At 38.5% G+C, this 72,089-nt stretch overlaps 1 pseudogene; it reads left to right on the forward strand.

Moving 5' to 3' along the window:
• The first annotated feature begins 24,993 nt into the window (after positions 1-24,993).
• On the forward strand, positions 24,994-26,962 carry LOC144269270 (uncharacterized; annotated as a pseudogene).
• Positions 26,963-72,089: the final 45,127 nt, after the last annotated feature.

Consider the following 72,089-nt stretch of genomic DNA (forward strand, 5'->3'; position numbering starts at 1 on the left):
TGGATCAGTTTTAAATAATTTGTTACTGTCTCTTAGAAACAAATAACCAAATTTAGTATACCATATAATATTTTTCTTCCCCTCCTTCCCAAGAATTCAGCCAGGAAGGGAAGAAGCTAATCACCAGTAAGAGGACATTATATGTGTGTCAACTTATATTCCTTTATATTTTTGTGTGATAATATTAATCATGATGAAATTACTTTAGTGCCCATGTCGATGTAACATATAATTCAATGGGAATTGTCTTTTAATTTAGCATCAGTGCCCACCTGCTTAAAGAATATCCAGATTCAGCATTACTCTTTCTAAGGCTATCTTTGAATACAATAGTACAGTGCATGTAAAAAAATACATTATGTATAGAAAGGTTTTGGATTCATGAAATTGTTAGAAGAATGTCTGCTATCGTACTTTCTGCAACTTGCTAGAAACAGAAAATGTGTACCATCTGTAAAAGAGTGCAAAAAACCCTCCTATTTTTAAACTCCTTTCCCCTACCTCTGGCCAACAGGTATTTTCAACATTTGTTATATTTATATTGTTCCTTTTCCCCCACACTTGCACAAGATGCTATAACTTGAATTTAAAAACCAGTCTTCCACACTACACAGATCAAATACAGCATGGACTGCTGTGAGGTATGGGAGATCATTTTACAGATGAGGGCCTGAGGCACAGTGAATAGAGGGCTTGTTACACAGTGCAGCAATGTGCACTACGGGTGTGTGATTTCTGAACTGCACTAATGTGATGCACACTAATTGGTCTGTGTAATATTGTTGGTACTACATTAAAGCACACTGGGGGGACGTTTAGTGCGTACCAGCAGGGTTTACACAGACCAGTAAATGTGCTTTAGAAATCACACCACTGGAGTGCATATATACTGCACCCTGTAGACAAGCACTAAGTAACGTTCCCATAGTCACACAGGAAGTTTGTAGCCCAGCAAGGAATTGAACACAGATCACCCAAAGTCCCAAGATACTGCCCAACCAACTGGACAGTCCATTCCCTCTCTATTTTAGCATGCAAAACTGCAAACATTGGTGTACATGAGATTGCCCAATTCATTAAAATCCATCCACTGTATTTGATTCATCATCACTGTAAAAGCAGAAAAAATAGCCCCTAGCTACATTCTTTACACTACTCTCCTTGCTACTGTGGAAGTATGTGGCTAAACATAGCACCCCAGCAAGCTAGTGAACCCCTGCCATCATGCCCCTCCCTCCATAAACCAAGGATCTGGTGGAATTAATTTTAAACATTTAGTTTTCTTCAGTGAAAAATCTTGTGATTTATTAGTTCATTTAAAACCCATTAAACATTTTCTTGATTTGATTAAATCACACCATTTTAAAGGTTAACCAGTGTCATTTTAAAAAATCCTAAAAGGTGTAGTGTCTCTTTTTTACCTAGAAATATTATGATTTAAAAATAAAATTTCTGTAAATTATCCAACCTCACGTTAGAGATCCTAATGCCTTGTAGCAGATTGACTTCTTATCCAGCTATGTGCATGATTAAGATGTGTTTGATGGTCCCAGCTGTATCTTGTCAAAACCAACAAACACCATTTTAACTTAGTTTGCTGCCAGGCTTAAGGAAGGAATGGAGACTAATTATTTTCTAGCTCTTAAACTTTGTCTTATGAAGGCTAGGAAAGAGCTATTGGCCTTATCTGTGTGTAGGATTCATTTTTTAATTGGGAGGGACTTTGTGTGTAAATTAAAATTCTTCTGTTTAGAAATATGTACATAAAATGGCCACAATGAAAATATTTTTTTTCTACAGATGGTTTACAAGTTGAACTTGTTTGTTTTGTTTTTTCTCTGAGTAGTCCCTAGTAAATATGTATTTTTAGAGATTGTCAGAGATACTGACCAGCCACATATCTAGTCACAGCTTTCATTGGCTTCAGGTGCTCAGTTCCTTTGAAAATCAGGCTATTAACATACTTAGAGTTAGAATCCTGCCCTGTCCTCAGGACTCCGATACGAAATAGACCTGGTGCGGTTCCACTGTGAGTGAATGGGGTAGGAAACACGCACATCCTCCCATTAATCAAACTCCCATTAAAGTCAATGGAAAGATGCCCAGTGATTTCAGTAGCGGTTGGGTCAGGTTTCTGCACATTTTAAAGCCCAGTTCCATAAAAGCTCCATCCATCCAGTGGGTAAGAGGGACGCGGTAAAAAGGAACAAGGGTGGTGTACAAAGCCATTGCAGAATGAAATCACACTCAGAGCAAGAGGCTACAGCAGTTCAGGAAGCATAAGAGGCAATGGGAGTGACTTCGCTGCCAATCTGTGGCATTGTGGAAGGATTCCACCTCCTGCAAACCTTGAGTATCCCACCAGTTACTCTGACAGGGGCCTGTGAATCAGGATTTGGCTCTTTAGAGTGAAGGAGAATGTGGGCTGGATTTTGTAGGGATTGCTGGATTTAAGATCACCAAACTCATTTCAGTCAGAATCTTGAATGTATTTTTTAACATAGTCCATGCATTTCAAAGCTACTTAATGGATTAAATTGTCATTTATTCCTCTTTTTATACAAAAACTGCCTTAAATTATGAATCCTCAGATAAGCACTGGTTTTCTGATAGGATGTGATTTATATCTGTTATATCTGTAGTCTAATTAAAGATTAAAAAAATCTGTAAAACAACACAAAGGATAAAATTTTTCTGTAGTTCAAATAATCATGTAAAAACTTTAAAAAGGTCTTTAGTCAGTACTGCTCTTATTTATTCACCATTTGGATGAGGCTGTACTTGCCTGGGGTTTGCGTAGTAGTGCCTGATTTGTCAGACCGAGTTCCTTGATAATGTGGCAGCTTTAGGGTCTGATCCAAAGTCCGTTGAAGTCATTGGACAGACTCCATTTGACTTCGGTGGGCTTAGATCAGGCCCAAAAGGCCCAGTCCTGTAAACCCTTAAGGGCTTGAGTAGTTCTGAGGTTAGTAGCCCCAATAAGTTCAGAATTAATGGACATTTCACTTTCCTGGAAGTGACTTGACTCCTTTGAACAACCTCTGAATAGGTATAACATTAATTTGCCATCTCACTGTGAGACTGGGATGTTACTTGTAAAGACCTTTAGTAGCAATATGCATAGGACTTGCAAGACTCACTTGTGTTTGTTTTTTTGTTTTTTTTTTAAACTTAGAAGAGAAAGGTGTTTTGCAAATGGCCTCAGTTTCTTAGCCTGTATCAGTTTTTGATAGATGATGAGACAAGGTTGGCTAGATTTATACAGTGCTCTGTTCTTACATGCCTAGAATTATCATTGGCTTCAAAAGATGCCTTTCCCCTATCCTCTAATTTTAGATGTGAATTTTTTTCGGGCTCAGCTACATTGGGAATGAATATATATATATACATTCCCAATGTAGCTGAGCCCGAACTAAATATATATATACACCTCTACCACGATATAACACTGTCCTCGGGAGCCAAAAAATCTTACCGTGTTATCGGTGAAACCGCATTATATCTAACTTGCTTTGATCCACCGGAGCGTGCAGCCCTGCCCCGCTGGAGCGCTGCTTTACCGCGTTATATTCAAATTCGCGTTGTATTGGGGCAGAGGTATATATATACATATTGTTTAAATATATATATATATATATTTAAATGGACATGTGAGTTAAAAAAAGAGGAAAAATGTTTTTATTAAAAACACCTGGGTTTATCATCCATCCAACCAACGAACCAACCAAAGAGCCTTTCTCCAGACCTCATAACGGTACTTTCTAATAATATTTTTAAAGCAGATTAGAAGTAATCTTCTGGCAGTGACCTTCCCCAGATGACCTTGTGGTTTGTTGCCTTTCAAATGGGCACTGCATCATCAAAGCAATGTCTCTCTGTTTAATATGGTGTACACGAACTGGTATTGTATCTTTATCTGTACTTCATCACCGGAGAGGGAACTAAGAACAGCACACTGTACAGCGTCTGCCTGCTTTGTGTAAAACACATTTGGAGAGCAGTGTCACTCAGATAATGATATGCTCAATGACATTGCAGCAGACAGAGGTAGAACAGAAGGATTCAATAAGAGGAATTTAAAAACCTTATTTTAGATTAATGTAATTTGAACTCATGGATAATTATTTGGCTACGATTCCCTTGTTTACAAAGTAATTATAGTTTAAAATCTGTTTGGGTTAGCATTTAGCTTTTCTCCATCCAGGGGGATCATAACATTGATAGAGTATCTATCAGCCAGTTTTTATGAGCTAAAGTAATTAAAAACATATCTTTATTATTCTATGTATGATAGTAACCTATAATAAATTTGAAATGAGTTCTTCAAACATAGAGTATCAAAGCAGCATGCTTCTGTTTCTTTGCATATAGAGAATAAAGTCAAACCTGCTTAGTTTTACAAGGTTTTAATTGAATTGAGGGCTTCTGAAATGATATAAATTATGAGACTGAAGCATGAGTGGTTTAGTTACTATATAAAAAAAAGTCTCGACACTAAAATTTTAAACAGTGTGACACAAACATTAAAGTGGCCTTCAGCAACGACTTGGGGATTAGAACAGTGGATATTGAGAATTAAAGGCTTTTAAGGGAATAATCTTTCTATTTTGATTATCGCAAACCACTACTGATATATTTGATTTAGTTAGGAAATGCCTGTTCTTTTAACTGTGTACCGTCGAATAGCTTTCATTGTTATTACATTATAAAAAGAATGTCTGTGAATTAATGTTTGAGTGTTTGCCTTTTTTTCTTAGTTGGTTGTAATGACAGTGTGAAATAAAACAAACATAAAAAAGTAATTATTATTCTGATTCAGTAATTTCAAGCTTTGGCATTAACACACTGCTTAGATTTCAGTTGATGAAGATTTGTATTCTAGTGCCATTGATCAATGTAAACTGTCTTCAGTGACTTTAGAGAAAAAATTACAATAAGGTGGTGGGAGGGAAGGCTGGCAAAACTGTATAATTGTGTAGTAACTGTTGACCTTGTGATTATACTCTAAGTACCTGTAGTGACAGGGTAAATTCATAATTGTTTTTGTCTTGCAAGCTTCTGTAATACCATGAAATCCTAACATTTGTAAGCTTACATAATAATTATTTTAGAATAACTTCATGTGTAGTATAAAGCTGTATAATGTGAACAATTTTCAGGACACTGTGTTTGTGTATGTGCGTGCACACACATGTAACTGTATACACCTCTATATGTCTCTGTTTGTATGTGTACACGTGCACGCACATATACACGTTTATTCTCCTGGAAAATAGAGTTATTTTTAAGAATTACTTTCCACTCTTCTACCTGAAAAAATACATAATACCAATTCCTGTGCATAAAAACTGCATAAAAGTTTGAAGTTTGAAGTCCAGTTGTGTGTACTATGAGTTCAGGATACACACTATTCTGGGGATACATAAGCCACGGAGAGTTGGGCATCATGGAGTATGTCTACACTGCAACCTAAGCCTAGGCTAAAGCCTAACCCCACAATGCGTCTAAACTGCAATTGCACTAACCCAGGCCTTGGACTCAGTACAATGCAGGGCTGGAGGGTGTGAGCTTGAGTTAACACATTTCTGAGCCCTATTTCTTTGTAGTATAGACACAGCCCAGCTTGACTTGGGTCGTGGGAATCAGCCGGAAGTATCCCACAGTTCCAAACAACAGCTTTCTTGGTCCTGTCTATCCCAACAATCTACAATCCACTCTATTAAAAATGGAAGTCACACCTCCTTTGTGAACATCAGCAGCTCAGGTAAGTGTAACACATTCTCTTCTGATCACCGATCTGCAAGCACACTATTGGAGAGCCTACTGGATTTCCAATGGAGAGCGAACCGATAAAGCCATTTGCAAAGCGTGCTGCTTCCTGGTAACATGCAGGGTGGGCAGTTAAGTTTTCCCACCGTGCACCATGGCCCTACGGCTAGAATGGCCACATCTTGGGGGAGGTGAGCACTAGGGATTCTGGGATATGGTTACTTTTACTCAGGTCGGTGCACTGCAGAGTGGACACCAGAGCCCTGGGTTTGAGCATGAGTTAGAAAAGCCTTAACATAGGGTTAAAGTTCAATGTAGATCAGGGGTGGGCAAACTTTTTGGCCTGAGGACCACATCAGGGTTGCGAAACAATATGGAGAGCCGGGTAGGGAAGGCTGTGCCTCCACAAACAGCCTGGCAACCGCCCCCTATCCACCCCCCTCCCACTTCCTGCCCCCTGACTGCCCCCCTCAGAACTCCCGACCCATCCAACCCCCCCTGCTCCTTGTCCCCTGACTGCCCCGACCCCTATCCACACCCCCGCCCCCGACCGCCCCCTCCCGGGACCCCATCCCTAACTGCCCCCCAGGACCACACCCCCAATCAACCTCCCCCTTCTTCCTGTCCCCCCCCCCCTCCCAGGACCCCGCAGGACCCCTGCCCCTATCCAACCCCCCGTGCTCCCTGTCTGCTGACCCTCCCCCCAAACCTCCACCCCATCCAACCGCTTACTGTCCCCTGACTGTCCCCCCCGCCAGGACTTCTTGCCCCTTATCCAACCTCCCCCCCACCATGACGGCAGCAGGACAGGCTTATTGGAAAGCCTGGGAGGTGGGCGGGTGCAAGCTGTGCTGCCCATGCAGCAGCGTAGCTGCGGGGGAGGGGGGAAAGTGGGAGAGGGGCTGGGGGCTAGCCTCCCAGCCGAGAGCTCAGGGGCCGGGCAGGACGGTCCCGCAGGCCGTAGTTTGCCCATCTCTGATGTAGATGCTCAAGCCCAGGGTTCCCTAACATGGGTCAGCTGACTTGAGTCCCATTAACCCTGAGCTGACACTGCAGTGTACACATACCCTGGAATTCAAATCTGCCCATCCTTTTTTAAGAAGAATGAGCTGCTGTGCTGGAGGAGAAAGTAACTGACCTGCTGAGCTTCACAATCTGCAAGAGTGGATCTGCTTGGGATATTTTGGTGGGAATCTTCTGTAAACTAATTCCATGCTTTCTGAGCAGCCTTACGCTATATTCCCAGTTCTTCCCTCTTTTTCCTACTGGTGACATGCAGAGAATGGTACTTACTGCAATCCCAGGGCTGTGGTGATCTCACTATGTGGTAGTTCCAAGAGGAGGGCATAGAAGAGCAATCTTCATTCAGCAAAACTATGAGTGGGGACGGCTGTTGTGGTGATGGACTACCCAAAATAAGCCAAGGTTCCTTTTTTCTCTCTTCCCTACGATTGCCCCTGTGTAGGAGGCAGACAGGAATTGTCCGGGAGGTTTCTCTTTGAGCTATGAGTCCTATTTTAGTGTTGTCCCCTGCTGGCGTTCTGGGAGCCATTGAGCATGCTTGGGTGGGCAATATGTTCTACACTTTTGGAGAGGAAAGGGCTTGGTTGACTACATAAAGTATTATATGGGGCCCTCTGAAGGGTGGATAGATAAGAAGGACCCCCTGAAAACAGTAGCAGCTTTCATTACTGCGTAACTTAACCTGATTGTGGCTGGAGCTTCCATGGGCTGTGAGATGGTTTCAGCCAGCATAGAACTTTAAATCGTTTGCGGGGGGTCAATCCCGCTGTTGGTGGAGCAAGTGACAGTATGGCCATTGATCTCCAATGGGTGCAGATCAGGTCCCTGTTGTGATTCTTGTTTCGGAAAGAGTCTGTTTTGTTTTGTTTTTGTTTGTTTGCCTTCTTTCTTACCTGTGGAACATAAACTGTTGATGGAGCAAAATTAACTTCTTTATAAACATCTTGTGAAGAATGAAAGTTTCGCTCATCCATTGAGCTAGTAGTTAATATTGGTTCTCTTTGCGGAAAATATAGAAATGCTAATATGGGCATTTAATAGTGTTAACTTTTATGATTATACACTAACCAGAAAGGTGTTCAGTACCTATGTTTTACTTGTTCCCTGAACTTTTACAGTTAATGATATTCAGCCTGCAAAAAGGATTGAAATATCAACATCAAATCTAAAGACAAATTTACATTTTGCTCCCAACACTGTAATTTAATGAAAGTTTTATAGCATTATGGGTACTTAATTATGCTAGAGGCAGAGCTGAAATTTAATATTGTTCCACATGCAGAGAAGATTTAGTAGTACTTTCTTTTTAAAAGTCCTTTAAAAGTCCATTGTATGCACTATGGTATGCTATGTTTAAAAAAAATTAGAATAACCCAAAATTGCTGGAATAAATTTTCATTTTAGTTATATAGTAGAGACTATGATAATTCTTGTCTTTCAGTTTAATGCACTTTGAGCAGAAGATTGCTGTATTACATGGCTCTACAGTTCTGATCAATATAGCATTGACAGTCTTTAGTATTTAAACCTTAACAATCTAAATATGAACAAACACAATAGCACACTACATGAAATACTCTACATGCCTATTTGAAGCAGAAATCAAGATTGCAATCTTAAAATTATTATAGATTACACCTGTACTTTCTCCCATAATGGTTTGTCTATAACACAATAGAATTTGCATTTTAATGCCTGACCTACTGTGTTTTTTGTAATGCACGATCCTGTACTGTGTTATTACTTTGAAATGTCACTTTTCCAATTTTGAGTTACTGCATCTTCTAACTTATACATTACTACCAACTTAGTGGAGTGGCAGACATGGCTTAAAGATGTAACAGCCAGTTACAGGAGAATAATAGGCAATCTAAATTATGCAATTTACTGTTGATTCACAAAGTATATTACAATTAACTTCATATGATGGATGGATGGATGTTGCATAATGGCACCAAAATCTGCTTTACTGTACTTAGAGTGTAATTATGTTGGGCCTAACTGGAGAGGAATATAAACTCAAGTTTTAGAGCTTAAGCCAACATCTAGCTGATGAGATCAAGCTATTTTCTTTGGAGGCAAGTTATTGCACAGCTGCTTACTGCAGGTTTTCTTGTACTTTTTGCTATATATACTTGTTTTGGCCAGTGTTGGATGCAGTGTATAGGAGTAGATGGCCCAATGGCTTGATCCAGTCTGGACATTCTTGTGTTCCTGTGGAGGTGCTGGGAGCATACAGCTCCCACTGAGTTCAGCTGGGGTTTTGGGTAACCAGTACTCCTGAAATCTGGGCCCTTTGCATCTATAGAATATTACTGAAGAACAGTTTCAAAAAACATCTGCTGTCTGATTTATTGAGGATACTTCTGGACTACTCTGATTATATTTAATTTAGTTCTGCATAACTTTGAGAAATTTCTAGTCCAAAGTCCTTTTAACTGAGGGACCAGACTTGCAAGTTTCTGGGTTGTCTTTTGTTTGCTCTTCAAAAGGGAAAAAAAAGTTAAGGTTCGTATTGAATGGGTTTAAAGAGGGAAAACATCTGTTGTAGTTGTGAGCAGATTGTTAGCTTTTGGCTGAGTTCAGCTATGAGTGATCCTGTAGTTAAAAGTCTATATTGTAGTCAATTATAAATTTTTATACAGTGTTTTGTAAGATATGCAGATAATTTTCATAGGCACAAATGTATAAATTTATAAAACAGTTTTTAAAAGGTAACAGAACTGTTTAGTTTTTCACTGCATGTTGTAGTCTGTTATAATAGTACTGCCTAAGCTTATCTGAAGCTAAAGACCATTACCAGTGTCCATTACTTAACAGTGAAAATAGCAAAGTCTGATACAGAATAGAGACGATGATCTCTCAATTGAATAACCCACTCACTCCTTTAAAGTCTAGTTACTTTTTGCACTCTTCTGATTGGGGACACAAATAAAAAAAGTCCTCCATTAAATGTGTTTATTCCTGCTCCAAAACAGAAATTGTAGACTGTGTGTTTCAATTAAAAGGAGCCCTGCAGCAAAATGTGTTATTCACAGGTAGAGGCGAAGTGTATCATTACCTTGTAGGAACAGCAGTCAAGGTAATGAACAGCTAAGGACAATGGACAATGGAAAGTGAAGTATGTCAGGTCATGAAACTGTCAATAAAATCTGAGCACACTTACCATTAGAAGGTTGTATAAAATTGCAGGGATGTGGCTGATAGGTGGAAAAAGAGCAGAAATTTGTCTGATGGAAGTAGTAATTGTAAGTATGGTTTTGTGTTTTGCCATCATTAACAAAAGCCTTAAGGCAGCTGTTTTAGTGTTTAATTCCTTCTTGTGTATGAGGCAAATAAACCCAAGTTTTCTGACTTGTATGACTTTTTTAACAGAAAACAAAAATAACTTGAAGGAGTGTGAGATCTGTGGGTTTCTCCCTGTCTTTCCTCTCAGCATATCCCTTATGGAAAAGCTTTATTCAGAATTATGTTGTATTGAGTTTGGGACTCAACAACAGTGTTACACACATGATTTGCATCCTTCTGAATATTGCACTGAGAATTGCTCCAAAGATAGAAAGATAGGCATTTATCTGAGAGCAGAACTGCAGAGCCGATGGGTGAAGGTAGGATAGCAGCAGAAACTGAGCGATAGGTACTGCTGATGGCATAAGGATAGAAAGAGAGAAAGGAGGGAGGTGTGGGGAGCAATTTATTTTGCCAGCCAAGAAGATGTTGTTTAGAAGATGAAGCTGGAGAAGTAGGGAAATTGGAGAAAATGGTAATAGAATAATAGATTCTAAACTTTAATGACTCAGTAGAAAATTCAGCTAAATATATCCTGAGAATACCTGTTTTAAGAATGTTGATCTTTATTGTTCCTGTGTGTTCTTTAGATTGCAAAAGTACCCACAGTGCGCAAGGAACTTTGCCAAACACAAATGAAGACACAGTTCCACTTTAAAAAAACATACATTTTTTTAAAAAAATCTCTTTTTCTCCCAAGTTGCCAGTAATCTTTACAAACACTACTGGCATGTAGACAATGTAAAGTTACTAATATATTTTGAAAAAAAATTGCACATAAGTTCAGCATCTACCATGGATCGTATGTCTGTGGAACTAGAAAGTAGAAAAGAAAATAACTTTTCCAAATCCACATGAGTCTGTCTGTCTGATTTTATACACATACATACATAAATATGACATATGATAGATGTATTAGTGAAAGTACAATTTGATAGTGCCACTTATTGGAAAAACTACAGAACTGAACTTTTTTTTCTGTTTTACATATTCCCAAGAAAGTATGAAAGCAGAAAGATAAGTAATAATTATTTGTCTGTTTGTAATTATGTCAAGATAACCGTAAATGGCGATTTTATGTTTGGATTGTTTGTATGACTATAAAGTGATCTACTTTTAAAAATTGCTACACAACATCAGAGATTCTGCAGTAATCTGCTATTCTAACTGTAAGGAAAAACTGAGGTATCCTATTGTTAACTTTTTAAATATCACTGTATTTTGGCTAATATTTCATGTCTGATTTTTTTGTATTATGCTGGTGTGATTATCTTTATTTTCATAGATTCATAGATACTAAGGTCAGAAGGGACCATTATGATCTTCTAGTCCAACCTCCTGCACAACGCAGGCCACAGAATCTCACACACCCACTCCTGCGAAAAATTTCTCACCTATGTCTGAGCTATTGAAGTCCTCAAATCGTGGTTTTTAGACTTCAAGGAGCAGAGAATCCTCCAGCAAGTGACCCGTGCCCTATGCTACAGAGGAGGGCGAAAAACCTCCAGGGCTTCTTCCAGTCTGCCCTGGAGGAAAATTCCTCCCTGACCCCAAATATGGCGATTAGCTAAACCCTGAGCATATGGGCAAGATTCACCAGCCAGATACCCAGGAAAGAATTTTCTGTAGTAACTCAGATCCCACCCCATCTAACATTTTAATAGTTACACTTGTATAAAACTGGCGGAGAAGCAGGCCCAGTAACTATAAAATCGATCACCTCTTTGGAAAAAGATGGCTATTTCAGTATAATAGAAGTTACTCTAACCCAGAGTAGATGAATGCTTGGCACAATACCTATCACTCTTGAAATGCCTTTAGAAATAAATAGTGGCATGGCATCTTTTCAACGTGTTTTGTTGACTTGATGATTTGACTCTGCATTCTCCTGAAGGGGGAAACAAATAAACAAACAAAAAACCTACTTGTTTTCCTCCTCAAAAACTGACAAGGACTATTCAGCTGCTTTGTAACTATGGGTAAAATTTTCAAAAGCACCTAAGTGACTTGGGAACCTAAGTCTCATTTTAAAAAGTGAATGAGGGCCAGATTACCAAAGGTAATGATGCAGATACATGCAGATACAGATTCATACAGATTTCAATGGGAATTAGGCTCCATTCTTGCTTGGACGCTTTTGAAAATCCCACTAGGAACCTATCTGCATGTTTATGGTCCTGTGTGCCTAAATCACTTATATAAATAATATATTCCTAACTGGAAATTTGGCCCTCACTCACTTTTGAAAATGAGACTTAGGTTCCCAAGTCACTTAGGTGCTTTTGAAAATTTTACCCATATATATATATAGCCCTATAGAGCATATTATATTAGCAACTAAGGACAAGGGTTAAATTAAAGATCTGCTCTTTTTTGATTGCTTGATTTTTCCCTCATGGATATATATCTTGTCATGTCCCTGTATCAGACATTTTTGGTTTCTACTAATTTACCCCAATTAGAGACCTGTGCTGCTATGGGAAGAAAAATGCCTTGTAATGAGAACAGCTGCTCCTATTCTCCTTTGCCATTGGCGAATGACCTGCATAGTTTTGCTCTTTGATTATTCAGTCAGCAACAGCCTTTTCAGCTTTATATTTTCATTTTAGCCCTTGATAATACTTAGAGCTCATAACTTATAAAGCCCTTTGCAGACATTAACTAATTAATCCTTTCATCATTTCCAGTACAGTAAATTATTATCCCCATTTTACAGATGAGGAGTTGGAGGCAAAAAGGTTAATGGTGGTAAAGCTTTTGGGGAGGAAGAGCACTGTACTAGTGCTTAAGTGTCAGATTTGGGATTAGAAATTAGGAGTTCTTGGCTCGCAGTTCTGGTCTGAACCATGAAAACCAAATCATATCCTCTCTTTCTCTGTTTAGAATTTTTCTTTTATTTTTTTAAAGAAATTCTGAAAAATATCCCTTATGCCATTTTGCAGCACTTTTTAAAACAAAATTATTCAATTTCTTTCAATGAGAAAATCAATTGCAGGTATCAAGGTGCACGTACACAGACCTTCTGACTCAGTACTCTTCACGACACCCATTCAGTTGTTAGCTTGAGACTTGAACTCCTCACATGTGTTTTGAAAGATGGCCTCCAATTTATTTTGTGGTACAAATTTTGCTCATGTCAGTAGTAAGATCGCAGCAAGGGTCAAGTATGTGATCAATTTCTAGTTTCCATGTGTTATTACATGTCATTACTGGTGGCCCTACTACAGCCTTAGTTCTATTGGTGGCCCAAATTCTACCCTCTGCCAGGTGGCAACGAAGATAGCAATGTGGCTGTTTGGGCCCCCTGACCTGTAGATGGAAGAAAACAGTGGCGCCACTGCATTCTCTTCTCTGGCCCCACAGTAATGCTCCCACAGTTCCAAGATGGCAGGGCATGGGGGTGGGAAGGAAGAGAAGGTGGGGACCAATACTCTGTATGGTGTGGTTCACATGGGTCCAAGCAGAAATCCATCCAGACGCTATTGCTGCTTCAATCAACAGGAATATTCTGTGGCTATAACCCTTCTTTCCCCAAACCACCTGCAGTGGATGCCTGGCAACAAAACGTCTGAGGAATCATGGTGATATGTGGTTGAGGGGAGCCAAGGGAAGTGTTTGAGAGTGTTCCTAGATCTGCAGGCTTAGGAGGTAGAAGTTTCTGCCAGTTTCATTGTGGGCAAGCGTACCCACAACCAGTTGGATGATCTGGAGGAACCTCTGACCTCAGAGCCCACAGAAACTATGCAGGTCATTCGCCTCTGACCTCAGAGCCTCGGAGGAAGTGCTGTCAAGAGTTAGCATGTGTCCCACTGTAATAAATTGCCTACAATCTTTACATTAAGTCTAACAAAGTCAGCTTTTCCCCAAATAAAATATTTTGTGGGTATGTTCTATATGATGAAGAAAAATAAGGAAAACATGCAAAGAAAGCCCATGTCTGTTGTTTTGCAACATGACTTGCAGTCGTTTTTTTCACTTCGCAGGCCTTTTGTGGTGACTCTGTGTGCCTTTTTCTTTGCTCTTTTTACTCTACAGCCCATGTCTGAATGATATTATTTGCAGATATGACTTCTAATAGGGACTATGTGCAGATGGTTTGAAAATCACTCTCTAACCCACTGACCTGTCCCCCACCACCCACTCCTGCATGTTGGCCTACCTGCTACCTCCGTTGGATGTCTTGTCATCAGCTTAAACTGAATTTTGACAAAACAAAATTATTTATCTTCCTTCCCAAATATTGCCCACTTTCCTTTTTCTTCATTGCTGTCAACAACAACACCATCCTTCCCATGTATTAGATCCACATTTTAGGGGTTAATGTCTACTCTTGATCACCTTTGCCCCACATGCCCAGGCCATATACAGATAATGTTGTTTCTTTCCCCCCCCAATCTCTCCTAGGTCCTTTTTTTCCCTTTCTATTCCCTCATACAAATGTAATGGTCAGGACCTCTCTATATTCTACTTTGACTATTGTAATATCCTCATCTCTGGCCTCTGCTCTCCCTTCAGCTGATGCAAAATACAGCTGCTAAAGACTTTTTTCTTGCCGGTTGCGTTTGCCTTGTCACTCCCCTCTTCAAAAATCCTTACACCAATTCCAATTTTGGAATTGCATTTCTTGTCCCCATCATCCATATGCTGTATAACTCTGCCAATCCTCACTTACATTCCCTTGTGGAGTTTCAAATTGCCCGCACCCCCACCTATCCTCTGCTCTACTGGTATTCCCATTCATGTCTGCCAGTTTGTCAGCTTTTATACCATATTTTCCCCTATCCATAGAATGACTTCCCTGAGCTCATACGCAAAGCCTCTACTCTGTCCATGTTTAAATCTGTCTTAAAGGCCCATTTCTGTTTGTCACTTCCCTGTTTGTCACTTCCCTTTCACTAATCCCTAACTACATATTTGTCTGTCTTCAAGTTACGAGCTTCTCAGAGCAGATACCATATCTTCATGAATATTTGGAAGATAGCACTTCATGGACAATACCATAAATAAATAATAAATAAGGATACAAGCTATATAGACTCCATGTTAGAGTTATTGCAAAGCTATTGTCCTGGAGGATAATGCATGTTTCCTTCAGGTTTTTCTTTTAAGACACAAGATCTAGAGGAAGGATAATTACGGTTTTGAAATACAAAAATGTATTACATTTCTTTGTAGAATTCTGATTTCCTGAAAGGATACCCTCTGCCCTATTGTAACTAACTTTCATATTGTTTAATAAAATACAGAAAATATACATTAAAGTAAGAGAGGATATTGTACAGAAAAAAGGAGACATCTGTATCATTGTGGCTGAGCCATGGGGCCAGCAGATGGCACTTCAACTTGAAAATAAGAGTGGGGCCAAAAACTAACCTCTAAATACACTTAAATTACATGTCTTTGCTTAAAAATGGAATATTTCAGGAGAAAATGCTGATGACATTGAAGTAGGGAAGTGGCACTTATTTGTTCACACTCTAATTGAGTCTTTTATTGAAGTTGTCTTCTACAAAATGAACAACTACGGCTATAATTCTTCATACCTCTATAGAATATGGGATTGAAAGGAAAAGCTCTAGCCTTAATGGGATTTAAGGTATAATTTCCTGAAAGGAACTGCTCTTTTGTAGTGACCTAGCAGTTAGTTAAAATTAGGCATAATAATATCCACCAAAGTCTGCCTTGAAACACTTCTTCTGAAGTAGTACTTCTGACATTTTTTTTATCAATTTATTTTTGAATCATGACCTGGATTTCTTATTTCAATTAAAAAGAAATTGAGCTTGGAGAACATGCCAACTCATTAACTGATTTTTTTGAATGATTGTTTAAATGACATATTGACGTATAACCAAATAATGCTCTGTTTTCCTTTAAAATTTGTGGAGATACTGTTATCTTGTAATACAGTACTAACATATGATTATATCTGCCATTAATGCAGTTAACAGTAGATGACAAATTTTATTAAGTTATTATGGGGCCTCATTCTCTTCTCACTTACACTGGTGAAAATCAGGAGTAGCTGCCTTGAAATCAAAAGATTGTCTCCGGTGTAAATCTGGTGTAAGCTGGAAGAATCAAGCTTGATGTGTATTGATATAACAAATTATATTACAGGATATTTAAATGCTGCTTCCCACAGTGAACAGCTGGATACCATTTTTAGCCTTCCTACTGAATGCAGAGCCACCTTTCCATTTACAAATTAAGGAACTGAACAATGTGCTTTTGGTATTGGCTTTTAGTGCGTTACCCCTCATATAAAATATATTAAAATGTGCCTTCATTGCTAGTAAGGAAAGCAACGACCATAACAAATTATTTCATATAAAAACACAAATTGTATTAATTATTTAGGTCAAGACTGTTTCATTCACAAAGTGTGAAGCTGAATGCAGTTTCAGCTGAAGAAATGAAACTGCTCTGTCCATGTGGCTGAATTGCTTCCAGCCTAACTCCCCGGGTTCCGTGTACCACTGGTGACCTCTCCATTACAGTCCCTCCAGGGAACACTGGCACTCTGATTCCAGTTCCACTGATCATGATACAAAGAGAGTTAGTTAGTAATCTGCCCTGACTAAGGAGTACCATGCTATCGGGAGTTGTCAGAGGGTATGTCTACACTGCAGTTAAAAACGCTCGACTGGCCTATGCCTGCTGACTCAGGCTCACAGGACTGAGCTAAGGGGCTGCTTAATTGCAATGTAGATGTTCAGGCTTGGGCTACAGCCCGGGGTCTAGGACCCTGTGAGGTGGAAGTGTCCCAGAGCTTGGACTGCAGCTTGAAACTGAATGTCTACACTGCAGTTAAACAGCCCCTTATCCCAGTCCCGCGAGCCCAAGTCAGCTGGCATGGGCCAGTCGAGGGGTTTGAATTACAGTGTAGATATACCCTGAGAGTCACAATGTTATCCCAGTTCCCCTTTGTGGCAGGAGTCAAGTCACCGTCTACTGGTCTGGCTCTACCAGTAGCAGATTACTTTCCCTGCTTCACTAGCCAGCCAAAGCTCTTTCTACTCCCGAGACCCTCTCTTCCTCTTCTGCTGCCCTGACCCCCATCTCCAGAGGGGGAGTAGCAGCTCTGCAGTATCTTCTCTCCCCCCAGCTGTGCTGATAACTAATGTGGCTACCTGGTGCAGGGTAGGAAGGGGATGCCTAACATCTCTTTAGTCCCTTGTGCAGGTACCTGACAATCTTGCCTTTAAGAAATTAATTAATTTTAGAGTTCTGTTTTAAAAACAGATATTTGAGGACTGCATATTAAGATTGCGAGAAGATAATGAATTGAACTCTTAGTAATCTTGGTTTTATAAAATAAAAATAGTAAGTTAATATGTATTATGCATGACACAAATGCAACACAACAAACAACAATATAGTTTGTTAATACAGTAATATAGCCAGAAAGTAATTCATTTATCTTTAAAGTACTGCACACTAAGGAGCAAATATTATAGAATATCACAGAATAAACATTACCATTTTAACAAGTGTAGTTCCTACATAATTATAATAGTCTACATGTGAACATTTGCATTTCTGATAAGAGCAAACGGTGGAAAAATCAGAGCCTTGAGCAAAGATCTGTGAGACTAAAATGCTGATGACAGTCTGTCACCAGCATTTTATTCTAAGGATTCTTCAGAAATAGAATAATTCTGTATATATTATTTAGAAAACTTATAATCAGTGCACATTAGGTCAGATTTTCAAATGCAGGTGCATGTAATAGCATGCAGACAGTTGTGCATATTGAAATTTAGTGAACAAACACACAATGTGCACATGAAAATTTGATATTTACCCTAGCACATGATTGTCTTACCAGCAGCTGCAGTATCTGAATCTGGCCCATGCAACTCTTGTCTGGAATAAGGTGATATAAAGTGTATTTATCAAAAGACCATAGATTTTCTATAGCTGAAATTTAGAGTATAATTGCTTTTAGGCAACTCTGACCTTTGGAAATGGTTGGACTTTCTATCTATGACTCCTTTCAGTTAGTGAAGGCTACCCTGCCACAGGGAGCAGTGTCGGTGTCCTCACTGGTTGCACTTCTGCCCAGGCCTGTGTATGAGTATTTGAACTATTCCAGCTAGGTGTGGGAATCTAAAGTTAAAGATATTTATCCTCATTTAGGGTCTGATCCAAAGCTCAGTGAAATCAATAGGAGCTTTGTGTCAACTCCTTAAGCTCTTTGAGCTATGCAGCTGTTGACTGTTTTCTGTGTTTTGTAAAGGCCATATGCCTTTATGATATATGACTGTTAAAATATCTGAAAACTGTATGCTATTAAGCTGTGCCTAATGCAGAACAGTAGGAAGTGATGCTGGCATGCAAAAACAAACAAACTCAGCCTTTGCCAAATGAGGTACAGTTCAAAACCCAGATATGTGCCCTGTTTTTATTCAGTTAATGACCTCACAACCCAGTACATAATATTATGGTCTTGGATCCACATACTGAGCAGGCTGTTTGGTGCTGCATATGGAACAAGTGATTGTACTAAATGAATAGGCAAAACAGAGTTAGTGAGATGTTCATTGGCAAGCTCCGCATCTGAAATCCCTGCAAAGGAAAGGATGTCTTTGGATCACAATCCCCTAGGTGCCTTCATCCCCAAAGTCCCACATAGCAGCAGATGTGGCAGCTGCAATCTGGAATAAATGTGTGCCATACTGCCCTGGGTGTGCTTGAACACTGAAAACTTGCTGTAAATTGGTATAGTATTTTTCCAATAAATAAGACTGTATCATGCGCAAATTATAGATACAGGGCCTGGTACATACCAGTTTTATGCCAAAATCAGAGTGTAAAAAAGCAAACCTATAATGGAAAATGAGTTACAACATCAAGAGATCCATCACTGAGTGGAAAGATGGGGTCAGGAGCTATCAGATCAAATCTCCCCCAGTCTCCCAATGTGGTGTGGGAGAAAGATTACAAAGGAGGTAGGAAAGATTGGACAGTTGGTTCTCTGTTCACTTTCAATTTTAGGTGGATCAAAAGTTTTTCCACCAGGTCTGCACAAAAAAACCCAACAAAAACCAGTTTCCCCACAACTCCCCCTTCTTCCCCAACTAGGGTTGCCCATTTTGGTTGGATGTATTCCTGGAGATTTAATCACATGACATAATCTTTAATTAAAGATTAATCCAGGCCAATCCTGGAGGGTTAGCAACCATATCCCCAACAAAACCAGAGACTTTTAAAAGCAGGTCCGTTATCCTGAGAGAGGAAGGAAGTAGGGGGATGTGTTTCCTGGGAATCTCTAGACAAAATGACCTCAAATTTGCACTACAAGCTCCATTTTGTGCCCTTTGTTGGCATAGTCATTTTCAGGTGAATCTGTACATGCATGTGGATTTTTGAACACTTTGTAAAACCCTTTATGTTGAACCTTAACTATGGTGCAACAATGGTGTCACTCCATAATACCTTTAGTTATTTCAGGTCCTGATTATAATTCATTGAAGTCATTAGGAATCTGTCCACTGAATTCAGTGGTCTTTGGCTCATAAAGTTCTTCATAAGTCAGTCCATTACCTCAAAAACTACTCAGTTTTTGTTGTCTTTCTCAGAACTCCCTCAAAGTCACCACTAGGTTTCTGTCATTGGTTTTTACATCCATGGGGAAAGAGGACAAGATTTTCCTAATATTGCAACCTCTCTTGATACTGCACACCCAGACTCCAGTGGGACTGCTTCTGTCGGAAAGGTTTTGAAGAATTGAGCCTGCTCATAATTCTGTTTTATCAGATTCAAATAGTTGCTTCTATTTATCAATAATATAGAAAAGAAAAAAGGAAAACTTTAGAAAGCTTTATGAGTAAATCTGACACTTGTAAAGTATTAAGTGTCACTGTGCTTATGTTCTGGAGAAATCCATTCATTTTGAGCTTGCTTTTTTATTCTTTAATTTTCTTTTTTGTTGCACTGCTACAATATAACCAAGCGCTTGTGTTCAGAATTTTATGGCTGTAAAAAGCTCATTATTATTATTATTTATTATTATTATTTTATTATTATTCATTAGCAAAAAGTCTATTTAATTTACATTCACTAATCTCCCACTCTAACACTCTCATATCTTTTGCCAGCTAAAAGGAAAAAATAGTTCATATTTTTTTTAAGTTCAGCCCAAAGTTCATAAACTTAATTTCCATTATGTGAAGTGATGGTTAGTTGAGGATGAAGGTGTCTTGGAAGTTTTACCAGCATTGTCTGTGATTTTATAGTTTTGTCTATATCACTTTCATTTATTAACATTTGTAATATAATTATTGCTCTATCTTTTCCTTGAAACGTTTGTATTTTATACAGCAATAATTTATGTGGATTACTTAAGACTGCGATTCCATATATTTAATGTAAAGTTTATAACATGTTCAAATAAGGGTTTGTTTCTGAGAGAGCTGATTTTAATATACTGGGGTTTTTTGGTAAATATTGTATCAAATCAGATTTTATATATATATATATATAAACACAGACAAAAACTACATTAAAAGAACATTATGAAGGTTGCAAAATCAATAACTCAAAAGTTGGAAATGCCAAAATTAAGATTTTTTCTTTGAATACATGGCAGTGTAGATTCTACTAACGGTGTGCACGTACCTCATGCACATGAAGCCAGATTTTTTGGCTTCCAGTGTCCATTGGGGCTGCACATGGGATCTTAGCCTCCACATTGTTCCACATGAGGACACGAAAGATGGGGCAGCTGGGACCTCCTTCAGTTGTCTCTTACTGCCCAGGGCAGTGAGATAGAACCTAGCTGGTCTCCAATCTGCTAGACCTTTCCTCAAGCTATACTTCTCCGATACTTCTGAGAATCCTCAGAACAGCCTAGTATTCTTTAATTTAATCACCTAATCTGTTCTAGCACTTGATGGCTCAAACGTAGCTGATCGTACCCCTTCTTGTACAGCGACCTAGAAATGGCAGATTCTACACCTACAGGCTTTAAAGCCTTGTCCATCCTTTGAAGGATTAATTCCTCTGGAAGATGGGCACAGCTGATGCCTGTTCTGCTTGAGAGTATCCCGTATCTTGAGCAGGTGCTGAGTCTGCCTGTTCTCTATTAAAATCAAGACTCATTAGTGTATAAATAGAGGGAAAATCAGTGGGACAGGTTTTCAGCTACAATGTGGTTCACATTTTCTTGGCCATCATGGCGATGATGCTAGGGAAGATTTTTTCATCAAGCCACCAGAGTGGCTTGTTTTTCACTTGTACTGGAATTTTACAATTGTGTTACTTTAAGGTTAGGGAAGAATTGCTCCCTTGTCGTGTACTGACTTTATTTCCTTCCTCTGATGCATCCTGCTAAATTCAGCTGCTGAATATTAGTTCTGCCCCTTTGATGGGGTTATTGCAGAAAGCAAGAGGTGCTGGGCAACTTTGCATTTGATGTTGATTTCTGCAAAGCTGTGGTCAAAAGCTTTTAAACCCAAACCTCTCCCTGAGATCTTTTTTGGCATTATGAGATGTGTCAATGGCAATGTTCTTTTATTTTATTTTTTAATTCAAACTTGTTTAATTATAATTTGTTGTATTCACAACAAACATTTGAATTGTGAAAATGACCTTAGCATAAATTTGTAATATGGCTCTAAACCAAATGGATGTTTTCCCATTTACTTGAAAGGTTTTCCACTATTTGGAAAGATATTCATTCATCATTTGTCATTAAGTACTTGATAAATTAAAAGACACAATAAAAGTGATCTCATCTAAAGGTTTGAAAAATACCTAACATCAGCTACAGATCCGTGGTAAATTTATCCTAATAGAAGAAACACAATGCCTCAGAAATAATAGTTTATATTACTGTTAAACGAGTGAAAATATTCCCATTGAAAAAAATCATTTTTAAGCATTCTAGAATTAGTTGTTTAAGTTTCCCACTGTGATTTAATTAATCTTTAAAACCAACAAATAGCCTTTTTCCCCCTTTTTAGGTGCTTTTGTTTATTTTTAAAGGCCACTAGAGGGTAGATATTTCTTAAACCTCCTTTTAAGTTAGAAATTAAAAAAAAAAACATGTAAAAATAAAATTGTGCATGTTGAAATTTAGAGAGGCATTTTGGACTTAAAAGTAAAGTTCTGATTTTTTTTTAACCTACTATGGTTAAACCCTTATGATAACTATGATGCAAAGATGAGAGAGAAAACAAGGTGTGTGTTCTTTTTTTTCCCAGTTTGTTTACTATGTGCAGTCATTTTAACTGTTTCCCCAGTATAATTGGTCATAGTCAGTCCTCTTTTGTTTGTATGGGTCTTTCCCACATTAACTAGAGGGAGGTGGTAAAGGGAAGGAAAACAATTGTAAGACCACAAAAACTTTCACTGTGGCTCAGGGCAGATGTAGAATCAGAAAGTTTTTTAACTTTTATTTTAAGTTGACTAATTTTAAAGTTTATCATGTCCATTTAATCTTTCATAAAGACATGTTATGTCTTTATTTCCAAATTATTGTGTGATGAAAGGTTGAACTTGTCTATTGTAATATGCATTTTAATGAAAAATGTAATAGATGATTTGTGCAATGTTTCCAATACAAGTGTAAATGACAAATAGCCAGAATTTACAACTCCTTTTAAGGGCTAACTCCTGATCCAGCTTAGCATAGCAAGGGAAGGAGGCAAACTGAAAGATGCCCTGCCCAGCAGGAGTCCTTTCCCAGGGAAGGCAACTTTCTTTGTGGTGGGTGTGGGAGTATGTTGTGCAGGGCACTTTGCTGGTACACTGAGCAGGAACACAGCATACTCTGGCTGTCACTGGCTTCTGAAGGCATAATACTCACCTGCTGGCTGGGAGGATGGTTGGACATTTTCCCCACAATCTTGAAGATGAGTTTCAAGAGCTAGTGCATAAGACAAGTCTCCCCCTTAGCTCTTTCTTGAGCACTATGAAGAGATCAGTATGCACATCCCACCACCCAACTTGCAGACCAGTCCATCTTCAGACAGAATTTAGCCATAAGTAAGTTGCTTTTGTTCACTTGTGGCACCTTAGAAAAGAAGCTCCTGAGGAATTCCACCATGATTTCAACAATTTCCATCCCACTATCAACCTCAGCCTGGTCCAGTCCACACAAAAGATCGCTTCCTGGACACTACAGTGCTAATAAACGATGGTCACATAAACACCACCCTATCCCGGAAACCTACTGACCGCTATTCCTACCTACATGCCTCCAGCTTTCACCCTGACCACACCACACGATCCATTGTCTACAGCCAACCTCTGCGATACAACCGCATTTGCTCCAACCCCTCAGAAAGAGACAACCACCTACAAGATCTCTATCAAGCATTCTTACAACTACAGTACTCACCTGCGGAAGTGAAGAAACAGATTGATAGAGCCAGGAGAGTTCCCAGAAGTCACCTACTACAGGACAGGCCTAACAAAGAAAATAACAGAACGCCACTAGCCGTCACCTTCAGCCGCCAACTAAAACCCCTCCAACGCATTATTAAGGATCTACAACCTATCCTGAAGGATGACCCAACACTCTCACAAATCTTGGGAGACAGGCCAGTCCTTGCCTACAGACAGCCCCCCAACCTGAAGCAAATACTCACCAGCAACCACATACCACACAACAGAACCACTAACCCAGGAACCTATCCTTGCAACAAAGCCCGTTGCCAGCTGTGCCCACATATCTATTCAGGGGACACCATCACAGGGCCTAATAACATCAGCCACACTATCAGAGGTTCGTTCACCTGCACATCCACCAATGTGATATATGCCATCATGTGCCAGCAATGCCCCTCTGCCATGTACATTGGTCAAACTGGACAGTCTCTACGTAAAAGAATAAATGGACACAAATCAGATGTCAAGAATTATAACATTCATAAACCAGTCGGAGAACACTTCAATCTCTCTGGTCACGCAATTACAGACATGAAAGTTGCGATATTACAACAAAAAAACTTTAAATGCAGACTCTAGCGAGAGACTGTTGAATTGGAATTAATTTGCAAGGTGGATACAATTAACTTAGGCTTGAATAGAGACTGGGAGTGGCTAAGTCATTATGCAAAGTAACCTATTTCCCCTTGTTTTTTCCTACCCCACCACCCCCAGACGTTCTTGTTAAACCCTAGATTTGTGCTGGAAATGGCCCAACTTGATTATCATACACATTGTAAGGAGAGTGATCACTTTAGATAAGCTATTACCAGCAGGAGAGTGGGGTGGGGGGAGGTATTTTTTCATGCTTTGTGTGTATAAAAAGATCTTCTACACTTTCCACAGTATGCATCCGATGAAGCGAGCTGTAGCTCACGAAAGCTTATGCTCAAATAAATTGGTTAGTCTCTAAGGTGCCACAAGTACTCCTTTTCTTTTTGTGAATACAGACTTACACGGCTGTTACTCTGAAACTTGTTTTTGTTTTGTTCTCAATAGATATATCAATCCCAATTCATAATTGATATAACCAGACGTAGTTGCTATGGCCATCTGTCTCCAAATTCAGCAGTGACCTAAATGGTGGTGTGCCCACAAGTGTGGTGTAAAAAGATTGGAAAGTGAGTGTAAGGCCTGGTCTACTCTATGAGTTTGTCGGATTTAGCAGCGTTAAATCGAATTAACCCTGCACCCGTCCACACAATGAAGGCTTTTTATTTTACATAAAACCTATTTCTGTTCTTCTCCCCAACGAGGGGATTAGCACTGAAATCGACATTGCCCTTTCAAATTAGGGTTAGTGTGGACGCAATTCGAAGGTATTGGCCTCCGGTAGCTATCCCACAGTGCACCATTGTGACAGCTCTGGACAGCACTCTGAACTCGGATGCACTGGCCAGGTGTACAGGAAAAGCCCTGGGAACTTTTGAATCTCATTTCCTGTTTGGCCAGGCGAGCTGATCAGCACAGGTGACCATGCAATCCCAGACTTGAACAACAGCTCCAGCATGGACTGAACGGGAGGTACTGGATCTGATCGCTGTATGGGGAGAGAAATCCGTGCTATCAGAATTACGTTCCAAAAGACGAAATCTCAAGACATTTCAAAAAATCTCTGAGGCCATGCGGGACAGAGGCTACACCGGGGACGCAACACAGTGCCACATGAAACTTAAGGAGCTCAAACAAGCATACCAGAAAACCAAAGAATCAAACAGACGCTCCAGGACAGAGCCCCAGACATGCCGTTTCTATGCTGAGCTGCATGCAGTTCTAGGGGGGGCTGCCACCACTACCCAACCCCTGTCCGTGGACTCCGATGATGGGGTACTCTCTGTCATGCCTGAGGATTTTGCAGATAGAGAAGATGATGAGGAGGAGGACGAGCTTGAGGGAGCACACAGCACACCGTTCTCCCCCGCCAGTGATCTTTTTATCATCATGACTGAAATACCTTCCCAACCCAAAGAAGCCGGAGAAGGGACCTCTGGTGAGTGTCCCTTTTTAAATATAATACGTGTTATAAAAGCAAGATTTTTTTAATGATTAAGTAGCCCTGAGGACTTTGAATGCATTCATGGCCAGTACAGCTACTGGAAAAGTCTATTAACGTGTCTGGGGATGGAGCGGAAATCCTCCAGGGACATTTCCATGAAGCTCTCCTGGAGGTACTCTAAAAGCCTTTGCAGAGGTTTCTGGGAAGAGCAGCCTTATTCCGTCCTCCATGGTAGGACACTTTATCATGCCATGCTAGTAGCAAGTAACCTGGTATCATTGCATGACAAAGCCTGGCAGCGTATGGTCCCGGTGTTTGCTGGCATTCAAGCAACATCTGTTCTTTATCTCTCTGTGTTATCCTCAGAAGAGTTATATCATTCATGGTAACCTGGTTGAAATAGGGGAATTTAATTAAGGGGACATTCAGAGGTGGCCGTTCCTACTGGGCTGTTTGCCTGTGGCTAAAAAGAAATCCTCCCCGCAGTTAGCCACATGCGGGCGGCGGGGGGGATTGGTGCTGAGCTGTTCGTGTTTGGCTAGCAGGGATCTTCCCTGATACCAGCCATGTGGTGGGGGAAGGGGTAAAGTGATCATCCCAGAGAATTGGATGGTGGGGGGGAAGCGTTAGTTTGGTTTCTGCTGCTGTACGTTAACAGGAAAACCGCAGCACTAAATGGCCAACTCAACGTGCTTTGCTTGGTATGGGAGAGGAGGGTGCTGCTGTTATGAAGGTTGCAGAAGCCGAAAGACTATGGCTTACCATGGCCGCTTGCAAGCCGAATTCTGTTGCCCGTCCCTGCATGTGTGATCTCTCACACCAAAGCCGCAGGCACTCAATATAAGATGCAAAATGCGACCTTGTACCAAAATCACATGTGCTATGTAATGTGAATAGTGGTGTTCACCGTGAAAGAATATAGCCATTGTTCTGTAAAATGTATCTTTTTAAATACTTCACTCCCTTTTTTTCCTCCCGCAGCTACAAATGTTTCAAGCCTTCCTCCTCCGTCCCAAAGTCTATCTCAGATAAGGTGGCGAAAAAATGCATGCGCAATGAAATGTTCTCTGAGCTCATGCAGTCGTCCGGCACTGACAGAACTCAGCAGAATGTGTGGAGGGACACAGTAGCAGAGTACAGGAAAGTGGCTGATGAACGTGAGGAGAGGTGGTGGCAGGAAGATCAGAGGAGGCAGGAGGCATGAGGCAATGCTGGGGCTGCTGCGGGATCAAACAGACATGCTCCGGCATCTTGTGAAGGTTCATGAATGGCAGCAGGATCACAGACTGCCGCTGCAGCCCCTGTTTAAGCGCCCTCCCTCCTCCCCAAGTTCCATAGCCTCCTCACCCAGACGCCCAAGAATGCTGGGGGGGAGGCTCGTGGGCACCCAACCACTCCACCCCCGTGGACAGCCCAAACAACAGAAGGCTGTCATTCAAGAAGTTTTAAAGTGTCCTTTTCCTTCCCTCTTACTGTCCTCCCACACCGCACCCAGGCTACCTTGTGAGTTATCTCCATATTTTTGTAATCAATTAATAAAGAATACATGTTTTTTAAACGATAGTGACTTTATTTCCTTTGCAAGCAAGCTGTGATCGAAGGGGGGAGGGTGGGTGGCTTACAGGAAATTTAGAGGCAACCAAGGGGGCGGGTTTTCATCAAGGAGAAACAAACAGAAGTGTCACACAGTACCTTGGCCAGTCATGAAACTGGTTTTCAAATCTTCTCTGATGTGCAGCGCTTCCTGCTGTGCTCTTCTAACCACCCTGGTGTCTGGCTGCACATATTCAGCGGCCAGGTGATTTGCCTCAACCTCCCACCCCACCATAATTGTCTCCGCCTTACTCTCACAGAGATTGTGGAGCACACAGCAAGCAGCAATAACAATGGGAATATTGGTCTCGCTGAGGTCTGACCGAGTCAGTAAACTGCGCCAGCAACCCTTTAAACGTCCAAATGCACACTCTACCACCATTCTGCACTTGCTCAGCCTATAGTTGAACAGCTCCTTACTACTGTCCAGGGTGCCTGTGTACGGCTTCATGAGCCAGGGCATTAAGCGGTAGGCTGGGTCCCCAAGGATAACTATAGGCATTTCAACGTCCCCAACAGTCATTCTCTGGTCTGGGAAGTAAATCGCTTCCTGCAGCCATTTAAACAGACCAGAGTTCCTGAAGACACGAGCATCATGAACCTTTCTCAGCCATCCCACGTTGATGTTGGTGAAACGTCCCTTGTGATCCACCAGTGCTTGCAGCACCATTGAAAAGTACCCCTTGCAGTTTATGTACTGGCTGCCCTGGTGGTCCGGTCCCAAGATAGGGATATGCGTTCCGTCTATAGCCCCACCACAGTTAGGGAATCCCATTGCAGCAAAGCCATCTAGTATGACCTGCACATTTCCCAGAGTCACTACCTTTGATAGCAGCTGCTCAATGATTGCGTTGGCTACTTGCATCACAGCAACCCCCACAGTAGATTTGCCCACTCCAAATTGATTACCAACTGACCGGTAGCTGTCTGCCGTTGCAAGCTTCCGCAGGGCTATTCCCACTTGCTTTTCAACTGTGAGGGCTGCTCTCATCTTGGTATTCTTGTGCTTCAGGGCAGGGGAAAGCAAGTCACAAAGTTCCATGAAAGTGCCCTTACGCATGCGAAAGTTTCGGAGCCACTGGGAATCGTCCCAAACCTGCAACACTATGCGGTCCCACCACTCTGTGCTTGTTTCCCAGACCCAAAATCAGTGTTCCACAGCATGAGCCTGCCCCAGTAACACCATGATCTCCAAATTGCTGGGGACCGCGGTTTCAGAGAAATCTGTGTTCATGTCCTCCTCACCACGCTGCCGTTGCCTCCTCACCTGTTTTTTCAGGTGCTGGTTCTGCATAAACTGCACAATAATGTGCGAGGTGTTTACAATGGTCATAACTGCTGCGCTGAGTTGAACGGGCTCCATGCTTGCTGTGCTATGGCGTCTGCTCGGACAATCCAGGAAAAGGGTGCGAAATGATTGTCTGCTGTTGCTTTCACAGAGGGAGGGAGGGTTGACTGACGACATTTACCGATAACCACCCGTGACAAATTTTTGGCCCCATCAGGCATTGGGAGCTCAGCGCAGAATTCCAGTGGGCAGCGGGGACTGCGGGAACTGTGGGATAGCTACCCACAGTGCACTGCTCGGAATGTCGACGCTTGCCACGGTACTGTGAACGCACACCGCCGAATTAATGTGCTTAGTGTGGACGGATGCACTCGACTTTATACAATCCGTTCCCAAAAATCGACTTCTGTAACATCGGAGTACTTTCGTAGTGTAGACATGGCCTAAGTGATATTATTGACACTGATTTGCCATTCAGTGGATGTGCAAACTAAGTGTAACTTACACAGGTGGGATGAGGGATAAGCAGAATCGCACTGAACAGGATGATATACAAAATATAAGAGAAGGCAGGGGTTGAGGGCACCTACTTATTCATCTGTCTTCTTACACCCACCTCTTGTTAGCTTTTGTTACAAACTTCCCTTTCACCCCCTCAGCATGGAAGTTACACCTATTCAGACCTACTTATGCTCACACCAACTTAAACCACCATTTATATCACATCTGAATTAGATTCATTTTTACAATGACAAGGTCGGTAAAGTGGTATCTTTTATTGGACCAATAAAAGATATTGCCTCACCCACCTTGTCTCTCTAATATCCTGGGACCAACACAGCTTCAGTGATACTCATTCTGAGAATATCCGTTGGTGTGATCAGGTAATTAGTGCACCTTAAAACCGTCCAAGATTCCATGTAGGATTAATGTATAACCATAGTTTGCTCTCTAAGCAATCTGTAATCATTTGATATTTTATGGAGAGCAATAGACCTAAAATACAATTGTGTCTGCACATTTCCAGTGAGCTCCTGTTCAATAGTGCCTGGTACATCAGAAAGCTTCTGTTTTAACCAGCAGCAAATTTCATTTGTTTCATTAAAAGTAAACTGACAATATTAACTATACAATATGTTAATGTAGCATTGCTTTTTGACAGCAGTCATAACAATTGAAAACAGCTGTGTCTTTTATATAATGATACTATATGTACCTGTGTTACAATACTCCTTTGTTAGACTTAGAGACATGAGCTGAAATCCTGGCCCCAATGAAAGCAATGGGAGTTTTGCCATGGACTTCAGTATGGCCCATGGTGGTTTATTTTCCTGCTCTTACTGATTTGAGACTCTTTGGACTTCTGCTGTTTGAACTCGTTAGGCAGAATGACCAGTCACTGGCTTCCAGTTGTTTTCTTATCAGTGAGCATCTGCATTCCCACTTCAGGTTGGCTCCGGTGTTTTCTTCATTTCATCTTCTGACTCGACTCCTAACAGAGCAATCCGTTGGCCAGATAGGCAGAAACCTGTTATGACTGTGCCCAAATGACTCCTTCTACCACCCCACCCCCCAAATTGTGGTTTCAGGGTAATGAAAAATCCAACTAAAGAAAACGTGGGAGTCTTCTTTTAGAGAAAGGGGTGCAGGGTAAGAAAACAATCTTGGACACCACTGATTGGTATCTTTGACTAGTAGTTCTGGGCAGCAAAAGAATATCCACTGGCCTAAACTATCTAACGTTTCATTGCAGGAACCTGATCTGCAGGGTTGGGAAATCTCTCTTTCTTTGCTTAGGGAACAGATTGTGAAAGCTACGGGCACTGAATTTTTTTAAATCTATATTTATGGTATTTTGTGATTTTTCTCTGAACTTTATACATTTTTCTTTCTTCCAGACAGTTACTTCTTGCTTTTTATTGCTAAACAAATTTGGAGCTCTGTCAGTTTGTGTGGAGTGGACATCACCTACAAAGCCTGTTGAATAGCGTGTTGAAGGTCCACCACCTTGGTGAGTGGAATCATAGTTACAATTTTATGTGGTGTTCTGATTCAGGTTGTGTTTGTATTGTTGACCAAAGTGCTTCAATGCAGGCTTTAAAAATGCCTTTCCAGATTTCTGCAGGAAAGTGCTTTTTGAGGAGAAAAGCAATTTGTCCAAGCATTTTCCTTTATAGAAATCTGCTTCAATCTCTTCCAGCCCAATTGAACCACTTCAGAATGCTTTACAAAGAGAAGCCTGCCCTTTCTCTACCTGCATGGATTTTGCTTTTGTTTGAGTTGCCTATCCTGAAAGAAAGACCTGTATCAAATGGGGCTTTTAGGAATTGGTTGTTGTTGTTGTTAAAAGAAATGGTTCCTTGTTCAAGATGGACCATTTATTCAGAATCCTAGAGCAGTAAAGATTGTTTAGCCAGTCAAAGCAATTGGCTGACTGCATACTCCTAATGTTTTAAATCTGCATATAATATAAAGTGCAAAGGAAAGATAAACGAGGGAAAAAATCCTGTGAATTGTTCGTTCTTTCATGGTCCTCCAACTGCCAGCCAGAATGCTCACAAGACACCCTATAATTTAATTACGTTATACATACCCTCTGGGAATTCATATAATTATATACTCTAGCACACTACCCTAGTATGTCCAGTAGAGAAAAGCAGGCTGTCTTTTTTAGGAGCGGCTCAAGAGGAGAAAGGAAATATAATCCCTTGAGTTGATGATTCCCCTAGAAAAGTTAAAACAAATTTAAAATGAAATAAATCATTCTGAGCTCTGCACCCTTCCACAGTCCTTAATTCTACTGTATACAAATTTTGAGCTATATCTGGCAATCCTTATTCAAGCCAAATTGCCATTGAATTCAGTGCATGTTCTGATTAAATAAGGATGGCTAGATTTGGCCCCTTTATTAAAAATATTTAATTGAATTTGGTTTAGTATTAAATTTCAGCTGTATAAATATCTTTCAAACCAGGCCTGATTTTCAGAGGTGCTGAGCACTAGACTCCAGTTGAAGTCTCAGTGGACTAGAAGGGTTCAATGCTTCTGAAAAATCAAGCCCTTCTTCAGCATTCTATTTGTTACAGTGGCTCCTTTCCCACAAGCCATGCAACTTCTTGGCACTACGAACTGACAACTTCTTTCTTATTTCCTGACTGGGTAAACTTAATTTTCCTGCAATTTATTATAGCATTAAGGTCACTGCTATGAAATTATGATTACACTGCTCCTAAATTTGCAACATTTATATTTGTTTTTATATAAAACTTGATATATATATAATACAAAGAAATTACGTGAAAGCTAACTGAAAACAAACTAAAAATATATATGTAAAACAAACTCCTTTTAAAGAGAAGAAAATCTGGTATTTTGCAAATCTAAGTATTGTTGTAGTAATTATTTATTATATTTATAAACACACCTGTCACATATATATAAATATGAATTTTATTTGGTCATCCTAAGGATCATGGAAAGCTAAGAAAAATGTGTTTGAGCTGAGATTGACTTTAGTGCCCCACACTCTTTAATAATCTTCTGCTTCCTTGCACTGATATGAAGTAACCCAAAGTAGGTATAAACTAAATCCTGGAAGAGATATTTTTCTTCCGGGCAGGCTTGGAGATCCTTGCTCATAGGCAAAGGTTGTTTAATGGAAATGTTGACTGGTTAGACCTCAGTGATGCTCAAGAGGAATAGAAAACACAAATGTCTTCTCTACCAAATGTACAAGGATTTTTTTTGTGACAGTTTCCACTTTGCTCCCAGATCTAGTGGTAATGCTCCTTGAAACCATTTTGAGGCTATTTCCTTCTAAATTGCAAGAGAGTTGCTGCCAATGACAGCTGACCCTCATATCAGCCTGAATGTGTTTGCCCAGTTTCTGAGGGATCTCTTCAATGGGAGTTGCCAGTCACTCCAACAATGCTTGGATTTAATTCCACGGCGTAATTTGTGTAAGGAGAATATAGCTTTCCTAAGTCATCTCTTTATATCTGTGCCTTAAATTCACACTCAGTCCTCCAGTGGCTGCCCTAACAGGCTGATTAAGCACCAATCCTTTTACCAAAATGCATGGACTTTATATTCCTCCATCCCTCCTCTGCTCTTGTTATCTTGAATCAGGACAGCTTGTTTTTTTTTTCTGTTCTTTATATATTCCAGATAAGTCTCAACCTTATACCTGAGTTGTTCTCAACGTTTCTTCCCAATTTCATATTATGTCATGTTGCAGTTTTCAGGCTCCAGTTTTATCATTTTAGGGGAGGTCTTTAGAAGGCCCTGTTTTTCCTTCCTTGCACTGCCACGTACCTTCTTTAGAGACCCTTGTTTTTGCCCACTGTCTTTTCCTTGTTCTAACTGTCAGGGCAGGTCCCAAAAGTGTATGTCAGAGAGGAATAGTCTCTCTTAGTTTACGTCTAAAACCCCAGTTCTCTGGACCCTGCCATGTCTGCAATGTTTGTCGTTGTACAATCTACTTTTTATTTATTTTATTTTTTAATCAGTTTAATATTTTCTGATTTATTCTGTGCTAAATGTTAAGTAAAGCATCCTGTAGGCACTTGACTTTAATATTATTGCAACAGAATGACGTCAGTTGAGTTACACCATGATTGTATTTGGTAAGATATATATTTTAATTTATTTTACATGAGAAAGGAGCCCTATGCTCATGGTACTTTAAGACTTAGGGTTTGATTTTCCACTGCTATATATTTTGTGTAATATTTTTATTTGTGCAGAGTGAATGTAAGATTCTATCATCAAAGTGTGTGGAGAACTCTGAAATGTAGTATTGATTTTAAAAAATATATTATTTGTTCTTACTTTTGTCATGGTGTACGGCTTTGTCTTTTGTTGGCTTTTTTGACATATATCCCCTAAATATCTAACATTAATCTTTCAAAAATGCAAACACTATAAATTTTTTTTTAAGTTTTCTGTTAGTCATTTTTTAAGAAATGATTTCATTACTTTTAATGGATTTTTTAAATTTTTATCTATTTTTTGCTTTTAAACTGAAAAATAACAATTAGAAGCTACTGAAAAGCTGTCAGCTCTGTGAGCACTGGCATCACAAAACCAATATAACTTCTCCTCATTGTCTATTTCTTTATTTACTATTTTAGCAGTAGGTGCAAGGAAAGTTCTGTTCTATGCAATAGTTAAAACTGTTAATTATAAAGTTGTCCAAAGTTGTTTGAATATTATTCTCCCATGCATTTATCACTTTTTCTTGCAGTCATCCCTGATAATTTGCAATATAAGTGCAAATTTATTTTGATGGAGTACTGAATAAATATAACATTGGCCTTAATAAAACAGCAACTTTATGTAATTTTCTAGCATCCATAGAGTAGGGCAGAAGAACAAGAATAAATATGCAGTTACAATGAGCCATGATGTGAATAATCTAGACCAATCTAGAATTAGGACAGCTATCCAGAGGGATCAGATATTTTGAAAAGCATAGTTCCCTAAACTATATTTGAATGAATCAACTTATTTCTGTAAGTGTTAACATTAAAGATATGGGACCTTAACTTTTGTACTCCAGTCTTCTTTGATGTTGGTGATTTTGATGTTACTGGGAAGAATTGTGTTTCTCCTGCCAACTAATGTTGTCCCATCTGAACATAGCAGTTTGTGCATTCATAGACTTGGCTGAACTCTGCCAAATTGGCAGAAATAAGATAAACCATTTTGCAACTGCGTTTAGTAAGGTAGAATCTGAATTGAAGGACGTGGATGAAACCCAACTGGTCTCATGTCCTACCTGCATAGCTAAGAGAGAATTCTTTTAAAAAAATGTTTCATAGGACTCCAAGAGATTTATGAAAGATTACAGAATTCAACCAGTACAGTAGCTCGAGGGTGGTAAAGAAGAGGTCAGCCAAATCTCCTAACATCTTTCATGGACTTACTCCAGAAATCAGTTGTCCTAAGCATTTGAAAGCTGTGAAGGAAAACGAAAAGTATACAAAAGATATAAAGATTTTCAAATCAAATGTATTAATATAACATTTTAGTTGATAAAGGTCATCATGAGAAGTCATACAGGTAGAGTGTCATTCAACATGGAGAAAAACTGAATAGATTGTAGAAAAGTTTTAGAAAAATTTGGCTGATTGTTGTAGAAGGAACAAGGTTAAATGTTGATAAAAAAGTGCAGATTGCCCTTAACTTTTTCAATCAAGATTATTTTTAGAACTAGAACCAAAATTTCTACATTCTGTGCTGAAAATATTTATAATTCATATACTTTTCTTAGTCTTTAGTGAGACACAAACTATCTGTGCAAGAATGGCTCATGTATAAAGAGACTAGGTGGGTGAGATAATATCTTTTATGGAATTAACTACTTTACCCACCTTGTTTTCCTAATATTCTGGGACCAGCATGGGTACATCAGCATTGCGTACAATGATGTATAAAGAGAGATTCCAAACTTGATCTTTGAGTTATCTAACTAAACGTATCTTGTCCTATATGTCACAACTGAAAACAGCACTCATCCTTATAGTTCTATCTGTGGATTATCTAATGGGTAATTAAGGTGAAGAAAATATTAGAGGAAAAAATGTTTCAGCTTTACTGTGTGTCCTAGAATGTAAGTCATGATGAAAATACATTAGGAAAGGTACAAAGCAACATTTTAAAGAGTGACCTGGGTGGTCAGAATCTAGATTAGAAAATTTGGAATGGCAAATATTGGTTGTCCTGGGAAAACCAAAATATGAACATTGTAAATCTTGGCAAATGACACTCTCTGTGAGCTTCTGTGAGATCTGATCCAAGTTTTATTGAATAAACTTCATCCGGATGAAGAAAAGCAATATCCCAGTTTTACCACTAGTGTTAAAAATGTCCTTTATTTGTGATTTACCTCATTATAACAACTTGTTCTAAAAATATGAAGCAAAAACTTATGGCAAATATAGTTTTTGTGGGACTGATCCTGAAGGGTCAGCAAAACTTGAACAGCACTTGTAGTCACTTCAGTGGAGTTAACTACAGGACTGACCCCTTCGAGTTTCAGAGCTTATCCTGAATTGAATTATTTCAAAGTAAAAAGGAGAAGGGTTGCACCCAGTAGTGTGCCTTGGAATACTAATCTGCTTTCATATGCTATGAGACTCAAAATTCAGACAGACAATATATGTCAGTAGATTACTTGATAAAAGTGTGCCTCGGAATAGGATAAACACGTAAGCAGTTAATGGGTATAATTGGAGCTCAAATTTATTCACTCTAAGGTAATCAGAAGGACACCAAAGATCCAGCGGTTTGAATCATCTAATGAACACCTTCCTTTTGTATATCTACTGATAAAATATTACTGATTTTATTTTTTAAATGGAGAGAAGGAACTCACTATTTGAACAAGTCCCTTCGTCAAAGATGCCACCTTTATTTTCGGTCACATTTTTACAACATAACAGCTAACTGGTCTTTACAGATCAGTTATAAATACAGTTGCAAAGGTAAAGCCTATTTCAGCGCTGAATCTGTCCAGAGTTATCAAACTGCTGGTGGATATGCTAAATTGGAAGTTTTGATAGATCTTTTCCAAAGGTGGCTGCAGGTTTTGTAGAAGGGGGAAGATACATGGCCATCACAGTCAGAAATCTAAATGTTCATACCTAATCAGCATTTCAGTGTATCAGGGAAGAACCACCAGCATCAGTTCTCCATCTGACAGCTATATATATTGGCAACAGAAGTTGGGACGTGATTCAGTTACAATAAGCCTGAAAGCAGGCTAAGATGTCATCCTGGAGATGACTGTTATTGACTAAAGGAAAGAAAGTATTACTGGCGAGTGAGATACCTTCTATGAAGTGAGCTGTAGCTCACGAAAGCTCATGCTCAAATAAACTGGTTAGTCTCTAAGGTGCCACAAGTACTCCTTTTCTTTTTGCGAATACAGACTAACACGGCTGTTACTCTGAAACCTTCTAAGAATAATTCATTTTTAATATGGAGTCTTCTTAGGATGCTAATAATGCAGTAGACAAACATGTCAGTGGGGCATTGGACAGTGAAGAGATTATGCCTCAGTGTAACTATGTTGCAATTGTAGTAGGGATATGAAGCAGGATGAGTCATAAAACAAATAATTTTGCTGTGGACTTCTTTCTGCCTTTGGAATTAAAGTTGTCAACGGAGAATGTTGCATAGGGTATTTCAAACCTGTGTTTTGGGCCCACTGGAGCTTTTATTTTAAATAGCTGACACGCCAAAGGGCACAGTATTTTTGAGTGTGTGGGTAGGAGATTTCACTTTACCTTGATGGCATTGTCCATTTTAATATATGTTCAAGGTAGTATGCATATTTAGTTAATAGTGGAACTTAATTTTATTACTTCCAAGACTTTTACTGTTATTGTTAATGTAGTGTCTTAAGTGCACGTGATGCTTTACAAAAAGCATCGAGACAACTTCCCTGAACCAAGTTGTTTACATGGTAAGGCTCCTTTCCTGCAAACACTCATGGATCTGCTTAACTTTCACCATGTGAATTTTTCCATTTAAATCTTTGAAATAATTATGTAAGTAAGTTTTCCAGGATTAGGCCTAAAACAGAAATAAGAATCATAGGCAAAGGTGAGACTAAACTATTCAATGAGTTTGGAAAAAGACTCTCTTCTGAACAGTGAAAACATGGAATAATTGTCAGAATACCCCAAAAGGGTGATATTACTGACTGTAACAACTAGAGAGGAGTTACATGACTCTGCTGTAGGAAAAGCCTTCTGCAGTGTGATACTACACAGGATGAAATAGGCAGTGGATGCAAAGCTTAGAGAAGAACAGGCTGGATTCAGCCCCAGGAGAGCCAAACTCATTGAATTGTGCTTTTTGTCAAACTTAGTTCTTGCACATACCCTGTTCCCTCACAAAGAAGTACAAAAAGAAACACGGAAATCACCAGGTGGCAAAATGAAACATCAGATCAACAGCATCTGCATGAGCTCAAGATTCAACTTGTCTGTCCAAGATGTAAGGGCATATCAAACAGCAGATGCTAGCAGTGACTACAATATTTGCATTGCTAAACTGAAATTAAAATTGAGAAAGATCAGCTTTCAGTAGAAGGAGGTAAAGAGAATCAGCAATATAAATCTGAAACCAAAAGAGTACTGCCAGAAATTCCAACTTTAACTAAGGAACAGACTTGAGGCACTGCCAAAGACAGAGGAAGGTGAGAGACAGACTGGACCTGAAGAAAAATGGGCAGTGCTCAATGTGATTCAAGCTGCAGCTGGACATCGTCACAGACAGAGCAAGAATTGTATAAGCCAAGAGATGTGGCATCTCACTGAGGAAAGAAAAGTACTGAAAAGCAAACTCCTGAATGCTAAGACCAATGAACTATTGGAAAAGAAACTGTAGGAGTATAAGAAAGCAAACAAGGCAGTGAAAAGCAACTCAAAGATATAGAACAACTGTAAGTATGTGTAAGATGAAGCTGCTGCTTTGCTAGAAAACTACAGAGCCATTACCAAGTGACTAAAGCCCCTTGTGGACGTTTCAACAGAGGACACAGACCAATAAAAAGCAAAGATAAAACATAAAAAAATAAAAAAAATGTTTATAACTGAGGTAGAACGGAAAAACAGATGGGAAGAGCTTTTCATAAAAGTCCCCAATAGACCCAACACTATTTCAGCACCAGTTTCTGACTAAACATGTGAACCTGATCAGCTTGACATTAACATCAGTCCAATAGAGATGTCAGGAGTACAGGCTGCAATGAAAAAGCTGAAAAATAAAGTGACAGGAGATGATCCCATCAGGGTCTCCTTATTTCCCCATTACTAATCTATTTAAAGTATGAACTTTCTGCTGGAGTTATGTACGTATAATATGCAAAAGTGACCAAATCCTCAGCTGCATTTTGGAGTCAATGGAGGTACTTAGATTTACAGTAGATGGGTACTTTATTTGTATATTACAGTACTTGATGTTCGAGATAGTTCTTTGCTGTAGAAGTGTGCATCTTTTAAATTGTTCTTGTTTGGAATTAGTTGCAGCATAACTGGTATGTGCAATGTTTGGAATAAGAGCTGGAAGTTTAATGTCAGATTGCTCATTTTGCTCACACAGACTATTGTGGTTTTCCTGACTTTACCAGCTATTTAGCATGTTACAGAGTTGTCCTCCTTTGACAATCAGCATCTGCAGCCATTCAGGGCATATCAGTTCTACAATATGTATATATGCATTATCTTTAGTTAAAGCGTCTTAGGATAAATATTGAAGATTACGCTGTAGTAGAAAAACTATAAAACAAAAATTGATCCAATGTTTTGCTATGCAGTAACTGAACTACTGCTGGTTATTTTTTAAGTAGTTCATGCTCAGTCAAATGAATTTTCCCTTTTTAAATGTGGAAGTTGCATATTTGCCTTATCTCAGTAGTTTGTTTTTTAACTCAATCTCCTTAGCAACAGAGACATCTGTTTCTATTCTCTTAGTCATTACATCCAAAGAAAGTAGCTGCTTCAAAAATAATAAAGGCAATTTCTATGAATTGGGTACTTTAATTGTTGCCAAGGCCCCTTAGTGTAATAATGAAGCATGCAAAACTTGACAAAGATCTTTTAATTGATGTGTATCTAGTTATCCATGTTGGTTAGCTGAGATATAAAATATCACCGGTGAGTTATTGTGTAATTTACTATGTGATGCACGTAAAAAAAAGTGATCTTTACTATTTCTTATTTATTTTAGAGACACTGTGATTTTGCAGATTGCTTTGTAACTAATCATTCTTTATGTTGAAAGTAGAGGGTACATTGGCCATTAGTATGCCTTAAAAATAGAGAAATGAATACATTTGGATTACTTTTGTAATATGTCTGAAAAAGACAAAACCTAATTAATTTAAAACAGACACTTGTTTATTTTATAGTAGCTTGCTTCCACATATCGTGATAGATTTTTTTCATCCCTACTAGAGCTTTTGGTAAAGTGATTTAATGCCATCATTTGGCTTTACAGCAGCTTTACACTGAATACCAGCCTATTTGTCCCATATTGTTTAGAATTCCTATAGCATATAAAATTGGCTTGTGTAACACAGAAATTTAGAATGCAATCAAGGATAACATTCTCCAGGATCTGAAAAGCTTGACAGGGAGCAGGGACTTACCTTTTGAGAGTTAACTAGGGAGGACCGGTGCCTCCAGCACCACAACCAGTGCCCTCACTGACTCTCTTTGAATCTGTGGATGGATGACTGCCTACCTACACACACTTGACAATTAGTGTAAAGTGCGTAACCGTATCTGTAGAGACTTGAATGTGAATACCTAGCTCCTGGCACTACAGAGATTTCAGTGACAGTAGTTACTTCAAAGGAATGTCAACAAGATTACCTTAATCCTCATCAGTAACTTTGTTTGCTACTGTTTATGTCAAAACAGATGCCATTATTTGGCAGTTATATTGGGGATTTCGGGGAAAAAAAACTGTATGTATATTTAGGAAACTCATTTTAACTTAATGTTTAGGGGATTTGTGATATTTTCTTAGAATAAACTTTTAATATATAAATACATATTTATAAGTGCATTTGAATAAAAGATATAGGGATTGGTTCTCTCTTCATTTACACCACTTTCATACTCCTGTAACTACACTGACTTCATTGGAATTTCTCAGGATTTGTGGATGTGAACAGAGAACAATCAGGGGGAGGGTACCTCTGCCTTAAAGGAGTTTCTGATATAAGGAAACTGAGGCACTTCTCAAGCAAATATTTTCTAACATATAAACTGCTGCAGTATTTGTGTACAACCTTCATTTGGAGCTCAGATCCTGCACTTTTTAAAAATATATTTTTTCCATAATTGTCTTACAATTAATGCCTCAAATGTTGTATTTTATTTGGTTTGGTTTCCGTTCCTTCCTCTCCCTCTTTCAGCACATCTGTACAATGAGAGCCCCATAGTTTAATATTTTCTTGGACTCCTTTGCAGGACATCAGTCACCTTCTCTGTCACCAGAGCTGCTATGTAACTCTCTTTAATGGTATCAGTAATTGAGTGTGTGCATCAGGGAGAAACAGGGCCCTTGGTCTTGACCCAAATCTTACCCAAGTGACCAGCAGATTTACAGCCAAAAAAAGACTACAGAGAGGAGGGGAGCACATTAAGCTCCCATATTTCCATCCTTCCCTCACTTTGATCTCTCTCTCACGCTATAAACATAATTACTTAGGGCAAGTAAGTGCCTTGGGGAGTACAAGGAGCTGTCCCAAACAACCCTCTGCATGCAGAGTGAGGGACAATCATGGTCCATTCAGAGAGATGACTCCTTCCCTGGTGGAACAGATTGCTCTGAAGGAGCAGCCATGGTGGGCAGGAACTGGGGTCTTAGCTCTTGTCCTTTAAAGTGGCCAGCAGAATAGGCTGGAGGAGCAGCCTGCATTACACTCCTATGCAGCTCAGAGTTTTGGAAGGGAGTGTCTTCTGCACGCCACCTTCTATTCAGGACTGTGCTCATAAACTTTAAGGCTAGAAGGGACCATCGTGATCATCTAATCTTACCTCCTGCATATTGCAGGCCACAGCACCTCACCCGCCCACTCCAGTAATAGACCCCTAACTTCTGACTGAGTTACTTATGTCCTCAGATCATGATTTAAAGCCTTCAAGTTACAGAGAATCCACTAATTACATTAGTTTAAACCTGCAAGTGACCCATACCCCATACTGCAGAGGAAGGCGAAAACCCCCCAGGGTCTCTGCCAGTCTGACCTGGGGGGAAATTCTTTCCCAGCCACAAATAGGGTGATCAGTTAGACGCTGAGCATGTTGACAAGACCCACCATCCATACACCTGGGAAAGAACTCTATGTAGTAATTCAGAGCCCTCCCCATAACTGGCCATTGGAGATATTTGCTACTGGCAAGCTACATGCCATTTTAGGCAGTCTCAAACTATCCCCTTCATAAACTTATAAAGCTCATTCTTGAAGACAGTTACGTATTTTGTTCCCACTACTCCCCTTGGAAGGCTGTTTCAGAACTTCACTCCTCTGATGCTTTGAATCCTTTGTCTAAATTGTTAACTTAAAATTGAAAAATTAAAAATTGTTGTTCTCTTCATGAGTACATTTTTGTACATAATAATTAATCTCCATCAGTTCATTGAATTTTAGTGTAGATATAATCTAATTTTAATGGTTTAATTCTAATCTAATTTTATACGGTTTATGTACTGATTTTAGATAGGAAGCAATATACGATTAGGGTTAATCTAAAATTTGTTCAAAGCAGTGTATAGATTTTAAAAATATATGTTTTAACATAGAATTAGATTCAAAAGCTTCCTGGATTTGATATCCACAACACTGATGATTTTAGAAAAATGATTGGGAGATGGCTCATGCACTGTGTATTTGTGCTATTGCTCTAGTTTCCTACTCTCATCTTTGTAGCTACCTTTTCTTACAAAACATGACTCCTTTTCACTTCTCTCCAGTCCCGTATATCTCTTCTTGTAAAGGCAAATGTGCTAACTGCTTTCTAAGCCAGTTTGAAATGTGGCTCTGGAGTTGCATAGGCATATTTTTTCCTTCTTTGTAACTATAAGGTTCTTTAAAAATATTAGTTAAAATAAAGATGAAAGGCCAGATTCCATCTCCGGATACAGCTACTTTGCATTCCTCTGCTGATGCTTTGGGCCTGTAAACTCTGTGGGTCTCCTCAGCTGAGAATTCTGCCAGTATGGGGGAGTCATCAACACTGCTGTGCTCTATGGATCAGCACCTTAGGTCTGTTACCTGCTGGAGTACAATAGAGCATCTCTGAGGCTCATGTAAAGTACTCTGAGGCTGCAAAGAATCTGCCCAATAAAGCATCTCATTTTAACCACAAACTAATGGAGGAAGTGATCTCCTCAGATATTTGTTTAATAACTCTGTGCCTAGGGAATTAATTCAGGCTATTTTCAGACAAATTTTGAACACCTTGATGAGCCAGAATTTGAATCACAGCTAGGAGAACAGGATCTAAATAAGATAAAGTGACACCAAATCCTACATACCTACAAAAGTATTCCAGAAAGATAGAAATTAAAATTAGTTTGGCTATTTTGCAATGAAAGTCATTCTAAAAGTCTGGAAATGCATGTTTTTGATATTGCATTATTTTAAAATTGTATTGGTCAGATTTTACTTTCATTAAACCCAGGGTAAATTGGGAGTAACTTTACCAAGATCATTAGAATTACACCACTGTAAAAATAATGCAATTGTAAGGAGGATGACCTCTCTAGTCAGGAGAAAAGCAGATCAAAGATACTAACTTAAGTTACTGGTCCAGGTTGCTAGTGTCATTGGAAGGCTCTTTGATGTCCTACTTAAAATGAGTTAGTGGATGCAGTTCCTAGTGAACTAGGAGTGCACACCACAATTGACAATAATTGGCAATTTCTTTAGCAGCCTTGGCAGAGATGCCAGGAACTTGTTGGGCTTGAAACTTGAACTACTCTCTCATCCCTAGAGTTGGTTCCTCCACATGAAGTTTATGGTGCATTGGCAGTTCACTGTGGGGAAACTTGTGCTCTACTTATTCTTCTGGCAACTAGAGAAATTTAAGATAATCCGCTACCCTTCATGAACACTATATTCACTTTAAAACAGAACATAGATATAGAATGTGGCCTTGATCCTGACCCACCAAAGTCATTGGCAGAATTCCCATTGAATTTAAATGATGCTGAATCAAGCCATATGTATAGCTTTCATATATTTAGGGCAGTTGCAGCCACAATTTGTTTTAGCATCTTTCTGTACTGTTACAGTGCACACTCACCATGAGAGCACTCCCTTGCATCAGGGTGTGATACTGCAGGACTCTGTGTCTCTAACACTATTTGCAGGTCATTGTCTCTGTGCATTATTTAGCCTTGCAGCTGAGAAGCATCTAAGTCCAACCCGCTTCAGGGTAACAAAAGCTCAAACTAGTAAGCAGAGTCTCTCAATAAATCTACCTTCCTCTGGGCTGATGTTCTGTCTCCTTCTTCAGCTACTCCTGAGTTCTCTTCCCCAGCTCTGGAGCTTGTCCCCCAGCTTCAGCCCCTCAGAATGAGTCTCTTTGAGGTCTTTGCTCTGTTGCAGACTCTGACTCAGGTTCCTATACTGTGGGTCCTCTCTTCACACTGACAGGTTTCAGAGTAACAGCCGTGTTAGTCTGTATTCGCAAAAAGAAAAGGAGTACTTGTGGCACCTTAGAGACTAATCAATTTATTTGAGCATGAGCTTTCGTGAGCTACAGCTCACTTCATCGAATGCACGGTATGCATCCGATGAAGTGAGCTGTAGCTCACGAAAGCTCATGCTCAAATAAATTGGTTAGTCTCTAAGGTGCCACAAGTACTCCTCTTCACACTGACCTCTTTCCACTTTTAAGGGTCCCTGGTGTCCACAAAGTTATCATCCAATGCCTTCTAGTTCCCCCGTCTGGCTGAGAAGCAACTAATTAGATACATCTATTGCACCTGGGACATAATTAATTGACTGTTAACCCCTATCCTCTTTCATAGAAATGCAGGACTAGAAGGGACCTCAGTAAGTTATCTATTCCAGACCCCTGCACTGAAGCAGGAGTAAGTATTATCTAGGCCATCCCTGACAGGTGTTTGTCTAACCTGTTCTTAAAAATCTCGAATGACAGAGAATCCACAACCTCCCTAGGTAATTTGTTCCGGTGCTTAACTACCCTTACAATTAGGAAGTTCTTCCTAAAGTGTAACCTAAATCTCCCTTACTGCAATTTAAGCCCATTATTTCTTGCCCTGCCTTCAGTGGTTAAGAACAATTCATCACCCTCCTTTTTATAACAACCTTTTGTGTACTTGGAAACTTTTATCATGTTTCCCCTCAGTCTTCTCATGTCCACGTACATTATTTGCTCACTCCAGATTGATCATGGAATATCTGATGTGCTGTATAGCACTACTGCTCTTCAACACTGTTTTGTGTTAAGGGGTAAGAACACCATATTTCCTCGAAGTTAATGTACTTAGGACCCAATTGTGATCTTACTTGGAGTAACTCTGTAGAAGCCTTTGAAGATAAAATATTGCGAAAATTTTAAGAGAGAAATCACAATCAGGTCATATCCATGCAAAAGTCTTTATAATATATATATATATATATATATACATATATTTCCACAGGCAGACTCTTAAAATACATTGTAGCATTTTAATAAAATTATAATAAAAATATTTTATCCGTATAACATACTGTTTTGTAGAATTCATTGCATTCCCCAGAGTCATATGGAACCTGAAAAAAGTACTTTTCATCCACCAAAGGAAATACAATGTTTGACAACATGCATTTGTCTACAAAATGCGATGCAATATCTGATGAAATATGCTTTGTCAATAAAATAAATTGCCAAACAAAATGTAATCCTTCTTCAGAATGCATTTAGCCTACAGACTGAAATAAGCTACTTCCACAAAGTGCATTTTGTTCTTTGAATTATTTTGATTTGCTGTCTATCAAAATGTGTAGATAAAATGGTTTTTGTCAGACACTGTATATCAATGTTATTTTATTGTATATAGATAAAATACATTTAATTCGAAGGGGAGTCAGTATTTGATAGCATACCTGAAACTAGCATTGGTTGAACTGAAGTGATAAAACCATAGATATAACTTGTTTGTGATGAGAGAGGTTCTAATCTCCTTGTCACTGTGTTTGTAATTCAACTCTACAAACAATTATTTTTTCTTCTTAAGGCCCTGATCCTGCAAATATTTACCTGCTTAACTTTACTACCATGAATAGCTCATGCTGCTATTCAGATTAGTAAACTTAAACATGTGCATAAATGTTTGCAGTGTTGGAGCTAGAGTGTTCATACTTAGACATGTGCCCTTCAGCAATGAGATTCCATTAAAAAAATTAAACAAAACAAAAACCAGTGCTTGTTACATTAATGATGCCCACATTTTTATACGCTAGTTCCGTAGTAAATCCTGTCCTTCTTCAAACAGTAATCCTACTGAAGACTACAGGAATTTCACCTAAGTAAAGACTTCAGGATTGAACCCTACGTGATGAATAGCTACTCAGTCTTTAACTAATTGCAGATCTTTACACTATTTTAATTGTACTAGTGGATGTAATAAATCTCTCTCTGTTTAATGAAGCAGGACCTTGTTGACAAGAAGCACAGCTGTAACTTTGCTTTTAATTATTTTAAATACGTGAAGGGGACTAGGTCTTTACAGGGCTAATAATAAATGAACAATTTTTCTCCAAGATTATGATGCCAAAAAAATTAACACCCCACACGAGTGGGTAGGTTCCCAGAAAGCTTCAAATTGAGCATCCATGAATGCTTAACATGCATTAAGTTTGCACTGACTTGTCTACACTAGAGTTTTTTTCAGAACATATTAGATAACACCTTCCAACAATAAACCTTTGAGTTCCTCTCAAGACAAATTCTAAAAAGTGTACAGGACTTGTGATTTCTAAGGTGTAATTATCTTTTAACGCTCCCACAGATTTGTCATTGAGCTAACTAAAACAAAGAAAATAAGCTGTTGGGAAACCATCTTCTCATCAGGCTGTGAAGAGTCAGGCAGTCCAGGGATTCAGTGATGATGAGGAAGTTGGTTGATTTAAGCTTCGCAATTTGAAAATACAGAGTCCAGAGGAGAACTGTGCGGGAAAATATAAAGAAGGTGGATTGGAGTCGTTCACGTAAAGGCTTCTGCCTACGGTGGCAGAAGGCTATATCAATCAGAGGAGGTTGAAAAGATCATATCCCTTCTTGCTTCTTTCTTGATTCTCAGGAATTCTGATCTGAAGGAAATAAGCTGTGGTTTCAGCAAAGTTCTTAAGCAAATACTTGAAGCTGAGCACATATTTAAGTGATTTACTGAATAGGAGTCGGGTACTCACATGCTTAAATTTAAAAATGGTTAAGTGCTTTGCTGAATTGGTAGTAAGTTGCACACATTCTAATCTTAACATGTTAGAAGTAGTTGCTTTTATTCTTCCTCTAGATGGAAGTCAGTGGTGATATAGAAGAAAGATAAATGCACACATAATTGACTGAGATTGAAAATATATTTTGAGGCCTGATCCTTCAGCCTTTACACAAGCACAGTCCCATTCATTTAAGAAGGAGTTACATTCGTATACGGAGGACTGCAAGATTAGGTGCACATATAACGAGCACTTCAGAAAATATACAATAATTTCCACCTTCATCTACAGTTCTGTTTACTGTACAATAAAGATCAGAATCTATACCACCATAACATCACAGCACTCATTTATGATAATGGGTCAGTTATGCTGTTAGGAGTATTTAGCTGTTTTGCAGTATTAAAGATGCCTTCTTTTCCCAAAACCAATGTACTTCCACGTTAGCATACCTACCTGGATTAAATGATTAATATGTCTGGTTGATCAGATGTTTTTACTTGAACTTAGAGGATATTATTTCTCTGGTCCTTTCTCTTTTCACTGTCATCGTCTGAGTTGACACAGTAATCATATGTTGTAAAATGCATGCTAGGTTGGGACATTAGAATGATTGACAATGAACTTGTTTGGCAATGCATAGGCTGATCCATATATGACATACAATTTCTGGCAACAACTTCATCATTGTGTTTCTGAAAATGAGAGATGAGCCCAAGTACCTGAAAATGACTCAGGTAAGCTGCAAATGGAATACATTTTGAGTGCAAATTCATTAATATCAAGGCTGCACCTTCTCTTCACCTGATTTAACACAGTAAAGCTGTTTGGGAGCTCAACAATTAGATTAATAGCTATTATACCAGAAACTGTGTATAAATCTTCTGATTATTTTTTTGGAGTATAATGTATTAAATGTTATATTATGTAATGTTGTGTAGGACAGCTAATGAGTTACCAATCAAAAATTGGCAAACAGTTCTTGCGCATGTGGATGTTGTGTACCTAATTACTTTGGTTTGTTTTGTTGTTTGTTCCACAAGTGTTGTGCAGTATAAAGCTAAAAATTGAAAATTTATTAAAATGGCTGTTGAAAGTTAATCGTGTGAGGGCTCCCAGCTGGCATTTCCACTGAAAATATTTCATCAGGGATAATTTTAATGCATAACTGTATCATGTTCAGTTGTAGATGTATTGTAAATAGTATAGTTACTTCTAGGATAGGGACCAGCCCTATAAGTACTATTCATGACTCGATTTATCCCTGTTAAAACATTAACTTGTAGCCTGATCAAGGAAATCTTGGGTTATATGCCATCTACATGCTGCCTGCATAGGTTAGCTTTATCTAAGGGCAAGTCTAAATACCACAGCTGAACTTTCATGAATAGTTTTCAGCCATGAATCAGCACTGTGGAGCGTAAACAGCTGTTCATGTGATTTCTTCAGCACAAACACATGACTAGCACACTGACATTTGAATCTGACAGGGAGAGTGAAAAGACCAAGTTAAAATGTGGCAGTACAGAGGGAAATACCGCCTCACTAAATCCCTTCACCATTCGCATAAAGATGTTTCAAAAATTTGAACTAGAAGGAACAGGCCTTAACGTCAAGTGAGAGAGTATGTGTCTACTCAGATTTGCAAATACCAAGCCAGGAAGACCTGGAAGCAATGGTCAAAAATCTGAATATGAAAAATAAGTTTGTATTGTCAAAAATAAAGGCTAAAGATGAATATGCACATGACCAATGTTATTATATAGTGCGTTAATTTCAAAAACAGATAGGAAAATAAGCACAGAGAACATGAAATACATAGACAGTTCTAAAGAATATGTCTGCTTAAGGTACTTGACTGTGCGGTTCCAGTGCAGGATAAAGAACAACAGAGAAGAATGTGGATGAGCTTAAGTCGTGCATCAGTTGGCACATGCTGATTGGATAACTGGTCACAAATGGATTTTATGGTTACAGTCATCCAACTTTCATCCATAAAGCCCAGAATTCAACAAATCATCCTTATTCAGCAAAGCACTTAAGCATGTGCTTAAGCCCCATTTGCCTTAATGCAGTTGCCTTAAAGCTAAGCATGTGTTCAAGTGGTTTGCTGAATAGGGATGGATTTACGTATATGCTTAAGTACCTTACTGTATTGGGGCCAAAATCTGTTTTTGTATCTTTGAATGCACATATTTTGTTGCTGCAAGTCAGGATCGGGTTTTAAAAACTGGCCCTTAATAAAGATAACTCTTCACTAGTTACACTACAACTAAAATTCACAATATATACATTTTCATGTTGTTTAGCATTAGGGTGGGGAAATATATTAATACATAGAGATTAGGTTTTTTAAAAAGTTATACCTGGGTCATTTTTGTTGCTGAAAAATGGAAGTAGCAAGCTTTCATCATTTCTGGTGTAAATATTTTTTTAAAAACACATATATTGTTTCCTTTATAGTTTATACATCGTATTTCTGGAAACTGGAATAGAAAAATGTATTTCTTTTTTTAAAAATGGTTATACTGTATGTTCATGAAAGACATAAAATGAATCCAGGGAAAAACCTTGTAAGTGACAGTACACAGAAGCTGACACTGTTTTGATGAAGAGCTAGTGAAGAGGTAGTGTAATTTTAGATAATTCTATATAGATCTCTGAGAACATTTTTTGCAGTCTAAGCTACATATTAGCACTGAGTCACAAAGAAATGAAAAACTAGCAATTTCTTTCCCAACCTAAAATATATTTAGGCTTGGCAGATTTCAGTTTGTTTTATATATATATATATAATTTCAATATTTACTTTTAAGCATTTTTTAAAAATTGTATAGATTTAAATTTTCACAGTTGAGCAAAATTCTAAGTTTTAAGCATTTTTTGAGTTTTCATTTATTTAAATTTCTGCAGTTGCTGGAAATTATGGGACTGGATCAGACAGCAATTGTTTAATTATATAGACATTGAAATTCAAAAAGTTAAAGCTTTATACTGTTAAAACTCAAATTGTCAATCACGTCACAATATATAAAGTAAATATCCTTAAATCAAACTCTAGTAAGTTCTCAGGTAGCATTTTTCTTACTTTGCCTATCTGTACATTTCAGTTATTATAATGAAAATATTTTTGTGTGAAATCAATGTTTACTGGCATCTACCAATGAAAATCTAATCCTTCCAAGCCTAAATATATTTATCAAAGAAAAGTTGTATTTGACTTTGATTCACTCTAAGAATTTGAAGTGTAATAATAATTTAAAGATAAAAAAGGACATACCTTTTGAAGGTATCCCTTGCAACTCTAATTTTTAGCCTTTTATTGATATAGCATCTGTATAAAATATGTTTTAATCTCCTTTTCTAAGCATTATTATTTTCGCTATATGTCAACATTAGTGTCAGATAATTACTTTAGAAAGCAAAATAAAGAATCATGTTTATTTGGAAATAATAGGGACATAGGACAGCAGCAGAACATTTTCTGTTCTCCAGGTGCTGGTTACCATCCCCACAAAAGACATGGATTCACACAAAGCCCTCCCCTCGACATAGCACTGTCTACACTGGGGATAGGTCAGTATAACTACGTCGCTCAGGGGTGTGGAAATCCACACCCCAAGCGACGCAGTTATACTGACATAAATTTGTGTGTAGACCTGGGCTTAGATATTTTCCTTTAAGTGAATGAATTAGTCTGCTTCTCAGTGACCACTATTTATCAATCCCTGATGTACTCCCTGAGCTGTAACATTCAGACTTGCCAGTTCCAAGAGATGCCACTGAGTGTATGGAATAATCTTGGCGCTGACCAGGAGGTTGTGTGCCTTGCTAGTCTGTTCCCAGTAACTGCTGTTCCCCATCTGCTAGGTTACCTCCAGCTGTCAGTATACTAGTATGGGCCCAGTATATCGTCTACCAGGAGAACCAGAAGTTTGCATTTATTTTCAAGATTTAAGATAATTTTTGTTCTTTGTTTTAGTTCAAATGTACCTCTCTCTTTTTCTCTGCTGTTCAGGCTTTGTACATCCTTTTCCCTTTGAAATTGACCTGTAATCTTAAAAGCCTATTTTAGGATGCAGTAAGCCAGTAATGCAGCTCAAATTCTGAAGAGCACTAGAATAAATGGAGTTAGACATTCTGTTTTGGCCTGTATATCTCTAGCGCACAAACACAGTAACAAATGCCTGCAAATAAATCAATTTATGGGGCAGAGTTCATATGTTAGGGAATTGTTATAATTAACTACAATTTTCGTGTTGATTTGTAATCTTTAGTGCAATATATATGCTGAGCAATTGTACCTTAAATTCTTCTGTATTTTTTTGTTTGAAAAATCCATTTAAATTTAGAAAAAGGAGAAAAAAATAAAGTTAAATTTATTGGCAACGCTGGTAACTGCATCTTTCATGGCTAAATTGAATCTTTTGAGTTTATTCTTTATCATATACTATCCTAAAGTCAGGGATGTTTGGCAAACAGACACTAAGTGGAACTGGTATTTGTTTAACTAGCATTCACAATTAGCAAAAATAAGTCTTTTTTAAAAAAATCATGATTATTCAAATTATGTTTTTGTAAGAATTTGATGAAGTTAAGAGCCTAATAAAATCATGAGACAAAGTCATAGGCCCGTCCTGGATCCTGCAATTAGCTCCCAGGCAGGCAAATCGCTGCAGACTTCAGTGGGGTCCTATGTGGATGCAGGGGTCCACCTACACAGAGCCAATGGCAGGATCAGGACTGTAGTTTGGAATGGCACTGTGTATACATTTCCATACAGTTGTCAATGTACCTGAGTTCTGACCTAGAGTACTGCTGCTCTTCCAGTACTGGGGTCTTCTGTCACTACCGATTTGTCAAATCTTTTTTGAGCACGTGTGCAACAAGTTCTAGTACGCTTCATCCAACTGTTTCTTATCTTAGTGTCTCAGGACTTTTAGTCGCCAATACTTTTGACCTGAAGAGTTTGGTTTTCCTGCTTTGGTACACCACACGGCACCACTCACTACACCTGGCTGCACCACCAAAATGTGTATTGGTTTTGTGATGTGACTAGAGTTGAGAGTGAGATCACTTAACACATATTTCACTTATAGCTTACATTAGAAATTGAATCCAGTTCTCTGGTGATGAAAGTCTAGTATGTGAATCCACTGCTCTCTCCAGGCACCTCTTTCATCAGATTTTCATTCTGAATATAAGAATCACATACTGCAAGTTTGGTAGATGCATAATATATGCTGTCTAAACTTCACTCTCTTTACATATTTTACATATGAATTCTTTTTAATTGCTACAGTCTTTTATTTTTTTCCATTACTGCTATATTTTTTCATACAGCTGTAACATTTATCCTGTCATCTTGTTTTTAGTCTATAGACAAAAAGAGTGAGGCTATCAAAAATATCCTGAATCAAGGTGAATTCTACCTGGTTGTAGATTCACTAACAAATCTAAACATATGGCTTTATTATGGAAAAGTCTGCCAAGATAAACAATTCTGGTCTGAACATAAAGCAAACTCTCTCTCTTTCTCTGCCCCCTTCGATAGGTTCTTACATCACACGCCTTGCCATAAAAGTTGAGTGCCTGTGTTCCAGGGATTCATTTGTGTTAAAGCCATGAAAAACTCCGATATCTTTTGGTTCTTTTATATAAATATTCTTACTGTAAAAACCAAGGGAATAAAAGTTGAGAAAACGTATAATATGTATATGACCACCAAATGTTCCTCGACATTTTCTGGGAGGAATCAGCAGTTCCTTATGAGAGTTACCATTGCTTAAAAAGAACTTTAAAAACAAACAAACAAACAAAAACCAAGCCTTTTTGTGAAAGAAAGTCAAAATAAGCATTTGTTTAATTAGTTTTACAGCGGAAGAAAATTATAGGAAAAAAGAGTTGAAGCTATAAAAACATTATGGTTTTAAATTAAATTCTCAATGAGAATTAGGTTGTTGATAAATTGAACAAAAGCAACTGACTGTGGTAGATTCAGAAAGCAATTTGTATACAGTTTATCAGAGTTAAATAGCTTTAGTACAAACAATGTTGTTTTTTTTTATCCAACATATTTTGAAGAGAGAATTATTAATGCATTTTGAATTCAGTAATTTCAGAACCCTTTAGCTAGGAGTCAATACATCTTCACCTGGAAAAGGGACTTCATACTGTCCATTCATTTTCCAACAATGGAAGAGTCGCTTATAAAACCATTAAAACATAACCTTAAAATTAACATGATGAACCTACAAGGAATAATTAAGCTGACAGAAAACAAATGGACTTGGACTTGGAATGCAAGCTTCAAAAATACCCACTAATGAATAATTATTTTAATGAGAGTGTATGATCCTGGAGTAGATCACATTAGCTAACATTAACATAATACAGTTGTTGGATGCTGATTACACATACTCTTAGTTCCCATTTTAAATCTCTACTGAAAGAAAGACTGAGTGGTCACATGTCCAGGTGCAGTGCCTTTACTTCCCTTTTCATAGGGGGAGACCTACCTGAGAGTACTGGAAAAGTCATGAAAGTTTCTTGGGAATGCTGTCTTCGGGGATAGAGTTTGTTGGTCTGAGTGATGTATTCAGTAGCCATTGTGCAGCCAAGTTGCATTCACTACCACAGAATGTGTGGGCAGGTTATCAGAAGATAATTCTTCCCACCCAGGTATTGGCCAAAGATGTCTCACTAACCTATTGTTTTCTCTATGGTCCAGTGCAGACACTTATTATGAAACACTGCTCTGCTGAACACAGAGGATGCAGAGTTCCCCTGTACAATCTCAACAGATGGATGTACAAGATGTATGCCATAGAACATAACCATGTCTTTCTCCCAATTTATATCTGTCAGTGATAGCAGATGAATCAGTGATATCAAAATCTAGAGACTTCCAGTGTCAATGAGTTAAAAAGGGATATTTGCATCTGCCCCTGGAGGGCCAAAATTAAGTGAACCAAAATCTTGGAGAGGGAGAAAATTTACAGTCATTTGAGTGACCAAATGACTTGATGTGATCCTTCAGGAAGGAAGGTGTTTCCTTGGCTGATAAGGAGTTCTTGGAATCGTTGTGGATACTTCTCTGTAAACATCTGCTCTGTGTGCAGTGGCAGTCAAAAAAAGCTAGCATAATGTTAGGAACCATTAAGAAAGAGAAAGATAAGACAGTAAATGTCATAATGCCACTGCATAAATCCATGCTATGCCCACATCTTGAATACTAGGTACAGTTCTCGCCACCCCATCTCAAAAAAAAGATATTTTAGAAAGGGGAAAGCTTCAGAGAAGGGCAAGAAAAATGATTTAAGTGTATGGAACATGCTCCATATTAGAAGAGATTAAAAAGACTGGGACTTTTCAGCTTGGAAAAGAAATGATTGAGGAGGGGTATGACAGAGATCTATAAAATCATGAATGGTGTAGAGAAAGTCAATAAAGAAGTATTATTTACCGCTTCACATAACACAAGAACCAAGGGTCTCCCAATGAAATTAATAGGCAGCAGGTTTAAAACAAACCAAGGGAAGTACTTCACCCAACGCACAGTCAAGCTATGGAACTCTTTGCCAGGGGATGTTGTGAAGTCTAAAACTATACTGGATTCAAAATAAGAGTTAGATACGTCCTTGGAAGATAGGCTCATCAATGTCTATTAGCCAAAATGGTCATGGATGCAACCCTATGCTCTGGGTGTTCTCTAAACCTCTGACTTCCACAGACTCGACAATGGGATGGATCACTTTATAATTGCTCTGTTCTGTTCATTCTCTTTGAAGGAATTGGCATTGGCCACTGCTGAAAAACAGGTCACTGGGATAGAGGGACCATTGGTCTGACCCAGTATGGCCATTTTTTTGTTCTTATGACAGCAGAAGCAATTTTTGTCCAAACAAAAACACAATTACAAAAACAAAATATTTAATAATTAATAACAGGTGGCAAATTTATTCACTGACCAGAAATACTAACTGACCAGATTTAAGCAGTCATTGCTCTAAATAATTGCTCGAGGAGTAACCATGTTAATTTGAAATTGTCAAGAAATAGGCAATTGATATGGTTAAACATCCACTAATAGTTATATATTAGTAAAAGTTTGAGCTAGCTATTAGGTGGTTGGTGGTATTTTAATGTACTCAACTGAAGTTCTTTATTATTTAATCCCAATTTTTTTAAAGAGATGTATGGTTTTATTTAACTTTGGTACATAGTTTTTAGAGAAATCAGCATTTCCCATATTAATAAAGTGGTTTTATTTAGTTATGTGATTTTTTTGTGTTTGTGTGTGTGTACACACATTCTGAGATTGTTGCATAAATATGTCATGGAAGCTTGTTATGCTAAACGAATATGATTTAGAATCACTGAGGGATAATAAGTGAGAGGCAATAAAAGGAGCCATTTTTCCGACTATGACCACTATAGCCAATGGAAGAAAATTAGAAGAAAAACTGATGAAACTATAAAAATATGGTATTGTATATTGTATGCAGTTAGCCGCATGCCCAACTCATATTATTATCAGGATGATACCTATAGAATTAAATTCTTAATTATTTTAAACTTACTTTTACTTAAACAAAAAATTTTGTTTGTAGAACACTAAGCATCTATTTTGTCTCACTTAAAATATGCCACACAGAAAATATGTTGGATTTACAAATAATTAAATCAAAGATTTAACATATATTAATATTGTCAGTATTTCCCTTCCAGTCTTAGATCAGCTCTAACAATGAACCTGCTGCAAGATTAGGGCCTTGCTGATAGTTAAGGAAGAAAAAAAAATTAGTGAACATTAGCTAATTGGGTATTGTTATCTCTTTTCCAGTGCTTTGGAGAACGTAAGGCACACTTTTGCTTGCAGTGCTTCTGTACAGTATTTTTGACTACAGTGTGTTTGATTTTGTGAAACTGGAAGAAGAATTTGGACCTGAGGATGAGATTTTCAAAAGTACCTCAGGAAGTTAGGGTCGTGACTCATGTTGAAAATCCCTTATGCATTTTCAAATATTGTACTGTGAATGCCTAATTAAAGGCAACTTTATCCCACTATATGTAAATTTAAGCAAAGTTCCGACTAGGGTATGATTTTTTTCTCTCTAACACTTAATATTCAGTAGCCTACTCTTCTGAATAGGCAAAAAAATATTCTTCACATACAGAAGCCTAAAATAATACTACTGGTAAATTCCCAAAAATGAAGACATTTGTAAATTGACTGTAAATGCTACATAAATTTAAGGTAATAAATTATGGCACTAAATAGATTTCAAGATCACCACACCTAAGGAATTAACATGGCTTTTAATTAATATATTGTTGACTGTCCAGTTGTGGGAGATATAAAGCCTAAGAATTAGGACTGTGAAGTGATTAAAAAAATTAATTGCAATGAATCACACTATTAAACAATAATAGAATACCATTTATTTAAATATTTCTACATTTTCAAATATATTGATTTCAATTACAACACAGAATACAAAGTGTACGGTGCTCACTTTATATTTATTTTTGATTACAAATATTTCCACTGTAAAAAAACAAAAGAAATATTGTTTTCAATTCAGCTAATATAAGTACTTTAGTGCAATCTCTTTATCATGAAAGTTGAACTTAGAAATGTCAAATTATGTACAAAAAAAACCTGCATTCAAAAATAAAACAATGTAAAACTTTAGAGCCTACAAGTCCACTCAGTCTTACTTCAGCCAATCACTCAAACAAGTTTGGTTTCATTTGCAGGAGATAATGGTGCCCACTTCTTGTTTACAATGCCACCTAAAGATTCATATGTCCCTTCATGCTTCAGCCACCATTCCAGAGGATATTCATCCATGCTGATGATGGGTTCTGCTCTATAACAATCCAAAGCAGAGCAGACCGATGCATTTTCATTTTCATCATCTGAGTCAGCTGCCACCAGCAGAAGTTTGATTTTCTTTTTTGGTGGTTCGGGTTCTGTAGTTTCCGCATCTGAGTGTTGCTCTTTTCAGACCTCTGAAAGCATGCTCCACACCTCATCTCTCTCAGATTTTGGATGGTACTTCAGAGTCTTAAACCTTGGGTTGAGTGCTGTTGCTATTTTTAGAATTCTCTCATTGGTACCTCCTTTGCGTTTTGTCAAATCTGCTGTGAATGTGTTCTTAAAATGAACATGTGCTCGGTCATCATCTGAGACTGCTATAACATGAAATATATGGCAGAATGCAGGTAAAACAGAGCAGGGGATGTACATTTCTCCCCCAAGGAGTTCAGTCACAATTAACTCACTGTTCTTTTAATAAGCATCATCAGCATAGAAGCATGTCCTCCGTAATGTTTAGCATGTCTGGCACTTATGTACCTTGCGACGCCGGCTACAAAAGTGCCATGCGAACGCCTATTCTCACTTTCAGGTGACATTGTAAACAAGAAGTAGGCAGCAGTGTCTCCCATAAATGTAAACAAACTTGTTTGTCTTAGTGATTGGCTGAAGAAGAAGTAGGACTGAGTGGACTTGTAGGCTTTAAAGTTTTACATAGTTTTGTTTTTGAGTGCAGTTATGTAACAAAAAAAATCTATATTTGTAAGTTACACTTTCACGATAGAGATTGCACTAGAGTACTTGTATGAGGTGAATTGGAAAATACCATTTCTTTTGTTTATCATTTTTACAGTGCAAATATTTGTAATAAAAATAATAATACAAAGTGAGCAGTGTACACTTTGTATTCTGTGTTGTAACTGAAATCAATATATTTGAAAATGTAGAAAAACATCTAAAAATATTTAATACATTTCAATCGGTAATCTATTTAACAGTGCTATTAAAACTGTGATTAATCATGATTAATTGGTTTTTAATTATGATTAATTTTTATGAATTAACTGCGATTAATTGACAGCCGTAGTTTGGACTAATATAGTCTTTCTGCCTCCCTTTTGTACCTTTTAACACCAACATTTGTTATTATAGGTTATTGTGACATCTTATGAACTTCCACCTTGAAAATGTAGAAAAACATCAAAAAATATTTAATAAATTTCAGTTGGTATTCTCTCATTTAACAGTGTGATTAATCACGATTAATTTTTTTAATCACAGTTAATTTTTTGATTTAATCAAAAATCGTGTGAGTTAACTGTGAGTAATCAACAGCCCTTCTAGGAATGTTTGTTAAATTAGTGGTTCATGGTTTAAAATGTAAGATTTTGGTAATTTTGTTTAGTGCTCCCACAAAACACAAGATATAAATTTAGTGCCTTAAGGTATTGAATTCAGGAGACTAAATACTAATAAAAATGTGAATTGCTGTAAATGCTGAGGTCTTCTAATACCTTAAACTCCTCAGTGGAGTTAAGTCAGAAGAGAAGGCTAGTTAGCAAAATGAAAAAGAACTACCATCCTTATTAAGTCCATTCTGATTCTCTTCTGGGGAGAGTAATATTTGTTTGTCTCTTGATGTAAACTGTTCCAGCTTGTTAACTTTGTTGACAGGTGAAGATTATGAAGTGACCTGGTAATTTTCCTTCTAAAGATAGAGAAAAAGGGTGAGAGCAAAGTACATTTTCCTGCATTGTAAGTATGCTGTAACCCACATTTTCAGGCTGTCCTTATCACTTTAACTAGTCACCATTGAGCTAAAATTAAACAGAAATTGAAAAGACACTAATGCACAGGGTGAACTAATTTTGTCTAAGAGCAGTCAACATTCCCCTGCACTGTACTTTCTCATAATCCTTGCTTTAGGAGATAAACATTTTGAGTGTTTCATTGAGGGTTACTATACCGGGGTTTAATGTAATTACAACTCAAGCCACAGTGATATTACAGAATGAAACAATAGCAAACAACATGCGGGTGGAATGTGTTTAAAAATATTTAAGCTCTAACCTTATGTTCATGCCAAAAAGAATAAATAACATTGAGAGAATACATCTACCTATTAGTGTGTGAGGTTTAGAAGATTAATTCATAGTCACAAAAATAATTTCTGAAGGCACAGAATATTGTTGAAGATTTTCTGTGAATCAAATGAATATATAATTTGAGCTGAAATGGTCCTTCCGTTTAGAAAATTTTTTTTTACATTGGCAATACATTTGCAAGGGGTATCCTAGAGGTTACTGCTATATTGAGAAGGACTCTGACCCTATAAACACTGCCTATCCTGCAAAGACTTATCTATATACTCTGAGGACCACATTGAATCACAGAATAAAAAGACAGTCCCTGTCCCAAGGAGCTTACAATTGAAGTTGTGCCACTGAAGTCAATGGGAATAATCACATTGCATAATGATAAACATATGTGGAAGTCTTTGCAGGATTGGAACCTGTAAGTGTGTGCTCATGTCAGTAAAATCACACATACTGAAAACGTTTGCAGGATAAGGGCCTGATATGTAAAAAACCAATAGCACCACTATAACCATAACAGTAAACATAAACTGGGGCCGGTTTTGTTCAACATCTTTATTAATGATCTGGACAATTGGGATAGATTTCACCCTCAGCAAGTTCGTGGATGACACTAAGCTGGAGGGAGAGGTAGATATGCTGAAGGGTAAGGATAGGGTCCAGAGTGATCTACACAAATTGGAGGATTGGGCCAAAAGCAATCTGATGAGGTTCAACAAGGACAAGTGCAGAGTCCTGCACTTAAGACGGAAGAATCCCATGCACCATTACAGGCTGGGGACCGACTGGCTAAGCAGCAGTTCTGCAGAAAAGGACCTAGGGATTACAGTGGATGAGAAGCTGAATATGAGTCAGCAGTGTGCCCTTGTTGCCAAGAAGACTAACAGCATATTGTGCTGCATTAGTAGGAGCATTTCTGGCATATAGAGGGAAGCGATTATTCCCCTCTATTCGGCACTGGTGAGGCGACATCTGGAGTATTGCGTCCCTCCCCCCCCACTACAGAAAGGATGTGGACAAATTGGAGAGAGTCCAGCAAAGGGCAACAAAAATGATCAGGGGGCTGGGCCACATGACTTACGAGGAGAGGCTGAGGGAACTGGGATTGTTTAGTCTGCAGAAGAGAAGAGTGAGGGGGGATTTGATAGCAGCCTTCAACTACTTGAAGGAGGGTTCCAAAGAGGATGGAGCTCAGCCATTCTCAGTGGTGGCAGATGACAGAACAAGGAGCAGTTGTCTCAAGTTACTGTGTGGGCAGGTCTAGGATGGATATTAGGAAACAGTATTTCACTAGGAGGATGGTGAAGCACTGGAATGGGTTACCTAGGGAGGTGGTGGAATCTCCATCTTCGAGGTTTTTAAGGCCTGGCTTGACAAATCCCTGGCTGGGATGATTTAGTTGGTATTGGTCATGCTTTGAGCAGGGGGTTGGACTAGGTGACCTCCTGAGGTCTCTTCCAACGCTAATCTTCTATTATTCTAATTGTTACAATATTCCATGTATATTCAATATAAATACTCAAATAAATAAATAAATTTAAGAAAAGGACCTCAGAAAGTTGGAAATCAGTGGAGCTATTCAAGTAAGAAAACTTATTCACGTTTAACTAGTTGCATGATTGGGGCCATAGGATACTAAATGAAAAAAATATGATAAATGTATTTCAGAGTGACATTAAACTGTTATGTAGTAATTTGTTATGTCAACCATGGATTTGAAATGATTCTGTGTATCAAGCATTTGTTCAGATATAATGACATCTCTTGAACCAATCAGTTGCTATTGCCAGTGGCACTTAGCTCATGTTAGCATTCTGTGGAGCCATCAAATGATTCACTACTTTCATCAAGTGGATTAATCTGTGACATGCAAAATTAAAAAAAAATACTTCCACATTTCTCAAAGCTGTGTTCTAGAAGTAAGAGTCCATTTTCATAGCAGGATTTTTCCACTGAGTAGGTGACCTTGATATTCATAGTCTCCCTCATCATTCATTCCAGATGCATAGCTCTCAGAGTACACAACAATGAGGCATGTTGTAGAGAGATGAAGGAAAGACAGTACACTCATAATGCCATGCTTGTGGGCTGGGAACATCTGGATTCTGATTTAATTTTTGGGTGAATCTCCCATGGAAATTTGAACTTCTAGAACTGCATGCCAGATAATTGTAAAGCAATTGCTATCAGCCAGAGCTGTGACATGATTATTAGAAGGTAAAACATTACTTCTGGAAATAAATCAATGAACCCACCGTTATTTTCTGTTTGGAACTCATGAGGATGATGATGATAAGTTAAAAATAATAATAATAAACATTGTTTTTGTTATGTACCACTGGTATGCTCATCTTTTTGGAGATACTGGGAAAAATTCTGACCCAGCTGAGGTCAATGACAAAACTCCCAATGACTTCAGTGGAGCTGGAATGTCAATCTGTAACTACACCTTCCAGCGAAATCTTTGGTTCCTTATTATCAGCCTTTTAGTTTGGGGTGTAATGTGTTTTTTGTTTAGTTTTGCATTTTTTTTTTGTAACTTTTGATAGGAGTAAATTTGCTTTAGTCTTACTGTATTTTATTGCATATTTTTATGCTGGTGTCTCTCTCAAGAAGAAAGGCTTTATTCTTGCCAGTTTTTTGCAGTGTTGATTTTGCCGGAATTCTGATTTAGAGAAAAATGAGGAGCCAGATATTTTTCTCTTGATGGTAATGAGATGGGCTTTGACTAAATAGTTGCTAATAGCAGATGTTGAGTACTGTAAGTTTTAATCACAGAGCTGAAGTATGATGAGTTCCTGACATTTTGAAAAGATATTAGAACAAACTCTCAGCTGATTAGTTTTAGTGTATAAGAGCAATGTGTAACGTACTTGTGCAATTGAAGCAAACTTACCAATTGCTACATATACAGATTTGGTGCTGAGAAGATTATGCTGCACTCTTTAAATTACTATTCCTTCAAGCCCCCCAGCACAACTAGGGAATTCCAGAAGGGATTGTACATTTCACAGGTCATTGGCACAGAGAGAGAAAGTGAGAATGACTCTCTAGGCCAGTGCTTAGTGTACTCCCCTGCAAGTGTGGGAGGGGGTGCTTGGGTTCCAGTGCCAGTTCCAATTACTATTTAATTATTTATACAAAGTGAAACAGCTTCAACAGGAGAGAAGGAGATAGCCCTGAGTCAGAATAGGAAATAGCTTAGTTGTTAGGGCACTGACTTGTGAACGGGCACAACTGGGCTCAAGTCCCGGCAGATTAATATCTGATATGTCCTTTATTTGAGGACTGTATATCAAAATGATTTTTGAAAAGGGAGATGGAGTAGGAGCATGGATTGATACCTTGGTCTCCCACGTCCCAGGCGAGTGTGCTAACCACTGGGCTAATGGTTGTAAGTGTGACATGCACCCACCACCTCTGTTTTTGTGCATGAGACCCAGTTTTGTGCCTCACGCCCATAATATCAAAATGTTTCATTCCGATAATATCTAAATGATTTATTTTGATGTTTCCATTTTTTTTTCCTTTTGATCAAAACAATTAGCTGAGCTGTACTGAATTCCCAGAATGTTTCAGTTGGTGCTATTCCCTTTTTTGGGGAAAAAAGTTTTGGCTGAAAAATTTTGTCCTGTGCTAGTTAACACAACTTTTCAAAAACTGTCCCCACTTTTATAGTGGCACCAAGAAGGAATTGGTGCCTTACTCAGTTCAACACAGTGAAATGTGAGATTGTTTAAATGTTAATATTATTATGCCCATATAACATTTGCCTTTTTTCCTTTTAAAATCTTTTTTTTTAAAAAAAAGAGGGGGGGAAATAAAAAAGAAGCCTACATAAGTATGCACAGTTAAGTTCCAAAAGACTAAAGAAATATAAACTACATTCAACAATGCAGTGCGCGTTTGACAATGCAGCTAACAGTAAAGACCCTATAAATTATATATTATACAGGAATTTTTGGCTACGTTGGTAATCTTGTATGTTCAACAACATAAATTAAAATATATCAGCAAAAAAAATGGGGAAATATTCTATAAGTGTATATAGCAAAATTAATGTTACTGCTGGTAGTTTTTTCCTTTGTGTGTCATTTTGGCCTGCTATACTAGGAATTCTGTTATAATGCCTTTGACAGCCTGTCTGAGTCGGTGTCATGCTTTTGCCATCTCTGAACAAGCTCTTGGGTCAATATCTAGCCCAAAGTATTTATTGTTGAACTGACTCACCTGGGTTCTGATTCAGAAAGGTTACTTAAATATGTGCTTAACATTAAGCATATACTTAAGTCCCATTGATTTAGTGTGCTTTCCTGAACAGTACTGCTTTCCTAAATTGGAGCTCTGTTACTGTAGGAAGCACTTAATTTTTGCATTTCTTGATTTAAAAATAAATAAATAAGATATGCAGCTGTGATCAAGAATCAGTGAATAATTTGTGAGTTTGTGAGGACAGATGAGAAACATTTGACTGATGGCTCTTCTATCTTATAAAATTATTAATTCCATTCTGTTATTATGATTAAAGTTATATTATTTAAGATCTGTCAGTCTAGTAATTTTCAGTATACAATCAAACTTCTGTGTAATAGTGTAGCAGCCTCCAAGTGGATAGTTTCAAAGCAGCAGTGTTGTAAGAAAGCTGAATGAAAGAATAAACAACAACTAAACCCCCAAACGATGTCACTGTTTCAGCCACTCACAAGACACTGTCAACTTGATTTTAAAAAATTGACTACTGTAATTTTTGATAATGCATTGTTCAGCAGCATTTCATAAATATAAAGGGAAGGGTAAACCCCTTTAAAATCCCTCCTGGCCAGAGGAAAAATCCTCTCACCTGTAAAGGGTTAAGAAGCTAAAGGTAACCTCGCTGGCACCTGACCAAAATGACCAATGAGGAGACAAGATACTTTCAAGGGAGAGAAACAAAGGGTCTGTGTCTGTCTGTATGCTGCTTTTGCCGGGGATAGAACAGGAATGGAGTCTTAGAACTTTTAGTAAGTAATCTAGCTAGGTATGTGTTAGATTATGATTTCTTTAAATGGCTGAGAAAGGAACTGTGCTGAATAGAATGACTATTCCTGTCTGTGTGTCTTTTTTGTAACTTAAGGTTTTGCCTAGAGGGATTCTCTATGTTTTGAATCTAATTACCCTGTAATGTATCTACCATCCTGATTTTACAGAGGGGATTTCTTTACTTCTATTAAACGTCTTCTTGTAAGAAAACTGAATGCTTTTTCATTTTTCTCAGATCCAAGGGTTTGGGTCTGTGGTCACCTATGCAAATTGGTGAGGATTTTTACCAAACCTTTCCAAGGAAGTGGGGTGCAAGGGTTGGGAGGATTTTGGGGGGAAAGACGTGTCCTAACTATGTTTCCCAGTAAACCCAGTTAGAGTTTGGTGGTGGCAGTGGAGATCCAAGGACAAAGGATAAAATTAATTTGTACCTTGGGGAAGTTTTAACCTAAGCTGGTGAAAATAAGCTTAGGAGGTTTTCATGCAGGTCCCCACATCTGTACCCTAGAGTTCAGAATGGGGGAGGAACCTTGACACAGCATATCCTTTGTGTGTATGTTTTGTTTTGATTTCTTAATTTGTTAAAAACAATGGTTTTCTACTCCTTGTTGGTATTTATGAGTCCGTTAATCAGGAGAGATGATGATTCTGTAAAGCTGCTATGAAATTGGCTCTGTATAAAAGGATAAATCCTGACCCTTTTGAAGTCCATGGGAGTTTTGCAGTTGTCTTTAGTGGAACCAGTATCACACCCAAAGTGTTATCAAATGCACAAGACAGAGGAACTGGGGATGATAGAGAAGCATATGTTTTTCTTGTTAACTATTTTAAGTTCCTGTCATTTTAGGTCACCATCTGTCTTCTGAATGCAGGATCATGTCCTTAGGTGTTGTTCCTATCCCTATATCCCCAGTCTAACAAAGCAGTTAAGCACATGCTTAACCTCAAACACGTGCTTGAGTCCATCCCTATTCAGTGTAGCCTTTAAGCATGTACTCAGGACCCATTGATTAAGTTAATTCTTAAATATTGTGCTGAATAGAGTTCGACATAAGCATGTTCTAAAAGTTTAGTGTGTGAGCAAATATCAGGGCCTATAGTAGCTGCGAATTTTAAAGATAGAAATGTAATTTTGAAAAATATATGTATAAACCTTTTTCCTTCCAAATTGAGCAAGCTCAGTTTCAAATGCATTCATATTTAGATTAACTTAATGAAAGATCACCCATTTTGTGACACTATGGGGATGGGGTTGGGAGGTAGAGAATACCTTCATATTTTGTCTGCCCAGCTTGACAAGCACAATAGCTGCTGCTCCCAGATGGCTTATGTCAGTTTGCAAGAGGAAGATTGTAGACCTTGTACTGAAACACACACAATAAAATAATTTATTGTCAAAAACTGAAAAAGTGGTGTGAATGCTTTAGACATCAGTTTGCAATTAAATACCATACTAATCTGAGATGTTCATTTGTGAAAGGTGGAGCCTCAGCTGGACTTTGATTACTTGTGATTATGATAATTCCTACACTAATACAGATGTGTTGAGTTAGTTTCCCAGCCAGCATATGGAGACAGACATACATTAAGTGCTGCTTAGGCCTCAACCGGGGTACTGTGTCCTGTTCTGAGTGCCACATTTCAGGAAGGATGTGGACAAATTGGAGAGAGTCCAGAGAAGAGTGACAAAAATGATTAAAGGTCTAGAAAAAAATGACCTATGAGGGAAGATTGAAATAATTGGGTTTGTTTAGTCTGGAAAAGAGAAGACTGAGAGGAGACATGATAACAGTTTTCAAGTCTGTAAAAGGTTGATACAAGGAGGAGGAAGAAAAATTTGTTTTTCTTAACCCCTGAGGATAGGACAAAAAGCAATGCGCTTAAATTGCAGCAAGGGAGGATTAGGTTGGACATTAGGAAAAACTTCCTAACTGTCAGGGTGGTTAAGCACTGGAATAAATTGCCTAGGGAGGTTGGAGATTGGAGATCATCATTGGAGATTTTTAAGAGCACGTTAGACAAACATCTGTCAGGAATGGTCTAGATAATACTTGGTCCTGCCACGAGTTCAGGGGACTGGACTAGATGACCTCTTGAGGTCCATTCCAGTTCTATGATTCTATGATTATGCATATAGTGTTAGTGTATTCTTCTCAGTCTTACTTTTGCTACAACAGAGGAAATAATCCCAGTTGTCTTGTTTTGATTTTTAATATCAGATGTATTTCTGATTTTTTCTTGAATCAAGATTTTCAACACTCATTGCTTCTATCACCTCTCACTAGGGTGGAATTAGGGGTGGGGGTGAAGACTTAAGAGATCATTTTCACATTGAAGAGAAGATTTGTTTACTGGCTCTTTGCCAGTTCTTCCATAAGGACCTTGGATCACCTACCTAAGCAGATCCTGCTCCTATGGATTAATGAAGGAGTTTGGTACATTAATGCAGCTTTGATTGGTCCTGCTCTGAGAGAACCTGTGAGAGTTAGTTGTTTGTCTAGGTACACCACAAGAAGGACAGGAGACTTGTTATGGGTTTTAATCAGGCCACAACTTTATTATATAGATAGAGTTTATTATATAGAGTAGTCTGGGACTACTCGGCAGATAAAGTGTACAGTGGAGACAAAACCATGCTTATTCAAATCAATTTTCCAGGGCTTCTACCAGCCCCCTTTTGTTTCCATCCAGGTCCCCCAGCTGACCCATGTCATGGACCTTACCATCCACCACCCTCATAAGAGGGTTAAGGAGGGCCATGAGAATGGGGGTTGGGGGGAGTGGCTCCCTGCCGTACCAATCAGAAGAGTCCCCAATCCCCTCCCCCGTTCTCTTCCTTTATCCAGTACCTCCTTTTAAGTCCTTTACCGGGCCATTTATCTGGTCACTAGCTGCCCTCCCTATGGAGTACCTGCACTGAACATCCGCCCAACCTTACAAATAAGTTGAAACATATGACCTACCACCTTTTCTTCTCACCAGAAAAGGTCCTCCCTCACACCCGCTATGGGGAAGGTGAAAAAAACCACACTCCACCAAAGCCAATTCTGGTGGTGCGGGAAAGATTCCTTCCCAGCCCCCCTTTAAAAGGGGCAACTAGTGTAATGCCCACACCAGGTCCTAACCCAGCCTGCCATTCGCCTCCACTAGGGGAGGGAGGGTGGGTGCTAGCTTCCTCACTGCGTGGAGCAAAGAGATTCGCCCCACACCGGTTTCGTACCTTTATGTACATTCCGGGGCAGGGAGGGGTGAGTCATTGCTGCAAAGCTGACCACCGAGCACTGTTTTTTACAGCAGTTTCTGACCTCATTTCCTCTCCCCCGTCACCCCCCCCAACACAAAGCAGAGCTGCCCTTCCTGGGTAGGCCCAGACATACTCTGCACCACCTTAGTTGTGGTGCAGTCATTAGCACTAAGGATAATTCTCCTTCATCCCTGCATTTCAGATGGATCAAAGAAGAGGCTGAATGTTATGTGCCTCAGCAGTTAACCCCTCTTTGTAATGCTGCTAGAAATCTAGATCATGGTATTATATTGGCTTCACTTCTGATTTACACCTGTGTAAATGAGAGGAGAATATATACCACTGTCTTCTATGCAGCCAAACATAGGCTGTCAAGCTGTAAAGATGCCTCAGGTCCTTGGGGTCTGTAAGGCATTCTGTTGCTTCCAGTGCCTCTTTATAGAACCAGGTGCTCATACTTCAATTCACAGATCTGGAAGGATGTCTTATAACATAAAACAAGATTTGATGTAGTTCTGACTTTGAATGTTTCTAAGTAGTCCATACCCTGATGAGTTCCATGAGCAACATCTATAGGATAGGCACATCGTCTGCTATTCAGAGTGGAAAAGGCAATCCATTTCAAGTGAATGCATTTCTCTCATGAGTGTCTTCCAGATGCCATAATAAATTAACAAGGAACTCTTTGAATAGTCCATGCTCACCACAATCCTCATGGTGTTGTCAAAATACTGGCTACAGGGGATTCTTTTCTCAGCCAGACATTTTTAAGGAATGTCATATAGGAAATTAGCAGACCATTGGTGACTCAAGTTAAACCACGGTATAAATGAATTCAGTGGTTTAGCATAAGGTGACTGGCTTCAGAATAATAATTCTCTGGCCCCTGAAAATCTCTGATGCTTCTTAGTCTGAGTCTAAAATATTGAGGAGTTGCCAGAAGATGAGAATCATTTTGCACTGATAATTAGGACCCTATATGCCCATCAAGGATGTGTAAAATCTCTTGTGTTCCATTCTTTGTGTGCCTGTTGTCAGGCCTTGTTGTTCTTATTTCATTATTTAGAGTCATGGGACCAGATCTTTGGGTTCCGTAAATAGAGCTATGCAGATTTACACCAGCTGAAGATCTGACACCTCAGTATTAGATTTGAACATGGGTAATTCTGATTTTGCTGCAATTACTAAGAAAAGAGGTTGTTTTTGAAAAACATTGGAAGATCTTGGTATCATCTGGGTGGAGAACTTTTCTGCGATGTTATTGCTACTGAGTTTTTTCATGTTAAGATCATTCTGATTTAGCGTAGGTATTAGAGAAGAATAACAATCTAACTGTGAAATAGACTGATATTCCCAAAAGATTTTTCACTCTAAGAGGTTAACAGACCTCTGTGTGTTGAGCCAGCTCATTGAAAGATATGTGCTGTTCCACCGTGGGCTTCCAAGATGTTTAGCGCAGCAGAATCTGACATTAAAGAATTTCAGACCTACCTTAATGAATATCTTCTTGTCAGGAAAAGCTGTTTTCCCACAGTAAATGTATGAAAGTCAGTAGGTCTCAATGTGCTCCTCCATTTCAGGTCTGGACCCTCTACTTCCCAGAGAGTAAGACATTTTTCTTTTTAAAAAGATAGTTGGGAAAATTCAGTCTTTGATTTTAGTATATACACTCCCTAAAGCCTTAGGCCCTCTCATTGGGAAGACTGCATTTTATCACATATGTGTATTCATGCAAATATTTCAGGCTGGGGAGAACACTTCTTATTAGAGAAAAGAGTCTGCAGCATAACATTTTTCTCCATGATGTTGGAAAGGGATGAGGCAACATGTAATAATACTACAGAGAATAGAAGGGAGAAGAGCTTTTCACAAAAGCCAAAGAGAAGAGAGAACCCAAATTGGGAGAGCGGGATGAGAGTTAACACAGTACGAACCTTGAAATGGTAACGAGCAATACAGAATACAATCTGTCTTTCTCCCTGCTGTTTTATCTTTAATACACATTGTATCTTAACTTGCTGAAAGACAGAAACCCTTACATCTGCTTTTACTATAAAGCATCTAAATACCCCCCAAAAAAAATCCTTCAATAAAGATTAGCCTCCAGGTTTCATTGGAAATATGACTATCTTTTTGACAAGTTTAGTATTGTCAGTATGGCATCACTAGTATTGCCATTATGACATCATAAGGAGTGGCAGAATCATTGCTTAGTGGGATAAATATTAACGTTAGCTTTGCTGCTGTGTTTTCTGTCTCTTAGAGGTTTAAATCACACTCAAAGCATAATTTATGAATGTATCTACTGTGACAGGGTCGGGCCAGATGGCTATAGGAGCGTAATAGAAGGCAGATATATTAGCCCCAGGCTAAGTAGGTCCCCTTTCCCTGAGTAAGGTAACAGGGAAGGTTCCAGAACAATCAGGAACCTTCTGGAGACAATTAAGATAGGCTGATTAGAACACCTTCAGACAATCAAGAAGCTGCTAGAATCAACTAAGGAAGGCTAATCAGGGCACCTGTGTTTTAAAAAGGAGCTCACTTCAGTTTGTGGTGTGCGTGTGAGGAGCTGGGAGCAAGAGGCACTAGGAGCTGAGAGTGAGAATGCGGACTGTTGGAGGACTGAGGTGTACAAGCATTATCAGACACCAGGAGGAAGGCCCTATGGTGAGGATAAAGAAGGTGTTGGGAGGAGGCCATGGGGAAGTAGCCCAGGGAGTTGTAGCTGTCGCACAGCTGTTCCAGGAGGCACTCTAGACAGTTGCATTCCACAGGGCCCTGGGCTGGAACCCGGAGTAGAGGGTGGGCCCGGGTTCCCCCCAATCCTCCCAACTCCTGGTCAGATACAGGAGGATTCGACCTGGACTGTGGGTTCAGAAAAACAGACAAGCTGAGGGCTGCAGTGCAGCTCCAAGGCGAACAAATTTGCCAATAAGTGTAAGACCCACCAAGGTAGAGCAAGAATTTTTGTCACACTACATATGCACAAACACAAACAGAACTTTAGCTATGAGGCCATTCACATTCAAATGACCATATACTATTTTATTAAAGTGATGTGTTTGTCCCTTCTCTATTAAAATGACTTTTGAAAGAGGCATCCTGCTTAAAGATTACTTCTCTGGTAGGAACATATGTTAACATCTTGTATTCAAATAACCTAATCTTCTAAAGGAAATGAAGTATCCGAGCGTACTCATTAAGAAATAAATTAATTCATCATTTTTATATTCATCATCAATCACCACTCACTTGTGTCCAGTTTTCAGTTAAGATTCTCTTAACAAAAACATTTTGTTCCTTTACTGAGAAGACCGATGATGAATTTTCATATTGTTTCAAGTTTTGATGGTAGCTGAGCTGGCACAGCTTCCAGAGATCCAAATTCTGCTTGGATTTGTAATCTCATTGACATGGGTTGCATGGGTTGTAACTCTGGGCAGAATTTCATGCAGGATGTCCTGTTTTGGTAGCGTTAAGTATAGCTAAACTATACTGCAGGGCATATGAATGTGATCAAAGTAAGAAAGGTTACTTATTTTTCAAGCTGCATATTTATGTAATTAGAAAAAAAAATCATTTCACTTCAAACTTTCACTAATCGTTATGAGTGGGTGTAAAGGTTACCATTAATTGAACTTAAGCTAAACTTTTAAATATCAAATACTTTTCATTTATATAAACAGCATAAAGCTTTTTTTCTGAAACCAATTTCTGAGAAAGCATCTCTCTCAGTAGATATAACCACTCTACTGTGGAGCCTTCTAAATAGCAATAATAAAGAAAATAAAACACATGATTTGTTTTTTCCAGAGAGTGTACAGGCTTGTTTTCTAACTTTTTTAAGGATTTGGATTAATATGTACTCAGTAAAAGGATTGACTAATATGTTGCTATCCATTTAAATTTCTGTTAAGAATAAGAATGCATGAAAATGATTAACCCAGCCTGCCACTTGTCTCTAGGTTCCTATAACATGAAGATGATCACAGTCTGCCATCATGCTGTTAAAATGATGCATAAGCCTACCAGCATTCTCAAATGATGGAGTATTATTACAGCCTCTTAAAAGTTGGGCACTGAGATAATTTGGCTGGTTTTGGAGGAAGAATGTACCATAACCCCTGTGGTTCAACTTTCATTGAATAAATATGGCATGCTGCTGTTTTTGTTCTCCTTGTGTACGGAAGAGCAATTAATGTGTCAAAAAAGAAACATCACAAAATGTTCTGAGTCTTTTCTTCAGCAAAAATTGTAAAACTACACTGAATCTGTTTTTAAAGTTATTGCCCAACACTTCAGGGTGATATATCCAAAACGTGAGTTGCAGTCTGTATCTCACACACTTTATTCAAAGCTATCCTAATGCTTCTATGAGTGTTATAACAACTAATAACATTATGGTACTTCTACATGTATATTAAATAAACTACCATTCTTTTAGCACTCTTACTCAAGATATAACCAGTAAATACTGTATATGCTACAGAAATATCTTTATACAAAGTTTTTGTTGCATATATCACGTTAATGTAGCTTTGGTGAGAGGGTTGCAAGTATTTGTTTAATTGACTATAACAAACTTTAACAATAGGAGTTTAGAATGGTAAAAAAGAGGGGGGATTTAGAGTTATTTGTGTCATTTTATATGTATATTTGTTTTGTATCCAGTTATTGGAGGAACCCTAGAAGACAGGGTGGCATTACATGCTACGTACTGAGAATGTTATCATCTATATGTATTGGGTTGTTTTAAAAGTGCTCTTATGCCTTAGATATAAGATGCTTGGAAGAGAGATGAGATTACAAGCATAACTTTAGAGGTGGGCAAAACACTTAAAAAACCAGGAGGAACACAAAAATACAAATATTTTTGGTAAAAAATTGAAAAAAAAACCCACCCTAAAATGAGCAGGTATTCCTACAGTGTGCTACTGGGAAGTATGGATGGTTTCACTAATAATAATATATAATACTTATGATACTTAGCATTTATATTGCAGTTTCTCTATGTACATTTTAAAGAGATAGGCTTATTCAAACTATTGATGTGGAATTTGAACTAAGCATTCTTCCAGGTATTTACAGACAGTTGAAAAATATCCCCATTGTGTTATGATTTGGGTGCTTCATAATCCCTTAGGATAGCTCTCTATGCTTCCTGCACTGCACCCAACTTGCTCTAGAGGGTTGACTTGCTCCCTTGGGGGCACCAGAAGAGGTTACGATTTTGTAGTGGGTGTCAGACAGAGACCACTCTAAAAGCCAGGAGCAACTTACTCCCTTATAATTAACTCCACTTTCTTGTGTTAATTTTTGGACATATTACAGGGTACTAGAGGTGAGCAGATAAGATTTGCTCTTGTCTGGGAGATATGTAGTAATGAGTTATGTGCACATTTTTATTTTATGTATGTATATTATTTTCCCTACAAGGTACTCTGTGCATCAGGGTGCTGGTATTTTGGCTACTCTATTTGTCCAGTATTCGATTCTCCTGAGTAAATGAACCCACTAGCATCCTGATGAGTTTTTGCAG

The sequence above is a fragment of the Eretmochelys imbricata genome, chromosome 8, assembly GCF_965152235.1.
Source record: "Eretmochelys imbricata isolate rEreImb1 chromosome 8, rEreImb1.hap1, whole genome shotgun sequence".
Classification (NCBI taxonomy): Eukaryota; Metazoa; Chordata; order Testudines; family Cheloniidae; genus Eretmochelys; species Eretmochelys imbricata.